We start from the raw sequence: 72,089 nt of genomic DNA, 5'->3' as shown, positions 1-72,089 counted from the left end.
GAAATTATAAGTGCTTTACACGGTCTTCCCCTTTGGAGCTACTAGGTTTTAATCTGTTTACTTGCTTAAGAAATATGGAGCTGAGTGTGTGCCATGTACTAGGCTGTGTGGCGATTGTTAGGGATACACTGGTCTCTGCTTTCAAAGAACTCATAGACCAGTGGAGGAGGCCAAGATCTAGCCAGTGACTGACAGTAGAAGACAGCAGATGGTTCAGAGCACACATGCTGGAAAGCAACAGACTTGTGTGTGGATCCTGGTTTGGGGCTCCTGGCTCTGTAACCCTGGGGCAAATATTGATTTTGCTACGTCCATTTTCTCATTTGTAGAAATAGGTAATAAGAAGACCTACCAGGTAGTTTTCTTGTGAAGATTAAACAAGCAAATATATGTGACAAGCTAGGTGTCATATAGAACATGGTAAGAACTCAGTAAGTATCAGTAGCTATTAGTATTACATGCTATGGAAACATGGAGGGGCATTTGACCCATCCTTGACAGGGGAGATTAGGAAAGGTTTCTGGGGAAAAAAAAAAAAGGTGCAGTAAAGCAAGGATAGGCAGGACAGTGAGATGTGATTCTCAACCAGGGGGTCAGTTTCACCCTCTCGGGAACATTTAAGAATGCCTGAAGACATTTTTGGTTGTCACAACTCGGGGTGGGTGCTATGGCATCTGGTGGGTAGAGGCCAGAGATGCTGTCGCCAACATCCTGCAGTGCACAGAACAGTCCCACAACTAAGAACTGTTCAGACGGAAACATCAATAGTGCCGAGGCTGAGAAATCTTGGTTTAGAGCATGAATTCTACAGTCAAAATGCTTGGGATTTAATTGTGGCTCTGTCACTTATCAACTGTGTGACTTTAGGGGTGTTACTGAATTTTTCTGTGCCTCACTCAGCTCATCTGTAAATGAAGCAATTAAGAAAACATATTAAATAAGTTAGCATTGATAAATACTTAGAATAAAGTATTACATTATACTTAAACAAATTCCAATATCTAATTAATCCTAAAGGATCTTTTTTCACCCCAAATCAGAAGTAATGGCTATGAAAACCTACTCTTTTTTGCCCTAGATAACTTCTAGGAAGGTCACTCTTAGTTCCATGGAATCCTTTGGGCTATATGACTTTAGCCAACTCTCAGCCTGGTTTACTATGGCTCAGTTAGTCCATGCAATTTTAAATGTAGGCATAGAAATTTCCACCAATATGGCCAAAGAGGAACAGCTCCAGTGTGTAGTTCCCAATGAGAGAGATGCAGAAGGTGGGTGATGTCTGCATTTCCAGCTGAGGTACTTAGTTCATCTCATCAGGACTGGTTAGACAGTGAGCGCAGCCCAAGGAGGGTGAGCCAAAGCAGGGTGGAGCGTTGCCTCATCCAGGAAGCACAAGAGGTGGGCGAAATCCCTCTCCTTGCCAAGGGAAGCCATTAGGGACTTTTCTGGACACTCGGGCACTCTGGCTCAGATACTGTGCTTTTCCCACAGTCTTCACAACCCAGAGACCAGGAGATTCCCTCCAGTGCCTATAATACCAGTGCCCTGAGTTTCCAGAACAAAACTGGGCAGTTGTTTTAGCCGCAGCAGTTTTTTTTTATTTATTTTTTTTTTTTCTCATACACCAGTGGTGCCTGGAATGCCAGCCAGCCAGAATCACCCATTCCCCTGAAAAGGAGGGCTGAAGCCAGGGAGCCAAGTGATCTAGCTTAGTGGGTCCCACCCCTACGAAGAGCAGCAAGCTAAGATTCACTGGCTTGATATTCTTGCAGCCAGCACAGCAGTCTGAACACAACCTGCATCATTCGAGCTCTAGGGGGGCAAAGGGCATCTGCCACTGCTGAGGCTTGGGTAGGCAGTTTAAATCTCGCCTATGTAAACAAAGTTGTGGAAAGTTTGCACAGCAATGGGGCGGGGCCCACAGCAGCTCAATGAAGCCTCTGCAGGCAGACAGTGTCACTAGACTCCTTTCTTACTGGGCTGGGTATCTCTGAAAAAAAGGCAGCAGCTCTTCAGGGACTTATAAATAGAAACCCTACCTTCCTGGGACAGAGTACCTGGTAAAAGGATCGGTTGAGGGTTCCCCTTCAGCAGACTTAAATGTCCCTGTCCAGCAGCTCTGAAGGAAGCAATGGATCTTCCAGCACACTGCTTGAGCTCTGATAAGGGATAGACTGCCTCCTCCAGTGGCTCCCTGATCCCCATGTATCCTGACTGTGAGACACCTCCCAGCAGTGGCTCAAAGGCACTTCATACAGGAGAGCTCTGGCTAGCACCTGGCAGGTACCCTTCTGGGATGAAGCTATCAGAGAAAAGAACAGGAAGCAATCTTTGCTGTTCTTCAGCCTCCGCTGGTGATTACCAGGCAAGCAGGGTCTGGAAGGGACCTGCAGCAGAGGGGTCTGACTGTTTAAAGGAAAACTAACAAACAGAAAAAAATAGCTTCAACATCAACAGAAATTATGTCTACTCAGAGACCCCATCCAAAGGTCACCAACTTAAAAGACCAAAGGTAAATAAATACACAAAGCTGGGAAAAAACCAGCACAAAAAGACTAAAATCTCCAAAAACCAGGATGCCTCTTTTCCAAGGGATCACAACTCCTCACCAGCAAGGTAACAAAACTGGATGGAGAATGAGTTTGACAAACTGACAGAAGTAGGCTTCAGAAGGTGAGTAATAGCAAACTTTTCCAAGCTAAAGGAGCATGTTCTAATATAATGCAAGGAAGCTAAGAATCTTGAAAAAAAGGTTAAACAAAATGCTAACTAGAATAACCAGTTTAGAGAAGAACATAAAAACCTGAAGGAGATGAAAAACACAGCATGAGAACTGCGTGAAGCATATACGAGTTTCAGTAGCTGAATTGATCAAATAGAAGAAAGGATATCAAAGATTGAAGAACAATTCAATGAAATAAAGCAAGAAGACAAGATTAGAGAAAAAAGAGTGAAAAGAAATGAACAAAGTCTCCAAGAAATATAGGATTCTGTGAAAAGACCAAATCTACATTTGATCGGTGTACCTGATGGGGAAAATGAAACCAAGTTGGAAAACACTCTTCAGGATATTATCCAGGAAAACTTCCCCAACCTAGCAAGGCAGGCCAACATTCAAATTCAGAAAAAACAGAGACCACTACAAAGATATTCTTAGAGAAGAGCAACCCCAAGACACATAATCATCAGATTCACCAGGGTTGAAATGAATGAAAAAATGCTAAGGGCAGCCAGAAAGAAAGATCAGGTTACTCACAAAGGGAAGCCCATCAGACTCACAGCAGATCTCTTGGCAGAAACCCTACAAGCCAGAAGAGAGTGAGGGTCAATATTCAACTCCTTAAAGAATTTTCAACCCACATTTTCATAACCAGCCAAACTAAACTTCATAAGCAAAGAAAAAATAAAATTCTTTACAGACAAGCAAATGCTGAGAGATTTTGTCGCCACCAGGCCTGCCTTACAAGAGCTCCTGAAGGAAGCACTAAACATGGAAAGGAACAACCAATACCAGCCACTGCAAAAACATACCAAATTGTAAGGACTATCAACACTATGAAGAAACTGCATCAACTAACAGGCAAAACAACGAGCTAGCATCAAAATGGCAGGATCAAATTCACACATAACAATATTAACCTTAAATGTAAATGGGCTAAATGCTCCAATCAAAAGACACAGACTAGCAAATTGGTTAAAGAGTCAAGACCCATTGGTGTGCTATATTGAGGAGACCCATCTCATGTGCAAGACACACACATGCTCAAAATAAAGGGAAGGAGGAAGATTTACCAAGCAAATGGAGAGAGAGAGAGAGAGAGAGAGAGAGAGAGAGAGAGAGAGAGGGAGGGAGGGAGAGAGAGAGAGAAGCAGGGGTTGCAATCCTAGTCTCTGATAAAACAGACTAAAACCAACAAAGATCAAAAGAGACGAAGAAGGGCATTACATAATGGTAAATGGATCAATGCAACAAGAACTAACTATCCTAAATATATATTCACCCAATACAGGAGCATCCAGATACATAAAGCAAGGTCTTAATGACCTACAAAGAGACATACTCCCACACAATAACAGTAGGAGACTTTAACACCCCACTGTTAATATGAGACAGACCAATGAGACAGAAAATTAACAAGGATATCTAGAACTTGAACTCAGATCTGGACCAAGCCAACCTAGTAGACATCTACAGAACTCTCTACTCCGAATCCACAGAATTCACATTCTTCTCAGCACCACATCACAATTTTCTAAAATTGACCACATTATTGGAAGTAAAAAACTCTTCAGCAAATGCAAAAGAATGGAAATCCTAACAGTCTCTCAGACCACAGTGCAATCAAATTACAACTCAGGATTAAGAAACTCACTGAAAACCACACAACTGCATATAAACTGAACAACCTGCTTCCTCAATGACTACCAGAAAAATAATGAAATGAAGGCAGAAATAAAGATGTTCTTGAAACCAATAAGAATGAAGACATAATGTACCAGAATCTCTAGGACACATTTAAAGCAGTGTTTGCAGGAAATTTATAGTACTAAATGCCCACAAGAGAAATGAAGAAAGATCTAAAATCAACACCATCATGTCACGATTAAAAGAACTAGAGTGCAAGTGCAAACAAATTCAAAAGCTAGTAGAAGACAAGAAATAACTAAGATCAGAGCAGAACTGAAGGAGATATTGACACAAAAACCCTTCAAAAACTCAGTGGATCCAGGAGCTGGTTTTTTTTGTTTTTTTTTTTTTTTTGAAAAGATCAACAAAATAGATAGATTGCTAGCCAGACTAATAAAGAAGAAAAAAGACAAGAATCAAATAGATGCAATACAAATGATACAGGGGTTTTCACCACCAATCCCACAGAAATACAAATTACCATCAGAGAATACTATAAACATCTCTATGCAAATAAACCAGTAAATCTAGAAGAAATAGATAAATTCCTGGACACTTAACACCTTCCCAAGAATAAACCAGGAAGAAGTCAAATCCCTGAATAGACCAATAACAAGGTCTGAAATTGGGGCAGCAATTAATAGCCTGCCAACCAAAAAAGTCCAGGAGCAGATGAGTTTATAGCTGAATTCTACCGGAGGTACAAAGATGAGCTGGTACCATACCTTCTGAAATTGTTCCAAACAATTTAAAAAGAGAGAATCCCCCCTAAATCATTTTACGAGACCAACATCATCCTGATACCAAAACCTGGCAGAGACACAACTAAAAAAGAAAATTTCAGGCCAATAACCACAGTGAACATTGATGCAAAAATACTCAATAAAATATTGGCAAACCAAATCCAAGAGCACTTCAAAAAGCTTATCCATCACTGTAAGTCAGCCTCATCACTGGGATACAAGGCTGGTTTAACACATGCAAATCTATAAATGTAATCCATCGCATAAACAGAACCAAAGACAAAAACCACATGATTATCTGAATAGATGCAGAGAAAGCCTTCGACAGAATTTAACAGCCTTTATGCTAAAAATTCTCAAGCTAGGTATCGATGTAATGTGTCTCGAAATAATAAGAGCTCTTTATGAAAAACCTACAACCAATATCATATTGAATGGGCAAAAACTGGAAGCATACCCTTTGAAAACCAGCACAAGCAAGGATAACCCCTCTCACCACTCTTATTCAACATAGTACGGGAAGTTATGGCCAGGGCAGTCAGGCAAGAAAAAGAAATTAAGAGTATTCAATTTGGAAAAAAGAAAGTCAGTGTGTAGTGCTCCCCTCCCTGTGTCCATGTGTTCTCATTGTTCAACACCCGCCTATGAGCGAGAATATACGGTGTTTGATTTTCTGCTCTTGTGTCAGTTTGCTGAGAATGATGGTTTCCAGGTTCATCCATGTCCCTATAAAGGACGTGAACTCATCGTTTTTGATGGCTGCATAATATTCCATGGTGTATATGTACCACATTTTCCCTATCCAGTCTATCATCGTTGGGCATTTGGGTTGGTTCCAGGTCTTTGCTATTGTAAACAGTGCTGCAATGAACATTCATGTGCACGTGTCCTTGTAGTAGGATGATTTATAATCCTTTGGATATATACCCAGTAATGGGATTGCTGGGTCAAATGGGATTTCTATTTTTAGGTCCTTGAGGAATCGCCACAGATATCATGGGGAGAAATGACAGATACAGGTGAGGGGACGGAAGGCAGCAAAGCACACTGCCATGTGTGTACCTATGCAACAATCTTGCATGTTCATCACATGTACCCCAAAACCTAAAATACAATAAAAAAAAAGAAAGTCAAATTGTCTCTATTTGCAGATGACATGATTGTATATTTGCATATTTAGAAATTTATATGTATTTAGAAATTTATATTTAGATTGTATAACTGTATATTGTACATTTAGAAGACCCAATTGTCTCAGCCCAATAAGCTGATAAGCAGCTTCAGCAAAGTCTCAGGATAAAAATCAATGTGAAAAATCACAAGCATTCCTATACATCAATGACAGCCAAATCACGAGTGAACTCCAGTTCACAATTGTTACAAAGAGAGTAAAATACCTAGAAATACAACAAACAAAGGATATAAATGGCTTCTTCAAGAACTACAAACCACTGCTCAAGGAAATAAGAGGACACAAACAGATGGAAAAACATTCCATGCTCATGGTTAGGAAGAATCAATATTGTGAAAATGGTCATACTACCCAAAGTAATTTATAGATTCAATGCTATCCCATCAAGCTACCACTGACTTTCTTCACAGAATTGCAACAAACCACCTTAAACTTCATATGGAACAAAAAAAGAGCCCACATATCCAAGACAATCCTAAGGAAAAAAAAAAAAAAAAAAAAAAAAAAGCTAGAGTCATCACACCACCTGACTTCAAACTATACTACAAGACTACAGTAACCAGAGAGCATGGTACTGATACCAAAACAGAGATACAGACTAATGGAACAAAATGGGCCTCAGAAGTAAAACCATCTCATCTTTGACAAACCTGACTAAAACAAACAATGGGGAAAGGATTCAGTGTTTAATACATGGTGTTGGGAAAACAAGCTAACCATATGCAGAAAGCTGAAACTGGATCCCTTACTTATACCTTATACAAAAATTAACTCCAGATTAATGTTTAAAGATTTAAATATAAGACCTAACACCATAAAAAACTTATCAGAAAACCTAGGCAATACCACTCAGGACATAGGCATGGGCAGGGACTTCACGACTAAAACATCAAAAGCAATGGCAACACAAGCCGATATAGACAACTGGGATCAAATTAAACTAAAGAGCTTCTGCACAGCAAAAGAACATTATCATTCGAGTGAACTAGCAACCAACAGAATGGGAAAAAATTTTTGCAATCTACCCATCTGATAAAGGGCTAATATCCAGAATCTACAAAGAACTTAAACAAATTTAAAAGAAAAAAACAACCCCATCAAAAAGTGGGCAAAGGATATGAACACACTTTTCAAAAGAACACATTTATGCAGCCAACAAACATAAGGAAAAAAGCGCATCATCACTGGTCATTGGAGAAATGTGGTTCAAAGCCACATTGAGATACCGTCTCACACCAGTTAGAATGTTAATCATTTAAAAATCATGAGATAATAGATGCTGGAAAGGATGTGGAGAAATAGGAACACTTTTACACTGTTGGTGGGAGTGTAAATTAGTTCAACTGTTGTGGAAGACAGTGTGGTGATTCCTTAAGGATCCAGAAATAGAAATTTGATCCAGCAATCCCATTATTGGTTATATACCCAAAGGATTACGAATCATTCGATTATAAAGACACATGCACAAGTATGTTTATGACAGCACTGTTCATAATAGCAAAGACTCAGAACCAACCCAAAAGTCCATCAATAATAGACTGGATAAAGAAAATGTGGCACATATAGATCATGGAATACCATGCAGCCATAAAAAAGGATGAGTTCATGTCCTTTGCGGGGACGTGCATAAAGCTGGAAACCACAATTCTCAGCAAACTGACACAAGAATAGAAAACCAAACACCACATGTTCTCATATAAGTGTTGAACAATGAGAACACACAAAACAGGGTTGGGAACATCACACACAGCGGCCTGTAGGGGGTGGGGGTCTAGGGGAAGGATATCAGGGGATGGGGGGATAGGGGAGGGATAGCATTAGGTGAAATACCTAACTTAAATGACAGGGTGATGGATGCTGCAAACCACCATGGCACGTGTATACCTATGTAACAAACCTGAGCACTCTGCACATGTACCCCAGAACTAAAAGTATAATTTTAAAAAAATGCACATGTAAGACATGCAACAGAAAAGCATGCCCCACTCTGTGATGCTGCTAGTGACACAACCAAATGGGTCAGGGAAGAAGCCAAGCCAGGAAGGACTCATGCTCACATTCTCTTCCACAGCTTCTGCCTTTAGTGTTCTATGTGTTCTTTGTTTCTCCTTTCTATTCAGGTCATATTTCCAACACCCTCAAAGCAATTCTCTCCTATTTTCTCAAGCTATTATGATAAAGCTTTATGGCTTCTTACTGCTTATGGGCATTTTAGAGTAATATCTATGCTTGAATGGTTTTTAAAAGACAGATGAGAAGTCAGATATTTCCCAGGAATATATACCTCTTCTCTAATAAAAAGGATATTTGGCGCCAGGTGTGCTGGCTCATACCTGTAATCCCAGCACTTTGGGAAGCCAAGGCAGGTGGATCGCCTGAGATAAGGAGTTCAAGACCAGCCTGACCAACATGGTGAAACCCTGTCTATACTAAAAAATACAAAAAGTAGCTGGGCATGGTGGTAGTCACCTGTAATCCCAGCTACTCAGGAGGCTGAGGTAGGAGAATCACTTGAATCCAGGAGGTGGAATTTGCAGTGAGCCAAGATTGCACCATTGCACTCCAGCCTGGGCAACAGAGCAAGACTCTGTCTCCAAAAAAGACAGAAAAAAAGGATATTAAAAATTGCTAAATCTTACTATTGTGTCTTCAAACTTTCCAGTGCAAGCCTTGAACTTCCTTACGGTTTATCTCTTAATTAACTACCCACGTCATCCCTGTATTTATACAAACACCTGCACATGAGCAATTCACTGAAAAGAAAAGCTAAAATCTAAAATCACCAACCTCTATAACAAATGACTTTAGAATGGAGAGTGCTTTAAGTAGGGGATATTTTTTCACTATTTCTCCTCCACTCTCTTTTTCTACATTTCTTGTGATAATCAGTCTGTTTTTCAAGCTGTTTGCTTTCAGAAATTTCACTTGCACTCCTCTAAATGCTTCGAACTGAGAAAACAATCCAGTGAGGGCCTTGAAATCTAAATTCCCTCAGGAGCACTGTCCCCTCTCTCCTCAAAGAGACTTGTGGTTTGGGGGCTGCTTCTGAATCATCTCACTGTATTAGTCTTCATTTGTTTCTGTCTTTAGGCCAGAGAAACTCCAAGATATCAACACTATCTGGAAGGGTCAACCAACTCTAGAAAATATATTCAGAATTTTCCAAATGGGATGAAAGGAAGGGACCAGATCCACAAAACACCTGAGTTCTTTATTTCCTTTGAACAGCCAATCTAAGGAGGAATATAAAGGTCACCAACTAAAATACCTTCTCTCTTGCCCACAGCATTTTCCAAAAAGTTGAGGTCAGTAAACCCACTGTTTATTAAAATGTTATGACAACGGATAGGTTGCTCTTTCCTATCCACTATTTTTATGAAATTGTGAAATTTGAATTATTGGGGAATATCTATACAGTTTTGGGGTTCACTTTCTTCACTTGGAGCTGATTTATAAGTAATTTAAAAATATAAAACAGCTTTGTATGAAAATACATTCCATGAATCTATGAAATGAGACTATTTGGATGGTGTCAGAAGAAAAAGAGTATTCATCTCCCGGTCAAAATTCAGCCAAGACAATAATTCCCTATTTTCTTTATTAAGTAAACACTTGGGAGTTTTTAGTAAGTAGCCCTGGATTAACTTGATTTTCTGTGATGCTGCTCTTTCCGTTTTCATATCTTCTCTGTCTCTTTCTCCTCCTTCCTTACAAGGACCTTCAAAAGACCCACATTTCTTTTGCTTCTTTGCTTCCTATTTGGGAGGGATTCTGTCCCTGAGGTTAACTAATTTATTTACTAGATTTTCGTAAGGTTACTAATGTTGACTTTTAGTACAATTCAAGGGTTGCTATCAAAATTTGAAATGTACTGTGACTCATGAAAAAGAGATGAATCATTATATAAATAAAAAGAGTCAGGAAGAATCAAGAAAAGGTTTATTAGTGGCTCAAAGTCTTAGAGCAGAGGTCAGGTCAGGGGCAAAATCTGGCATGAAGCCTGTGTTTACACAGCCTTTGGGCTAAGAATATTTTTACATTTTCAAAGAGTTGTGAGGACAAATAAAAAAAAGGAAAATATGCAATAGATACAGTATGTGGTCTGCAGAGATTATTATTTACTATTTGGCTGCTCTAAAGTGTCCTTTCTTTCCAGGCTTAATATATCACTAATCAGATTCATCTTCAGATTATTAAACTGAGCTTACATTTCTTATTTACTGTATCTTTTTGGTCAAAAAAAAAAAAACACATTGACATTATTCCTCAGATTTTTTTTTTAATAGAAACAAGTATTTTAAAAATTGTTTCGTTTTGTTTGACATGGGCTCCCACTAAGTTGTCCATGCTGAGCTTCTATTCCTGGCTCAAGGAATCCTCTCACCTTAGCCTCCCAAGTAGCTGAAAATACAGGTGCACACCATTATATGTAATGGTGGATGTGTTTATTTATTGCAGTAAGCAATTTTCTGATGTCATTCATGCACCCATATTGAGTTTCTACAATATGTCAAGCACTCAGATGTTACTTAGGGTGTACTAATGTGGTTACTAATAGAGTTACCAAATCCAGAAACTTAAAGATACATTTCAAACAGATAATAAACTCATTTAAGTATCTTTTTAAAAAAATATCTCTTATAGGAAGTGAAATTGTCTCTATATGCAGATGACATGACTGTATATTTAGAAGATCCCCTCATCTCAGCCCCAAATCTCCTTAAGCTGATAAGCAACTTCAGCAAAGTCTCAGATACAAAAATCAATGTGAAAAATCACAAGCATTCCTATACATCAATGACAAACAGAGAGCCAAATCATGAGTGAACTCCCATTCACAATTGTTACAAAGAGAATAAAATACCTAGGAATACAAAGAGATGTGAAGGAACTCTTCAAGGAGAACTACAAACCACTGCTCAGTGAAATAAGAGAGGGCACAAACAGATGGAAAAACATTCCATGCTCATGGTTAGGAAGAATCAATATTGTGAAAATGGCCATACTGCCCAAAGTAATTTATAGATTCAATGGTATCCCCATCAAGCCTCCACTGACTTTCTTCACAGAATTGGAACAAACCACCTTAAACTTCATATGGAACCAAAAAAGAACCTGCATAGCCAAAACAATCCTATGCAAAAAGAACAAACCTGGAGGCATCGTGCTACCTGACTTCAAACTATTCGACAAGGCTACAGTAATCAAAACAGCATAGTACTGGTACCAGAACAGTGATTTAGACCCATGGAACAGAACAGAAGCCTTGGAAGTAACACCACACATCTACAACCATTTCATCTTTGACAAACCTGACAAAAACAAGCAATGGGGAAAGGATTCCCTATTTAAAATGATGTTGGGCAAACAGGCTAGCCATGTGCAGAAACTGAAACTGGATCCCTTCCTCACATCTTATATAAAAATTGTCTCCAGATGGTTTAAGATTTAAATATAAGACCTAACACCATAAAAACTCTAGAGGAGAACCTAGACAATACCATTCAGGACATAGGCATGGGCAAAGACTTCATGGCTAAAACACCGAAAGCAATGGCAACAAAAGCCAAAATAGACAAATGGGATCTAATTAAACTAAAGGGCTTCTGCACAGCAAAAGAAACTATCATTAGAGTGAACCAGCAACCAACAGAATAGGAAAAAAATTTTGGCAATTTACCTGACAAAGGGCTAATATCCAGAATCTACAAAGAACTTAAATTTAAAAGAAAAAAAACAAACAACCCTATCAAAAAGTGGGCAAAGGATAAGAACAGACACTTCAAAAGAACACATTTATGCAGCCAACAAACATATGAAAAAAAGCTCACCATCACTGATCATTAGAGAAATGCAAATCAAAACCACATTGAGCTACCATCTCACACCAGTTAGAATGGTAATCATTAAAAAATCAGGATTCAACAGATGCTGGAGAGGATGTGGAGAAACAGGAATGTTTTTACTTTGTTGATGGGAGTGTAAATTAGTTCAACCATTGTGGAAGACAGTGTGGCAATTCCTCAAGGATCTAGAACTAGAACTACCTTTTGACTCAGCCATCCCATTACTGGGTATATGCCCAAAGGATCATAAATCTATTACAAAGACACATGCACACATGTTTATTGTGGCACTGTACATGATAGCCATGACTTGGAAGCAACCCAAATGCCCATCAATCTTAGAGTGGGTAAAGAAAATGTGGCACATACACACCATGGAATATTATGCAGCCATAAAATTGAATGAGTTGATGTCCTTTGCAGGGACATGGATAAAGCTGGAAACCATTATTCTCAGCAAACTGACACAAGAACAGAAAATCAAACACCACATGTTCTCACTCATAAGTGAGTGTTGAACAATAAGAATACATGGACACAGGGAGGGGAACCTGACACACCAGGGCCTGTTGGGTGGCAGGGGGCTGGGGAAGGATAGCAGGGGTCGAAGGCCTAGGGGAGGGTTATCATTAGGTGAAATATCTAATGTAGATGATGGAGTGATGGATGCAGCAAACCACTATGGCACATGTACACCTAAGTAATAAACCTGCATGTTCTGCATGTGTACCCCAGAACTTAAAGTATAACAAAAAATAATCTCTCTTATAGTAAATATGTCCTCTTGTTATTTTATAACTCAACAGCTTTCTTTGGTTCATTTTTGTCTCCAGGGCAAAGTACAAATTAGTGAGCCTAGCTGGCTATTAGAGGGTTCCACAATTGTCTTTTTAATGTCTTCTCTCACTACTTCTCCACCTGGACTTGATACAGGATGAACTGGGCTATTCCTTATTATCCAAACATAAGTTGTTCTTTCCTAAATTCATTCTGTCAAACATGTCAAACTCTCATCCTGAAAACATTTCAGGTATTTTTACTAAGACTAAAAAGAGTTGGTAGAAAAGCTGTTGGGAAGGCATAACTGCCCCCTAAGGCAAACCACTCATATATACACCTTATTTAATGTAGTGACAGTTTTATCCTCACATATTAAAAAACAATCATCTCAGAAGATTGAACAAGGCAAATGTGCCAAGACTGATACTATGAATGAGGTATAATCTTTGTCCTCAGAAGACACCAAAGTTTAAAGCCTAACAAGGTAATTTAACTCTGGATCTCTCCATCCTCCTGTCCTCTGCAGTCACTCACTCACTGACTCATCCATTAATTTAGTAAACTTAACTGGGCAGGTGTTGGGCATGCACTGTTCATCAGGCTCAGTCTCAGTTCCCTGGCATATTAACCAACAATTACGTATGAGTACAGTGATGGAAGTGTGGAGAGCACTCTGGGACCGTGGAGAAGTGGCACATAATCAGGCAGAACTGAGGGAGGAAGGGGCTTCCTGGAGGAAGGGGCTCCTGAGTCCCTTTACAGACCAATTTGGTCCTCAAAACTTTGAGGAAAATAGGCAAAGCATCACAACAAATTATCCAGACTAAATTTCTCTCCTAGGTTACTTCATCTATAGATGTGAATATGATTGCTTTTCTGGAAGCACCATGCTTGCTCAGGAATGAGAGAAATGTTAAAGAATTAAGGTTATATTTCACTAGACCACAGGGCTTAACAACAGAGAATAATGTATCTTGCCCTATTGTATTTTTTGTCTTTTGTAAGTAGTAAGTCCAAGTAAAATATGTTCCAAGGAGACTATGGGATTCCTAAATTCATCCCCAGGATATTGCTATATTGAGAAATAGTCATTTCAAGAAAGAAGAAAACATTGCAACTGTAAATAGACAGATAAAAGTACAAGCTAATGAATTTCTTTAAAAATTTTATTTGTGCTGTTAGCCTCAGATAATATATCAAAGACAGGCTATAGTTAAACATGTGGACTTTACAAAAAAGAAATTCCTAGGTTCAAATCCCAGCTCTGACAGTTCTTAGCTGTGTGAACTAGGCAAGTTTTAATGGCTGAATAGTAGCCATCATATAAAAATACTTAATGTACTTTTTTTTTTTTTTTTGAGATACTTAGGTTGTTTCCCAATGGAGAGTATTAGTAATAAGACTATAACCAATATTGTCATACTAAAATCTTTGTTCCCCTCCCACAGAATACATTTTTTTAAATGGAATTTCTAGGTTAGAAAATATATATATATAAATAGTTTAAAATCCCTGGGCCAGTTTCTTTCTATATAAAATGAGCTGGATGCTAGTACCCTCTTCACTGGATCGTTGTAAGGACTAAATAATAGGAGGAAAACTGCTTAAGCAAGTGTTTGAAACAGATTTTCTGTCCATTTTAAATCAGTGAGTAGTAGCTTCCTCCAGTGGGATTTTGCCAAGTTTCACAACAAGTCATGTTTTTCAGATCTAGAATATTGTCAGTGTGGATTAATAGGCATGGAATGTAGTCAGAGGATCACAGGTCATTTTTGGGATTTCACATGGCTTCTCGGTGAATTTATACTGTAGTTTTATTTTATTTTTTATAACAGACACTTGCACAACCTAAGAGCCAAAGCAGTAGAGAAAATACAGAAGAAAATCCACCTAAGCCATATCATGTCCCATTCAAACACCCACAATCATTTTTGCCAGTCTCTTTACTTACTCCTTATCAAATAGTACCCATGGGGTTTCTCCTATCTTATTAAGCAGTGAATGTACTGAATAATACCACTTTTCATGTGTGAGCATTTTTTATGCCCTGATTTCATTTTTACCTTCCTCTAAGTATAGATTCTCTTTCTAACTCTAATGTTATGAGCATTGAAATCATAAATCTAATTTCTCCAGAAAATTATGCACAGATGAATAGGAGATATGAGAATCCTGAGATAAAGTTGGTCCTGCTTATTTGGGGGGGATAGTTGCCCGTTGTTATATAGGGGAAGATCATTTATCATTTGAGGGCAAACGGTGCTCCCAATAGAGTCATATAGCCATTATCTAACATGCCACAGGATTTATCTAGCATCACTTGTAAAAACAGAAATCTCTATGGCCAGCTCTGTGGTACAAAACATCACAGTGGATGTTCCACCCAATGATGGTAAGATCCCATAGGAGAAATTAAATACCATGAAATGGCCTTAATCATGGGAGTTAAAAAACTATTTTTCACAAATTACACAGCAGAATAAAAACATGATATGAGGGAGAGAGAATAGCATGTAAGAGGCATACGATGAGATCAGAGTTCTGAATGCACTTTATGGGTGCTGTGGTTAATTTTATGTGTCAAATTAACTGGACTAAGGGATGCCCAGGTAGCTGCTGAAATGTTCTTTCTGGGTGTGTCTGTGAGAGTGTTTCCAGAAGAGACTAGGATTTGAATTGGTAGACTATGAAGATCTGCCATCACCAATGTGAGCAGGCATCTCCAATCCAATGAGGGCTCAAATGGAACATAAGGGAGAGAAAGGCCAACTGTCCTTTTTTCAGTCTTTACGAACTGGGACACCCGTCTCCTCCTGCTCTTAGATATTGAAGTTCCTCGTTTTGTGCCTTTGTGCCTTTGGATTCCAGGACTTACACCAGTCCCCTCCGCACACCCCCACTCTGGTTCAATTACAACAGAATTACCTTGTGACAAAGCCACTGGGGGTGGAGTACTATAAAGTCAGCATTTGCATTTATGCCATCTTTACCATATGTGTGCCTTACACAGAGAATTGATGTGATTATGGAAACATGTCCCCCAAATAACAAGAAAGATCACAGGATGCTACACAGGAAAGAGTAGAAAATCCAGCAATACTGTAAATACCAGGATCTTTCTATACATATACAGATAGCCCTTGACTTACTTTTTTCAATTTTACAATGTTACAGAAGTAAAACACATTCTGTATAAACCGTACTTCAAGTACCCATACAAACCACTCTGTTTCTCACTTTTAGTATTCAACAGGTTGCATGAGATATTAAATGCATTATAAAACAGTATTTGAGTTAGAGGATTTTGCCCAACTAATCATTCATATCATAGGCTAATATAAATGTTCTGAGCACATTTAAAGTAGAGTAACCTAGGTGTGTTAAATCCATTTTACTCTGATATTTTCAACTTATGATGGGTTTATCAGAATGTAACCCCATTTTAAGTTATAAAAAAAAAGCATCTGTATAGCTTTATAGCTTTATATCCTGCTTTTCTCATCGAATATTTTATCATAGGAATTTCCACATATTATTAAACATTCTTTGAATATGTGTTTTATAATGGCTGAATAGTAGCCATCATATAATAATACCAAAATGTTCTCAATCGTTTCCTTTTATGAGATACTTAGACTGTTTCCTAGTGGGGAGTATTAGTATTAAGACTATGATAAATATTGTCATACCAAAATCTTTGTGTGCATCTCTGACAAGATAATGTTTTTAAAATAAATCACTAGGCTAGAACCTGTATTATTTATTTATTTAATTCATAAACATTATTTCAAAAATTAGATACTGGAAAAAACACAACTGACTCTAGATAAGCCTAAAATTTATTTGGCAGAAGCAGACATGTTAGACAGAAATAGATTAGCCAACAAAGTTTATAATGCCATGGTGTAGCAGTTAATATGATTTGCAGAGGAAAAGAAGAGTGTAGGCCATTCTGTTGAGTTAATTAATTGTAAATAGACTTAATGAGCTTCTGCTGCTTTCAGGACTATAACCCTATCAAGTCATTTAGGCTTTCTAAACATCAATTTGCTCATTTTGAAAACTGGGGACATTTCCCATGTTCATGCACCGGAATACTTAATATTGTAAGCTTGAATGTTATCCCTAAATTGGTCTGTAGCTCTGCTGTCAGCCCAATCACATTCCAGACCAGCATTTTTATAGAAAAATGATAGAAATATAGAAAATGGATGAAAGAAAAGCTGATTTAAAAATTTATATGAAAAGGCAAAGGACCCAGAATAGTCAAAACAATCTTGAGAAAGAACCATGTTGGAGACCTCACACCACCTTACCTCAAAAGACTTATTACAAAACTTCGGTAATCAAGACAGTGGTATTGATATGAAGATAGACAAACAGGTCAATTGAGCTAGAATTGAGAAGGAAGAAATAGATCCACAATGACAAAGCCAACTGTTTATGATAAATGAACCAAAACAATTTAAAAGCAAAGAAAATACCTTTTAACAAATGGTGCCGGAACAATTGGCTATCCACACACGCACACACAAAATTTAAACTTAAACTCCTATTTTCACTCACATTCTATTTCACATCATACACAAAAATTAATTTTAAATGGCAGAAAGATCTGTGGATAGGGGTGTGAGAACCTTGAAAGACAGTCTATAGAAATAAGCATCAGACCTTAGGCATAGACCCTCACTTATCCTTAGATGTATTCGCTTTGGCCCTTCCCCTTAATTATTAAAATATTTAAAGAAAATCTTAAATTCAAAATCTAAAATAATGCAATTAAAAACTACCTCAAAAATCTTTAAAATATATCATCTGAAACAAAACTATTAGAATAGATAAAATTTTTATATAAACATAAGATACTTAAGATGTAACAAGCTATTAGCAATATGAAAAAGAAAAAAGTCATTACAAATGAAAATATGAAGTATAATAGCAGAAAAACTACACCAAAGATGGGATAAAGGATACAAACAGCTAAAGAATAAATTATTGAATTAAAAAATCAAAGAGGTAATCTCTTAGCAGTCAGAAGAATAAAGAGAAAAAATAAAAATAAGCATATTCCTCCCTGTCCCCATTATGTAGTATCAACCCTCTCCCCACAAGAAAATCAGGTTACGTACCCCGTAGTGTAATTCCCTTCTGATCCACAGGCAGGAGGAATCCAAGGTGCCCTGGTGGTAGACCCAGCTTCGAATTCAGTAAAATCCTCATTTGGCTGGTGGAGACATAACCCTTAGGAAGGAGGTTCTCTAACCTAATAGAGCCTATGATTAGAAGATAGGAAGAATAAATTTCACAAATAGGTCACTGGGGATGATCATGTAGTGATCATTTCTATTTCCTTGGTTACCAGTCTTGTGTATCGTAACAATTAAAGATAGAGGACCATATATCAGTCCTTATTTCAATGCATATAACCCCAAAATTGAGGACCATGCTCTAACCTTCAGAGTGTGTTCTCAGAGAGGGCCACTTAGCTGAGCCTTTCAGCCCACTGCCTCATTCAGCTAGGCCAGCTGATTCTGGGTGATAGGATATATGGTGAAACAAGTGAATCCTGTAATCATTGCTGCGTATATTTTGCAGCAAAAATGGTCCCTTATCTGAGGAAATGTTGTGAGATCCTATATTGATAGATCAGGCATGCTAAAATGTTGATTCTCGCACTTTCCCCTGGTGAAAATAAAGTGTTGATTCATACTTGGTGTAGATGTAACTTTTGGTAAGGGCAACTTGCTACTATTCTTCTTAATTGAGGGCTTAGCATCAGCCCTGATGCTGACACTCAGCAGTGGGTAGATCAGCCTTTGTGAACTGAATCCCATTCTGTTAGGTGTTTGCATACTTCTATTTCTGCTACCATTCAATGCCAACTTGCACTGGTACTGCAATAACCAGTAAGAAATGTTTGTCGACATCCATAGGTTTACTCATCCTGTCTACCTGAAGGTTGAGATTCCCTTCTGCAAAGAAGCTTGCTGGGCATTACATAAAACAGAAAGATCTGAATGATTGGTGCCCATCATCTATAGGGCCCACATTATCTCTTTCCCCTACACCTCCTTGTTCTCACTCTTCCCATTCTGGTCCTTCCACACCCTGAACAAATTAGCCAAATCATTCGCTGCTACCTATTTCTACCTGTGGTCACTTTTCCTTCCATACAAAGTGGACAATCAAGTGTGCTGCCCATGCTCTGCCCATGCTATATAGAGACTTTATACAAGTGATAAAGATTATGGGAGGTAGCCCAAAACCCCTCCCAAGACTCCTGTGACCACCGCTGTTCCACTCTAAACTAATGCCGTAGGGGGCGCACGTCAGCATATTCAAGCTTATGGACAAGGCATTTGAGGTCAGGGCATGAAAAAATACTGAGGCACTGTGTGTATGTCATTTGTGCATGAGAATGAAACTCCTTGACCCTGAAAATAGGACAGAGTCGAGTGTGTGGTGTGATAACGCTGAAAACAGCCTCCAGAGAATGCAGCTTGAATGCTGTGCAAGGTCACAGGTGTCTCAGCAACCCACCTCAAATGACCAGCTAGTGGATGTTTGTAGTGAATACAAGCCCTTTCAATAAATACTTGGTGGACAGATGCTGGGGTGGACTCTCAGAAGAGCTACCTCCTAGCCCCACTCAGCTCGAACTGTCTGAGCATTTCGTTCTTGGTGTTCACTGCAAGCTATAAGCTCTGTGACTTGTGTCCCTGACGTGATCGCCTTGAATTTATGTGTGAAGAAAGAGAGCTCATCAATTTTCAGAGAATCCCGGTAAGGGACAGTCCTGACCCCCCTCAGGAAGACAGGACGCATGCGTAAAATATCAGGGGCTAGGTTATCATGGGTCAAAAAATGACCAAAGAGAGCAGGAAGTATTTTTTAAAAAACAGCGCAACAGCTACTTAAAGCTATTCAGTGCATTCTAGAGCCTGGTGCTCTACACAAGTTTATGCTCTTAATTCGGCAGGAATGTCCTTGGTTTCCTGATCAAGGAACCTTAGATTTAGAGTTATGGGAGCAGGTAGGCTGCTCCCTGAAAAGAGGATATGAGCAAGGTCCTTTTAGTAATGTTACTATTTTGACCACATGGGCGCTGGTATGCTCTGCTTTGTATACTCTTTATCTGCCAGATTGCATTGAGTGAGACTGCCCATCTTCTCCACCTGAAGGGAATTCAGGAGATTTAAAGGAGAAGAAAAAGCAGGAACCAGAACAACAGGGAGAGACTCCTCTCCCTCCTTCATTCTCCTCTGTGGGGCATAAGGAAGAGATTTTTTTCTAGTGAGAATAAGGACGGACCGGAGCCTTTTCCTCTCCCTTTAGAAAAGCTATTGCCCACCTTTCCTCCACCCTTAAAGGGACCTCCATCTGTTTGCCCCGTTCAGGCAACATAACCTCCCATCCCCCTTGAGGAGACTGAAGGCTGTCCAAGGGATGGTTCTTGGATAAGACCCCCCGGCCAGTGAACATCTATAAGATAGGGTGGCTGCGTCCCCTTGACAAACTTCCCTGCTGGAGGGGTGTGCCTCTGGGATGGAAGGGAAGTGGCTGATTATGATTGTCTTTCTAATATGCCAGTTCTCACTTCTTACTTCCAGTATCAGCCTTCTTGGCCTTGTCTTCTTTCTGTTTCCCTGGAGTATAAAGGAAAGTTGCTTGCTGCCTCCTGGGTTTGATCCCAGATAGCTCTGGATTTCTTGCTGTCCACAGAGGCCTGGGGCAGGAGAGTTGTTAAAATGCCATGGAGTGCCCGTTTAGTCACTGGCAGTCTAAACAAGTTGCCCTTTTCTGGGTTTGCAGTGACAGAGGGAAGGCCAAGAGGCACAGACCAAGTCCCAGTGTGGCTGCAGGCAGCTCCAGCCCGGTCCTAATAATCCTCCTCACCCATGGTCACGTGTGCCCAGAAAATGGCCTCGCTGCTTGCTGTGCTGCTGCTTTTCCTATCTCTGCTCTTCCCTGCCACTCCTCGCGTGTCTCAGGCCCCCTGGAGAAAGGACTAAGAAGCAGTCTATGTTCACCCCAATCTTATTAGCCCAAGGTGGGCAGAGGGTTGTGGAGCAGCCTAGAGTACAGAGCTCTGGGGGAGAATCTCCACAATAAGGGGTGCTCTCTCGTAGCCATACGTTAAATGCTAACTCAACTGAGGTAGAGGAGCTCTGCCAGCTGCCGTGACCTTAAGAAGATAGATGCAGCAGTAAGGAATGTTTGTTTCATTTTTTAAAATAAAATGTTTAAAGCACTGTGGCTGGGAAACTTCAAAGTAGACCCTGTGCTGAATGGCCACTCCTCCCCTGAGCCTCTCTGCTTGGGAGTGGTAAAAATAATAAAAATCCCAGTATATTTTTAGTACCTTACCTAAACAGGGCTGGCGCCAAGTATAGGTGGTCTGGAGGATGAGGGGAGTGGTCTTCTCCCAACCTCTTACCCTCTTCCCTTTAGTCTCTGCGCTTATATACACGCACTTTACCACCTGGTCATTCTCTAGTCTCTTACTGCCACCTGCAATCCTCCTTTCTTCCTCTCAAGGTTAGAGGAGCAACAGGTGGCAGGCTATTAAAAAGAGAAGCTGCCTAAGGAGCCCGGAGCAGATGGGAATAACCTGCCCACAGCCCTGCTTTCCCAAGCTCGCTTCTAAGACATTCCAGCTAAAGACTAATGCAGGAAAACGGCCAGCACCTAAAAACATTTTTTAAAGTTTTTTTTTTGTTTGTTTGTTTTGTTTTCTTTTTAATAAGCTAACTCAATGCAGGTTTAACTCAAGGCAACTTACAGTCACATTCTAATGACTTTCAAAGGCCAAAAAATATAGTAAAAATCACTTAAAATATCCATTCCTTCCATGCCTTAGTTTAGCAGGTAGACCTTCTCTTTTGCCATTTCTGTATTTTACGTGCTGTGTACCTGTCTCATAACCCCTCTAAACACATATAAAAGACCACGGATTTAATGGCTTCTCTTCTTATAAAGGGACGCTGGCGTTGTGTCCAATTGTTAGGATATGGCCCTGCTTCTCTTTCCCTACCATTAAGCAAGAAACAATTTCATATTCTCTTAGCTTGTGATCTTGATTGTCAAGTAGCACTGGCTGACTTTATTGGTAATATCAGCTTTCATTTACCAGACTCTAAGCGCCTAAACCTTTTACAAACTTTGCCTGTTAAATTTGTGTCTGTTGATGTCTCTGAGCCCTTGTTTATGCCACTACTGTCTTTACAGCTGGTTCAGGAAAAAACAAGTAAGACAACTATAGTGTGGCGAGATGCCATGCAAAACTGGCAACACAAAATCTAGGAACATTTTTAAATTATGCAACAGGCAGAGTTAGGTGCCCTAATATTGGCCTTACAAACTTTTCCTCACCAAGACATAAATATGGTTAGTGATTCTGCTTATTCAGTGTATGGTATTACTCATTTAAATCTTGCACATGGGAAGGGCATTACTAATGAATCTCTACTAGCTTTGGTTTTTACAGCACAAGAGCTCTTCTGTGCCCCTCATCACCATCTTTACATCACACATATTCGCTCTCATTCTAGGTTACCTGGTCCTTTATCAAAAGGGAATGTCCATGCCGATGCTCTGGTACAACCACAAATGTGGTTTGCAGACTTCGCTGCATTTTTTCGAGCTCAAGCTGATCACGCCTTTTTTCATTAGAATTTCCAGTCTTAACTTATTTCATACTTGCTGAAGCTCGAAGGATAATAAAACTTGTCCTGATTGCCAACAGCATTCTCTCTCTCCTTTGCCCTTAGGGCTTGGTGCTAACCCATGAGGTCTGGTGCCTAATGCTATCTGGCAAACTGATGTTACTCAGTATCCACCCTATGGATGTTTTAAATTTCTCCATGTCACTGTGGACATTTGTGTAGGCTTGATACATGCTACCCTGAGACCGAAGAAAAAAACTAAAGATGATATTACACATTTATTTGTTTGAATCTATTATAACTGTAGGCCTTTCACAAACTATAAAAACTAATAATGGACCTTACTATCTTAGTGCTTAATTTACATATGCATTGCAACTTTAACACATACAACACAAAACTGGTATTTCCTGTAACTCAATTGGTTAGGCCATTATTGGATAAACTCGTCAAACTCTTAAGGTATATTCTAATAAACAAAGAAGAGGGAATATGGGGGCTCTCTTCTTGAGAACAGGACCTGTTGTTGGAGAATTGACTAGCAATGACGGTGTTGACTTGGAAAGCACCTGACATTATCTGAGGACAGCTAAAGAAATTGAATTAACAAGCAACTATCCAGCTTGCTCCCATGGAAGCCCTTGCAACTGGAGAAAACTGGTTTCTTATGTATCTGGTGGTGATTAGAGAAACTTCTGAGAAAGTAAGACAGGCATGAATGTTAGGGTGGCTGGTAATTCTTGTCCTTTGCCAAGTGGGATCAGTTCAAGAACATGTTTATTGGAGTCATGTTCCAAATCCCTCTGTTTTTAATGCTATTACATGGTGGGATGCTGACCTGCCTTTGTCATCCAATGATTCTTCTTGGACAGGAGGTCAATGGATGCCCCTGTCTTACTCCTTAATTGAAAAACTGAGATGGATTAAACTTAATAACTACTTAACTTTGTCTAGATATCCCTCTCTTTGTTTTTCCACAGTAGCACATGATAAGTTACTCTCATTCCTCAGGAGTATCTTTACTATCAGCCTAAAAGGGATGCTAAGCTTGCAAATTTGACCTTTATTTCTGCAGTCACCACTAATCTTGCTGATGTCTTTAATGAAACTACACAAGTGCCCGATCTTCCTATATGCTGTCTGAGTAGGGACTGGCAATATAAGTTTGAGAACGTCCAGTGGTTTCCATGCAGACAACCTGTGTCACACCAAGGGTGTCTGCTTAACTATGACACCTTACTTGATTGGGGTTCCCATGATGATCTTATGTCTGCAAATCAAACTATTGGCTTTGGAAGTCCTTCCAATAGTTCTATCACCTGGTCAGTGTATGAGCTTTCAGGACCAATATTACAAGTAAAAAAGAAACACACCTTAAGCCCTGTTCATACCCACATTTGGAGACTAGGTCTTCCTTTTTTGAATGGGTTCTTTCACATGGTGAGTATATTAATAGTGGTGGCAAGTATACCTTTTCTTTGTAGAATAATGTTACTGATACAGTCTTGATTTGTACTATGCATCTTTATATACTTCTGTTTGGGCAAGGTGTTCCTAACATAGAGCAGAATAAATCCTTTTATAGTATTAAAGTAGCTGGTATGCTACATCCTTGTCTCATCAAAACATTACACAGTTAAATGTCTCTATGTCATGATTTTTTTTTTTCCTTGAGACAGAGTCTCACTCTGTGGCCAGGCACCAGGCTGGAGTGCAGTGGCACAATTTCGGCTCACTGCAACTTCCGCCTCCTGGGTTCAAGCAATTCTCCTGCTTCAGCCTCCCGAGTAGCTGGGACTACAGGTGCACGCCACCACGCCCAGCTAATTTTTGTATTTTTAGTAGAGACGGGATTTCACCATGTTGGCCAGGATGGTCTCAATCTCTTGACCTCATGATCTGCCCTCCTCGGCCTCCCAAAGTGCTGGGATTACAGGCTTGAGCCACGGTGCCCAGCCCCTATGTCATGATTTTACAATGTCATGCAGAATTGTGGCTGCTTGTAAATTGAATCTGGAGCTGGGAAGGAGATTCTCCTTGCAGTTATTTAGAGAAGCGCATCTGCAAGGGGCTTATCAAGACCATTCGTCTTCTCAAATTTCCACTCTTGAGTGTGAATTAAAGAAACAACCTGAACAATGTTGCAGCAATTACAAACAAGTACCTTTTATACTTGTTTATAATTCGCAAATTATAAGAAGTCTTTCAATGGTTAAACCCGAACACTTGGTTGTCTAGGTTAAACGCATGCATTTGGGTGATGGCCGCTATACTTACTCTTTTTTGTATGTTTGCTAGGCATCTGCAGATGGCTCTGGGCTGCCAGCCAATGCAACTATGACCAGAGAAGAGTGACAGAAGAATGACCCTTGCATTGGATGACTAGCATGCTCTAAGAATTAAAGAAGGGGGAGATGTAGGGGGCGCATAGCAAAATAGTAAAACTATGTGCATGGCATTTGAGGTTGGGGTATAGAAAAATACTGAGACACTGTGTGTATGTTATTTGTGCATGAGAATGAAACTCCTTGGCCCTGAAAACAGGACAGGGAGTGGAGTGTGTGGTGTGATAAGGAATGCTGAAAATATTCTCCTGAGAATGCAGCGAGAATGCAGCTTGAATGCTGAGCAAGGTCACAGGTGCCTCAGCAACCCACCTCAAATGATCCAATAGTGGATGTTTGTAGTTAATACAAGCCCTTTCAATAAATACTTGGGTGGATGGATACTGGGGTGGACTCTCTCGGAAGAGCTACCCCCAGCCCCGCTCAGCTGGAACTGAGTACTTCGTTCTTGGTGTTCACTGCAAGCTATAAGCTTTGCAAATGCTATTTCTTGAAAGCATTCATAAATAGTGGAATCTCCTAAAAGAAAAGAGCCCATAGCAGCTTAAGGGAAAATAAAAATAAGGTAAGCTGGGAAGGCAGAGTGTTATCGAGCATTCAGACATTTGAGGAATAACTCCTCCCTAAACAAAAATGAGACCTTCAAGAAGCATTAATTTAGTGTTTGATTAAACACAATTTTGTTCTGTTTGTAATGATTTCATGTGCTTTTGTGTCATCTCTTTAAGCAGTGTTTCCATCCCTTTGGAGTCAGGAAGCGTATCCAACTTTCTCAGTTCCTATCACAGGGCTAGGATCACAGCAGCTACTCACCTTAGTATTAAACAATTTGGAATTGACTGATCCTCACTTAGGCCCTCCGTGGCTCTCACTCTCAATTCTGTCATGATTATGCTGCCTTCATTACTGAAGCCCATGCTTCCTCCTATAAACCACCCATCAAGGTTTTCAAATCCCTACTCACGAATCTTTCTACCTTTTATTTCAATACCAAACAGCCATCCTCAACCAAGCTCATTTCAATACCAAGGTCCATGTCCACCACAGGGGTACCCTTCTCTGGATGACAACTCCAGTCTGGTTTGCTTGTCTCTCCCACAGTTTCTGTGTACTGACTCTTGAAGGAAAAGGCTGTGAGAGCTCCCTATCCCCCATGTCACCTGATAATGGAAATGAGTTATTCCACTGACTGGCAAAATACTAAATCTTCCTTTCACGGATCCAAAACTGGGCTTAGGCACTCCTCTAGTGTGCTCTCCACTGCTCACACTCTACCACTGAGGACCTCCTGTAGAAATTCAGAATCCCCAGCTCTGACATGAAGAGCACAGACTACTTGTCAGACACCCCCAGGCCATGGTTTCTATGGACTGAAGGTTGTGTCATCTGAAGATCAAGTTTGTCTCTAAAACGTCTCTCTCGTGTTCCCCCTTTGGGTCTTACTGAGACAAATACACAGTCTAGTTCTGCTATTTACTAGTTGAGTGATCTTCAGTGAGTTAATCTCTCTGGAATTTTCTTTCCTGAGCTGGCATAGGAAAGGACCCATTTGTATTTCATGGGACTGTGATAAGAGCTAAGTAATGTGTTGCTTGGCAGAGTGTCTGCTATTTGGTTGCCACTAATTCGTAAGCATTGTTATTATAATTCTAGTAATATTGTTACTTACTCTATTTCATACTATGATATTTTCACCACCCATGCAGACCATTTTTCTAGATTTACAATTGTCTCTCTGCCCACCCATCTCTTTTCCTTTTTTTTTTTTTTTGGAGACGGAGTTTTGCTCTTGTTGCCCAGGCTGGAGTGCAATGGCATGATCTTTGCTCACTGCAACCTCCACCTCCCAGGTCCAAGCAATTCTACTTAGCCTCCCAAGTAGCTGGGATTACAGGCAGGCACCACCACAACATCTAATTTTGTATTTTTAGCAGAGACAGGGTTTCTCCATGTTGATCAGGCTGGCCTTGAATCCCGACCTCAAGGGATCCGCCCACCTTGGCTTCCCAAAGTGCTGGGATTACAGGCATGAGCCACTGCACGTGGTCTACCCATCTCCTTTCTACTCTTTGTACTCCTACCTACAGTTGCTTAGTTGAGTTGATTTATTATTATTTTTCCAATGAAATTATACTACACATTCTGACAAGTTTTGAAATGCCCCTCCAACTTTTTCTCTTGTTTTGCACACCATCCCCTTTGCTATTCACTCTGTGATTAATAACATACTGCAAACAAACTTACAGCATATGACAATGATGTCACCTCTCTAAATGACCAGAAAAGTATACATCCATTCATACTGACATGTCTATTTTTTCTGACTCGCAGGGCTGTGATTTAGTGGCAGATTCATATTCCAAAATTGGGGTGACACCAAAAACACAACCTGATAAGCTATGGCTATGCCACCAAGTGCATTAGAAATAGGCTAACAGATGTTGCCCAGAAGAAACAAGCAAAGAAATGCTCACTGCCTTTCAATATGCACTAAACAAAAAGCCAAAGTACTTTACATTTTTCAGTGGAAAGATCCTAAGAATGGGTCAGTCTGTGTATGGTATGACAACTGGTAGTTCCTACCAAGTGAATTAGTCAAAGAACCAATGCCAATTTCAATGTCCATTACACATTGATATTAAATGTCAAGGTGCTAAACTACTGTGCCATTTGGCACCACTTGTGATTCAGAAATTATCTTCAAGGCTCTGGTCATGACATGCCTCTCCCCAAGAATCTTCAACTGCCCTCCACTCCCACAGGACTGACCCTAAATTCCTAACCCAGTTTTTCTACGCCCTCCACAAGTGTGCCTGTGGCCACTCTCCAGGTGTTTGTGCTTATAGTCTTCTCTCTTTCACCTGCTTCGTTGAAATCCCACCATCTTCCAAGGCCCTGCTTCAACACCAGACTCTCATTTTCCATTACTGCTGTGGAATATCCATGTCTTCTTTAGTCAGAGCTAATGTCTCTGTCCCTTGCATTTCTATATCACTTTTGTTTGTTCCTCTCTTGTAGAATTTACTGTATTTTTCCATGATTTCAAATGTTTAGATATGCAGCTTTGGTTAAGCCACCAATTCTCTCTAAACATAGTGAGTGGCTGTGAGAAATGAAATCAGTAATGCTGTTGACTGTCTTCAAAATAGGTTTCAAAGACTAGCAGGCACAGGTCGGGCATGGTGGCTCACACTTGTAAGCTCAGAACTTTGGGAGGCCAAGGTGGGCGGATCACAAGGTCAGGAGTTTGAGACCAGCCTGACCAACATGGTGAAACCCCGTCTCTACTAAAAATACAAAAATAAGCCAGGTGTGGTGGCACATGCCTGTAATCCCAGCTTCTCAGGAGCCTGAGTCAGAAGAATGAACCTGGGAAGTGGAGGTTGCAGTGAGCTGAGATCACGCCATTGCACTCCAGCCTGGGCAACAGAGCAAGACTCTGTCTCAAAAAAAAAAAAAAAAAAAAAAAAAAAAAAGCTAGCAGGCACAATACAAGTGTAAAATAGAATCATGACTCAATTTTTACCCTGCGAATAAATGAACATTTCAGTGATCCCACAGAATGATCATTCTCAGTTACATCACTTCATTTAAACAGGTCATTGAGGACTTAAAATGGCCAGTTAACACTGAATTGTGTAATTCAAATAGGTATATTTATGTTAAGTGAATCACACTTCATTTTATGTTAAGTGAATCACAAATAAAGCTTTTTTTTTTTTTTTTAAAAAGTTAAATCAGTCTGTTATTTTAAAACAGCCCATGACCATGAGTAGCAAAGCTAACTCTGGCCTAAGAACCAGACGTGTAAAATGTCTTTGGTTCCCAGTAAGAACTGATGAGTAGATCAGCAAAAATCCATTCACACTGAATGTAATGTAAATTTTGTTGCAAACAATATTTACATTCACACTGAATGGATTTTCCTACAAATTAGGGTTCTTATTAGAAAGCAGAGAAGCATATAGGCCAGCAGATTGCCCGAGCAAGGTGTGGGAGAAGGGAGTTCTTTGTGGAATTAGACAACAGGTGTGGAGGAGTAAGGATGAAAGTGGCTGGAAGAATAGCAAAGCTCTCAAAGATTTTATAAATTACCTGAATTTTCTAGATGAAAGGCTATTCAACTTTTTACAAAGGTCAGATTGGAACACTTTCCTAAGCCAGGTTTACCTGTTGCCTATGACTTCATACTTCCCTGCAGGGATCTGCTGCTTAATGATGGGCAAAGAACAGAACTAGCTTTGAGCAAATTATGAGGGATGCCAGCTTGCAGTTTGCTCCTCTTCCTTTTTCTGTTTTCACTTTCCTCTAGAACTGCCCCCTCTATTTACTCACCTTTAAAAGACAATACCCATCTTTATTCCTCTAAGGGCTTTTCTCCCCAACCAATTATGCAAATTGGAGCAAATCCGATAAACTTAGTCACACACGTATATATAAATAGCTAATAGAGATGCGTATGACACTGTTCCTGGGAGAAACCCCTTAAGGCTAAGAGATTAACTTCCAATTATGAAATTGCAACTATCCAGGAATTGGGCAGGGATAATTCTCCCGTGAGGTCTCTGACCCTTCCTTGCCAAGAATGCCTTAAAGGCATAAAGCAGTTGCTGCCTGCTTGGCCTGTTCATAAAGATTCACACTTACCAAAGAATTCCTTGGTGTATCCTCAAGCTACAAAATTGTTGCAAACAATATTTACATTTACACTTTAAATGCAAATACCTAGAGTGGAAAAATGTCTTTTTGATCTGAATGGAGGACAATATTTTTAGGCCCTCCCCCACTACTAGTAAGTTTACAGAATTGTAATATCTATAAGGAGCCAATAATTTTTTAAGTAGTGATGTTAAACTAAGTACATTCAGTCATCTAATAAGGGGTGTTATGTGCTTTACGAAGAACTGAGAATATGGTTCTGATGAAATGTTTTCATCCTATACACCACAAATACATGTGCAGTTTCATATTTGGCTCCTGATGATATGTCTTACAAAATAGGCCTCAAACCAAATACCAAAAGATGACTATGTCTCCTACTATATTACTGCATCCTACACTGAGTTAGCTATGCAACAAGTGACATTCAGTTCTAGCCTAGAAAATATTTTTAGTAGAGATGGGGTCTCACCATGTTGGCCAGGCTGGTCTTGAACTCCTGACCTCATGATCCACAAAATACAAAAATTAGCTGGGTGTGGTGGCAGGTGCCTGTAGTCACAGCTATTTGGGGGGCTGAGGCAGGAGAACTGCTTGAACCTGGGAGGTAGAGGTTGCAGAGAGCTGAGATCACATCACTACACTTCAGACTAGGTGACAGAACAGGAAGAACTGGTATGCACCCATACACACAGGGAAAGGTCACTTAGAGTCAAACACCACCAGCACTAATTCATGAACTTTGGTGGGGTGCAGGGGATGATTGCAGAGCGGGGTTTATTTGTTGTTGCTGCTGTTTACTGAGGTATAATTTCCACGAAGTAAAATTAAACATTTTTTGGCACATTGTTCTCTGAATTTTGATAAACTTAGTGATACATCAAGATTCTATCACATAAAAGAATTCTTTGTGCCCCTTTCTAGCCAATCCCCACGCCTCACCACCAGTCCCTGGCAACTGTGATCTGGTTTCCATTCCCACTGTTTTGCCTTTTCTAGAATTTCATATAAGTGGAATCATACAGTGTATGACCATTTATGTCTGGCTTTGTTCACCTAGAATAATGCTTGTGAGACTCATCCGTGTTGTTGCACGCAACAGTTCTCTATTCCTTCTTATTGCCAAAACAGTATGGCGCTTATGGAGACGCTACAATTTGTTTATTCACTAGTTGAGGGACATTTTGGTGGTTTCTAGCTTTTCATGATTGTGAATAAAGCTGCTGTAAAAATGTGTTGATAGGTTTTTGAGTGGACATCTTTGTTTCTCTTAGATAAATACCTAGGAGTGAGATTCCTGGGTTGAATAATATGTGTGTATTTAACTTTACGAGAAACTTCCAAATGGACTGCCATAGTGGAAGTCCTTCCCACCAGCAGTGCATGACAGCCCAGCAATGTATGATAGCTCTGAATCCTTGTCAGTACCAGATGTTGTCAGTTACCTTGATTTGAGCCATTTTATTAGTAATCCATGAACTTTCTATCTAGGCTGGGCCATAAAATTAAACTTTCTGCTAGTACTGGGTTGAATAAGTGTCCTTCTGAAATACACATTCACCTGGAACCTAAGAATGTGACCTTATTTGGAACTAAGATCTTTGCATATGTAATTGAATTTAGATGAGGGCATACTGGATTAAGTGGGCCTTAATCCAAATGGCTGGTGTCCTTATAAGGCCATGTGACATAGAGACACACAGAGGAGAGCATCTTGTGACAGTAGAGGCAGAGATTGAAGCTATGCTGCAGCAAGCCAAGGAAGACCAGAATCCCCAGCAGCTGTTAGGGGCAAGCAAGGATTCTTATTTAGCATCTCGGAGAGAGCATGGCCCTGAATACATCTTGATTTCAGACTTCTGGCCTCCAGAACCATGGTCCTAGAACTAACACACTATGAATACAATTTACAGAATACAACAATACAAAGAGGTCTATATTTGACTTGTGTAAAGCTTTCTGAGGATAAAAGCATAATAATCATTTGTATAAAATGCATTCTAATTAGTACAAGCATATTACTAGAAGCCTAACTTACTAATATACATTAAAATTCTTGAGCTAAGTTTTTGACTATTCTATAATTCAACATTTCACTCATTGGACTGAACTTCTGCTAATGAGTCAAGATTAGTGAAGACCACTGTTTATCATGAATTAAGAGCGGTCCAGAACCAGAATCCCAGTGGTTCCTACCTACGGCCATTGAATATGTGATACCCACATTTTGCAGAATGTTCTATAAAGAATTAAGAGATTAACTTTCTTTTAGTTCAGTCATTTGTAGTATAATGTAGTGGAATGCACCTTTAAAGATTTTTAATTGTAAAATTATGTGTTTATTTTACCTACCATGAAGTCTAGTTCTGAAAACAAGACTTCTGTGATAGAGCCGGTTTTGGTTGTTTCAAAAGAACAGATCACATTTCAGTTTTAGCACAAAGCTCTCCCAGACCCTGAAAAGAAAATCATCCAGCTCTCAAACCCCCATTAGACTTCACTGGGCAAGCAGACGGATCTCCCTCCCCACTCCACCCCAAAACCTTTGAAAGAAAGAAGTTGGTTCTTCTGTTATGCTATTATTCAATTATAATTCCACTAATTCAATAACAGGGAATAAAAGAATGGTTACAGTCAATAGCAATGTATGTACTGCTATTGTATGTACTGTGGCTAAAACTTTCTGAAAACCTATTGCAAATAGACAGATATTGCGGCAACAGTAAGACAGGAGGGCAGGTACAGATGTGTGAGCAGGAATCCCATGTTTTTATATTCATTCCTCTATACTATGTAAACCAGACTTTCTTCCCTTGGACAACATAAGGTAATCACAAGCCTAGTAGGTGAACATTAGGTGTCATTATATGGACTTCCGGGCACTAAAAGTCTGGCACTAGCTGAGCCTCTCATGAACATTTTTCTGTGTTGTGCACTGTGGTTAACAGCTGTACCATGCCTATTTCACAGGGATAGCTAGTGAATACAATTATGACTTCCATAAGGTTTGCAGAGCAAATCAGGTTGTTATCCAGAGTCCAACAATGTTCAGTGACCCAAACAAAAGTCAGGCCCCATTTTCACTGCTCCTGCTCTCTGATAAGCATACATTGTCCTTTGAGTGTTTGAGGAGAGCACAAAGTTGACCTATTTTTGAGGGACAAGAACTTAAAAGACTGGACCACTCTGTTCCAAATTTGGGCAATTTCAAAGGACAGGGCTTTGGGGAATTGGAACAACTTGTTCAACTTCATTGTCTTTGGGTCTGCTAAACACAGAAACCAGCCTCCCTCTTAATCCCCATCCCACGTGTTGAAAACCATAAACTCAAGTTACCACAAATAAAAGGCCATGGAAGTGTGCCCAGATGCCCTTCAGGATGGGATGACCCAGTTAGGAGGTAGCAGTGTTTGGGGTTGAGACTGTCCCTCTATTAAAAGCAGACAGAGAAAAAGCTATGACCAAAATGTTTGCAGAGTTTAATTAAATATGAACAGAAATCTCTATTCACTTTAAAGCCCCAGGCAGGAGCCAAAACCACTGTTGCAGATATGCTCCCAGTTTCACCAGCTAATCAGATGTTAAACTTACATTGTAACAATCAGGCCGCTATTATTGCCTGCTGCAGAGAGAACTAAAATTCTAATTAGGTTAGAATTCTGGCTGGAGTTGTATAGATGGACAAATTATTTTAGGGTAGTTTGATATCACTGCTATAATTTATGGTAAAGACAGTTGGGCAAAGTAATTACTTTGCCCAAGTCTAAAAATGACCTAAAAATGCCATTGATTACCCCCGCAAATGAGAAAATAATCCACTACAGTACCAAAAAAGACAAAATAGGACCACTAACAGACCAGAAGCACTGAAGGCTTTCTGAAAGAGAAATCAGGACTTAAGTTTGTAGTTTTAATGCCTATTTGAAAAAAAAAAAAAAAAAAAAAAAAAAAAAAAAAAAAAAAAAAAAGTAGAAGCAGAGTCTGCAGCTCAGATGCCACTATCAGAGAAGGTAGCTGTTCCACCTCCCTCCTGTGCAAATTAACCCAATCCTGAACCTGGCTTGATTTAATTCGCATAATATCAGTTGCCTTGCTGGATATATCACAAATATACCTCAGGGATCTCGATTGCAAAAACCTGGACAACAAACGTTGGAGCTTCAGAGTTGACTAGATTAGTAAATTCTGTCTGAGTTAAAGCAGATAACACCCACTAATTAAAAGAATGAAACATCATCGTCCCATTGGCATCCTCGAGTGTGCAGGTGTTCCTCAGAGCAAAGCCCACGGTGTGCCCATCGCCAACTCGTGACACGAGGGGCGGGGGACGGGCAGCAGAAAAAAACCCGAGATAAGAAATCAGAGAATACAAGTCGCTTTTAAAGGAAAAACAGTTGGTGAAAGAGTACGCCCACCATTGGGGTAGGACGTAATAATCTCTCAGCATCACTGACTCCAGCACGGCTGGTCCTCTGGAAGAGGCACAGTGCAGGAAGGTTTTGTGTGTGACCAGGCAGTTGGCCTCTCCACCCCTCCGGCCTCCCAGCTGGGTGCTGGCTCCCGCGGGTCTCCTCCCCCTTCACCCTCCAAACCCAGGCAGCGCCCGCCCCTGCCCCCGCTGATTGACAGGCCGTGCAGTTACTCCTGGAAGCCTGGCTTTCGGGGGCAACCCGAGCAGAGCCAATAGGAGCCAGGAGGCGGGGCGGGGGGCGGGGCGGTCAGGTGCTCCGCGCCGGGGTTGCGTGCAGGTGAGCTGCTGCGTGATCTGGGGGCGCCTCTCCCTCCGGTCACCTCCCCGCCGTTACCCCAAACTAACACGGACTGACCAGATCGCTGCGAGGGTGAGTCCAGGAAGGTGGGAGACTTCCCTCCCCGGGACCCATACGGCTCCTCTGGGCCCCCAAAGCAACGCCCCCTCCTTGCCACTGCCCACCTTAAAAGCCCACGGTGAGGCATCCGCAGGCCTCGGTGGGCGGGATGACTGGAAATTGGGAAGGTACCCTACGCCTGGACCCTTCTGGGTAGCGGTTGGATGGAATCCAGGTGGAAACGATGGACCCCCGCCCCTTCCCCGTGTGTCTGCTTGATCTACATACACAAACCTATTCCTTCTGCACTTTCCTTCTTCCATTTAATTGGCGCCCCTTCCCTCCTGATCTCCAAGTCTGTCTGTAGAGGAAGGTTTGGAGGGGAGAAAGAACTGGAAAGTATCCAGTGAAATTTGGGGCCAGAGCCACGGATTCCACTGTTCTGGGCAGCATTTGGAGCACGAAAAAGAAAAAAAAAAAAAATCTAATTGTTTTAATTCCCCATCCCCTACCTCTGTTTATTGCTCTGTGTCATGAATGTGATGTTGGGTCTTCTTGCCAAACATTCCTAAGCTTTAGACAACCGTTAATCTCTGCTTACTTTTGTTGGTCCCAGGAAAGTAGTTTTCTCCTGCTTACACAGTTTTCTCCTGCTGAATTAATTTGCTAAGAGAGAAGAAAATCAGGTGTTCCATGTAGTTTAGCTTTAAATTACAGTTGGTTGATACTAGCCAGCTTTGTTCTAAAAAGGTGGGAGAGAAAATTAGGGGGAGAAAGGACAGAGAGCAGCTACCATTCATAGACAGATCTGTGGGTAAGTAAATGTATTTGCAGTAACCTATTTGCTGTTCTCTGCTGCAACTATTTTTAATGTTCCTATCAGAATCGGAGAAAGTATTGCCGTCTAATAAATTGTTTTTAAATATAATTTTGAACCATTGTCTTTAGAACAAAAGATTTCAGTTTAAGAGATGTCTAGATATGGTGAAAGCATAGTTTAAAGCCAGCAAACCAGAAATTATTGCCCTCAGCCAATCCCCATAATGTGCATATATTCCTTGTACTCCTGGAAGCAAAGCAAGCATGCCAGGTAGTTTTTATTTACCTATACTTATAACATAGTAAGGTGAAACAGGATATACTTTTAAAGTTTAAAAATGTCTTCATGTTCAGATTAGGAAGATATCAAAAGCCAGTTTCAAGAGACTTATTTGTACAAAGTATGGTTTGATCTAAGTTTTGATGGGTTTATAAATGCCTTCATGCAGGAATGGATAGAAAAAGGAGAAAACGAAAGATCCTTGCTTGATGTGCAAGCCTGATGAAAACTGACAACATTTACATATCTATTGTTTATCCCTACAGCATCTTATTAGCTTTCTCCAATAAAATAAAAGCATTTTACAAATATACACAGATTAGTGGAAAAGTTCACCAACCTTGATCCAAAGAGATTTAAACCAGGGAGGTGCTTTTTCTACACATATCAATGATAAGATTAAATTTTCACTAATTTTAACAGTAGGAAAGTCAACAACAAATTTCAGAATTATATTTCTGTTAATATTCAGTTTAGAATCTAATTGTTTAAAGAAGGCTGTGATTTGATTATTAATAAACGAAAGCAGATTACTTTTCAATAAATATATCTGGATGTCACAAATGTTATTTCACTTCAAGAAACCAAATTCATCTATTTTCCTCTCTTTAGTAATACTTCTTTTACCTATGATAAACCAAATATAGGGGTTGAAAATAGAAGGATGCATAAACATATATATAAGCACCATTATTCGATTTGCTATTGATACTTCATTGTTGCTATGTTGCCATAATTGGTCTAGCCATAATGGTAAGTATGTTCACAGGTATTTGACTATAAAAATATTTCTGACCAGAAGTCAAAAGTCTGGATCAAACTGAAAATGTTTCTACAAAGTTTTTATGTAAATGTATCATATTTTAAAATACTATTGGAGAGCTCACTTAAATAATTCCTTTGAGGGATATTTAGATAAATTCTCAGAAGTGAAAAAGTTGTTTAAATGCAACTAAACTTACTGGCTTTATTATTCATGTAGTCCCAGGTCTTTTGTCTAAGATGGAGTTGGATGACGTAATTCTTCCAGGCTCTAATTTATGATATAACTGGGATTGCTAAACACTGTTACTCTGAGTTTGGGGTCAAGTATACAAAACGAAATTATTGCCATTAATTTCTGTATGTTTATTCTGCAGATTATCTTACACTGAACTGATCAAGTACTTGGAAAATGACTTCAAAATTTCTCTTGGTGTCCTGCACACTTGCTGCGCTGAGTCTTTCAACCACCTTTTCTCTCCAACCAGACCAACAAAAGGTTCTACTAGTTTCTTTTGATGGATTCCGTTGGGATTATTTATATAAAGTTCCAACTCCCCATTTTTATTATGTTATGAAATATGGTGTTCACGTGAAGCAAGTTACTAATGTTTTTATTACAAAAACCTACCCTAACCATTATACTTTGGTAACTGGCCTCTTTGCAGAGAATCATGGGATTGTTGCAAATGATATGTTTGATCCTATTCGGAACAAATCCTTCTCTTTGGATCACATGAATATTTATGATTCCAAGTTTTGGGAAGAAGCGACACCAATATGGATTACAAATCAGAGGGCAGGACACACTAGTGGTGCAGCCATGTGGCCCGGAACAGATGTAAAAATACATAAGAGCTTTCCTACTCATTACATGCCTTACAACGAGTCAGTTTCATTCGAAGATAGAGTTGCCAAAATTATCGAATGGTTTACATCAAAAGAGCCCATAAATCTTGGTCTTCTCTATTGGGAAGATCCTGATGATATGGGTCACCATCTGGGACCTGACAGTCCACTCATGGGGCCTGTCATTGCAGATATTGACAACAAGTTAGGATATCTCATACAAATGCTAAGAAAGGCAAAGTTATGGAACAGTCTGAACCTAATCATCACAAGTGATCACGGAATGACCCAGTGCTCTGAGGAAAGGGTAATAGAACTTGACCAGTATGTGGATAAAGACCACTATACCCTGATTGATCAGTCTCCAGTAGCAGCCATCTTGCCAAAAGAAGGTAAGGCTGACTGAATGGTGAGCTGAGGCTAGATGTGCACTGGCCCAGTGTGATCAAATGAATAGGGATTTCTGTTGCTGTGCCTTTAAAGTAGACTTGCCTGTGTCATGGTAATATTCTGGGCTTTAATTCTCAGACTCTGGAAAGACAAAAATTTCCTTTCTCAAAGCCTAATTTTTTTTCCTTTTTCCTAGAATACTGAAATTGATGTGCTCTAGGTACGTAATGGCAGAAAATTTTAACCGTTTTGGAATTATAGAATATGATGAAAGTTATAGCCTCCCTTCTTAGAAAAACTGAGATGGAACGATACATACAAAACTTGAATACATGTACAGTTATTTCATAGAAGCCCCAAATACTTTTGTAGACTCCTAATTTGGACCTGCTTAACATGGAAGCTGTGGAGGATACGAAGGAGGAAGAGCTTTGGTCAATCTGAGATGTATTTTCCTTATAAGTATGGAAAGTAATAACAATACCTTAAACTTCTTACAAACCTCCCCTGGAATCCTTATACCAAACCTGTCACCTCAGCATAGTCTCCATTTTAAAGACAGGCAAATGACAGGTAAATGACCTCAAAAGGTTTAATATCCCAAGGTCACAAAATAAGTGACAACAAAACTCAGGCCTGCTCTTTGACATATTTTATCACCTCAAAGGGTTGGTCTTAGGTATCAAATGAGAGAACAGATTTTGAAAAGCTATAATATCTCACAAATGAGAATTCCATCCCTCAGAGGGAAATTAGGAGAATTGTATGAAACAGCATATGTTAAAATATGCATGTGTTTTATACACACAGTTTTCAGCAAACAGCACATTTTTTTCTTGTTGTTTAAGAAAATAAGGTGAGGGTAACTATTCAAGCCTATAATCTCAGCACTTTGGGAGGCTGAGGCGCTATGGTCACTTGAGGCCAGGAGTTCGAGGCCAGCCTGGGAAACAGCAAGACACTGTTGCTAAAAAACAAAAATAAAAAATAGCCTGGTGTGGTGGCACACACCTGTAGTCCCAAGCTGAGGGCGAAGGATTGCTTGAGCCCAGGAGTTCCAGGTTATAGTAATCTATGATCACATCGCTGCACTGCAGCTTGGGTGACAGGGAGTCCTAGCTGAAAGAGAGAAAGACAGAGAGGGAGGGAGGGAGGAAAGAAGGGGGAGAGAGAGAGAAGAGGAGAGAGAGGAAAGAAGAAGAGAGAAGGAAGGAAAAAAGGAAAGGAAGGAAAGAGAAAAAAGAAAAAGGGAAAGAGAGAGAGAAAAGGGAGGAAGAGAAGGAAGGGAGGGAGGGAGGGAAATTACATTAACCCTTCAATTTCCCCTATAAAAATGGAATGATGTCCTCTTGTTGAGGTGTGGAAGGTAATGATGAAACCTCAGCAAATGGATTTGAAAAGCAGGAGGAGGGTGAAAGACAGTGCCCAGGTGACTGCACTTGTAGTTACAGGGAGTACTTTGGCAACACCTCCAGTGTTTTCAGGTGTTTCCATTTTACAAACCACTTTCCACCTCCAGTCTCTTTTCCCAGCCCTAACCCACCACTCACCATGTTTTCTTGTCATTCTTTGTGTCTGCACTCACAACTACCAGAACCTCGCTGTTTTTGTTTGGGTATTGCGGTACCCTAGACATTTTACTTAGTGTCACTAATTAATGTGTGTGTATTGAAGTCTTTAGAGGTTTCTGGTTCTATAAAATGCCCTTCCTTAATTCTAAGGTGAACTGACTTACAGCAGAAGAGTATTTCTCAGTTTCCCTTCCCAAAATTGTTTTTCTCAAGTAGGGGGAAATAATTTTTTTCTTATGTTCAGCTCTCTGGCTTTTCACCTTCATATCAAGTCTTTTGCCCATGCTTGGTTGGTTGATTGTAGCTATGAGTATTTTGATCTGAGTAACTCTCCTCCCTTCTCTTTAGGTAAATTTGATGAAGTCTATGAAGCACTAACTCGGGCTCATCCTAATCTTACTGTTTACAAAAAAGAAGAGATTCCAGAGAGATGGCATTACAAATACAACAATCGAATTCAGCCAATCATAGCAGTGGCTGATGAAGGGTGGCACATTTTACAGAATAAGTCAGATGACTTTCTGTGTGAGTATGACAGAGTATTTCTTTCCATTCTGCATCGCTTTTTGCTAAACTACAACAGTTTTAGCACATAATACAGCAGTTTATTGATTGATATTTTTACTCTCTGCTACTTGAATATTAAGAAACTATAATGTTTCAGTACTTAACTATCTAGAAATGTGCTTTTTTAGACATTGGTCCTTGATATATAAAAGATATATATAAAATGTCCCTTCAGGTGGAATTGTGTTTCTATCATGTTTTTTGATTAAAAGGAAAGCAGATGCCTGACAATGATATTTGTAGTGTGTTCGTGGCAGATGTATACAGATACATGGTTTCTGGTTCTTAAAATTGTTTTCACATGCAGATAATGATTCACAAACCAATGTTCAGATTTTTGTGTCTTGTGCAAGTAGCTCTTATGTTAGAGAGATTGTTCAAAAAGGGACTGCTATCTTTTGCAAGATTTTTATTTTAAAGTTAATATAAATTCAAAGGGGCCTCTAGAAATGGTGTGCTGAATTACAGTTAATAGATTGGTCACTTCTATTTTTGATAGAAAACCCTAATAATACTCCAATTTATATTGCATTATGTTTAATGATTCAATAATTAATTAGATATTGACCACTGCATACCTAAACCAGAATACTTAAGCCCTAATGCCCTAAAGCAGTGGTTCTCAAAGTGTGTTCCCTGGCCCAGCAGCAGCCACATCAGCTGAGAGCTTGTTAGAAATGCAAATCATGGCCAGGCGCAGTGGCTGACACCTATAATCCCAGCACTTTGGGAGGCCGAGGTGGGCGGATCACGAGGTCAAGAGATCGAGACCATCTGGTCAACATGGTGAAACCCCCCTCTACTAAAAATGCAAAAATTAGCTGGGCATGGTGGCGCACGCCTGTAGTCCCAGCTACTCGGGAGGCTGAGGCAGGAGAATTGCTTGAACCCAGGAGGCAGAGGTTGCAGTGAGCCGAGATCGCACCATTGCACTCCAGCCTGGGTAACAGGAGCGAAACTCTGTCTCAAAAAAAAAAAAAAAAAAAGAAAAGAAAAAAAGAAGAAAGTCAAACCACTGCGCCCAACCCAGACCTATTAAATTTGAAACTGTGAGGCCCTGGTGAAACACACGAAAGTTTGAGAACCATTGCCCTCAGGCATTCATTATTAAATACCGTCTACGCGATCAAACATTTATGATTGGGGCTACCACTACAACATTAAGTCCCTATTCATGGGAAACGTTTTCTATAAGTCACAATGACTTAATTTTAAGTCTGAATTTCCAGTAAGAAGTGTGATAATTATCTTTGCCTTCATGGGTGAGAGTTTAGATCCCAACTTCTCATAGAAATGAACATAGCAATCCTCTAGTCAATTACAAATTATCTAATGGCATATTCCCAATGTGACTGTCAATCAATGGAATAGCATAGTATCCTGTCAGATAATTACTAGTGATTCATAAGTTCATTGTTATTTTTTACTCAAACCTAAAAGAATCATGGCATCTAGAATGACTTCTTTAGATACGTTTTGCCTGGGAGATTTCAAATTACTTTGAAATGACATGGGATCAGTTTATGACTTTTAGAGAAATTGATTTAGGATTTTTTTGAGGGGGATAAGGGTAGGGAGTGTTCCTATTGCATAGCTCCCTGTAGCAAGTATGGCTATTAGAGATGGATTTATTAGTCATTTTCCTTGCCACCTTTAAGATGAAGCCTATCAGTTTTCTTTGAATACCATCTTATCAGCAATAGCTCCTTTGCCTTGCACCTGATACCATGTTAGGCACACATGACTTCGAAATGCAGCTATTATGAATTTCACATCCATATCACTTGATACATATGTCAGAAGACCCCTAAGTTTTTATCTTATTTGTAGCCACACAAAAAGCACATAATGCTAAGTTGGATCCTGATTAGAGCCACCAAAATCAAGAGTTTTCTACTCTCCTTCACTCTGACCTTTGCTTTTTAGTAGTAGATTGTAGTTGTAAGTGCAGGTTTGATTTTCATGGTTTCTTTTGTTTTTCTTTATGTGTTGTATTTTATTGGTACCTATGAGTTTTTTGGCTTGTGATTTAGACCAATGACACCTCTATCTCTTTAACTTTAGAACAATAATTAGAACACAGTAGATACCCAATAAGTATTTGCTGAATATTACTTTGCCACCAGAAGAAAAAAAAAAAAAAACCTCTAATTTTTCCCTAACTTGGCTCTGCTTTGTTCTTTACCCTGCTTCCCCTGCTGCTTAAGCCACTGTTGGCTTGTGAGAAAGATTCACAATCATTTTCTCTTCATTTCCTGAAGAGAATTGTGATGTGGACAACAGCAGAGATTGTAAAAGATAATTTTATTTTTACACTCAAAGTAGATATGATGTGTATTTAAGTTCAGAACTTGACCATTCAACAATTATATCCATTTTAATGCATGGTAGGCTAACTTCTTCATGTATTTTCTCTTTACAGTAGGCAACCATGGTTATGATAATGCATTAGCAGAAATGCATCCAATATTTTTAGCCCATGGTCCTGCCTTCAGAAAGAATTTCTCAAAAGAAGCCATGAACGCCACAGATTTGTACCCACTATTGTGCCACCTCCTCAATATCACCGCCATGCCACACAATGGATCATTCTGGAATGTCCAGGATCTGCTCAATTCAGCAATGCCAAAGGTGGTCTCTTATACACAGAGTACTATACTCCTCCCTGGTAGTGTCAAACCAGAAGAGTATGAGCAAGAGGGATCATACCCTTATCTCATAGGGGTCTCTCTTGGCAGTATTTTAGTGATTGTATTTTTTGTAATTTTCATTAAACATTTAATTCACAGTCAAATACCTGCCTTACAAGATATGCATGCTGAAATAGCTCAACCATTATTACAAGCCTAATGTTACTTTGAAAGTGGAATTGCATATTGAAATGGAGATTGCATAATTATGTCAGTGTTTAAAGGTTTCAAATTCTGGGACACCAGTTTCAGACATTTGCAGAAACCATTAAGCAGTTACATATTTAGATACATACATACACACACACACACACGCACAGACAGATCAAAATTCTTACACCTGTAAAGGAATAAAGATGTGAGAGTATGTCTCCATTGTTCATTGTAGCATAGGGATAGATAAGACCCTGCTTTATTTGGACTCAGCACATATAATGTATATATTTAGCAACTTTGCACTATGTAAAGTACCTTATATATTGCACTTAAATTTCTCTCCTGATGGGTACTTTAATTGAAATGCACTTTATGGACGGTTAAAAATGACAACTTTTGGCACCCATGTCACAGAATACTTGTTACTCATTGTTCAAACTGAATGAAATTTCTAATTATCCCGAATAATGGATGTAGAAATCTATCTCCTTAAATTGAGAGAAGAAAGTGACAAGTGAAACTTAAATGTGATAACCTTTGAACCTTGAATTTTGAAGATGTATCCCAACAGTAGAAAGCAATGTTGGGCATTTCTTGTCATATTTCTTTCCCAAGAACATGGTTTTCATTTATTTTTCCCCCAAAATAAAGTCAAATACTGACAAATTCATTCTAAAGATATTGTTTTTGTCATAAAATTATTGTGATTTCCTGATTAGTCAAATTACTGTGATTTTCATAATAATGAAGACACCATGAATATATTTTTCCTCTGTAGTTCAGCAATGGCCTGAATAGCACAGGCACCATCTCAGCAATGTATTCTCCTGTTTGTAATTATTTGCTCCTTTGAAAATTAAATAGCTATTAATTACATTAAAAATCAAATTGGATAAAACAATGCTTGTTTTCTTTCTGGTAGCACATAATAACAGAGCACAAGCATGTTTAGATTTGATCATTTGAAGATTCAAAGTTGCAAAAGAGCACAAACAATATTAGATAAAATATTGGCCACTCAATCCTTGAAAAGAACTGTGTGGAGCCTGGAAACAAAATTAGTCAGGACCACATGTGAGATGTTTACAAGACACCCAGAACAGTGGTAAAGGGTGTATACTAGAAAAAATTAGCAAAGTAACTGTGGTAACAGGTATCAAAACCTGGGAGCTGAGATGATATAGCCCTCTTTCAATAAATATGTGAATATGCACCTACCAAGTGCTCAGTGGAATCAAGGATGAATCCCAGTTCAGAGATAGACTTCTTCTAAGGCAGTACTTTTGACCTGCCTGGTCATCTCAGTTCTTTTCATTCCAACAACCTGAGGCTGTGCTTTAGATTTGTAAGTAATCAAGAAGTTTGGGAGGGGCATGGTATTACATGTGGTTTCTTAGGGGGAAGAGGAAGCCCTGAAAAGACTTACCTTGAAGAAAATAGCACTTTATGGACACAAGGAAAGTATTGCGATTTTATGTATACATATGCACCAATTGGCTAATTAGTAGATAAATTGTAAAACTATTCTAGAAAAAAAGGACAAATTAGATGTGAACTAAAGTGACATAGTTAAAAGTATAACCAAATATAAGTGCTTCCTAAAATTTGGTGAATATCTTATTTTTTAAAATAATACCAGTAAGGAATGTTGGCACATAATTCCTATTTCATTATAAAACCTCTTAATAGAATAGAATCAAATAATTGGAAATGGCCTATAGATTAAAAAGGTGAGAAATTATATGATAGGTAGCAAATACCTCAGAAGCATAAACTCTGGATTAGACATCTCAGAATATGTGAGCACTCATGTTGGCTTGCTTTGTAGCTATGAACTTACCTGCATTATTGAAATGTCAGCATAATGATGGGAAGATGAAACTGGTCCATTTTAAAGCATTGCTATTATAATGCTATCTGACCATTTAAATAATTGCATTAAATTTATTTCAGAAGGTGCTATTAGTAATAAGAAAGTAAATTATTGTATGAAGATTTGATTATCAGTTGGCTTACTTACAGATACTTATTTTTCTATAAAATAGCATTTACTAAAGAAAAACAAAACTTTAAACTTTTCTGGGAAAATCACATCACTCAACGTCATTGACATCTTTTTGTTGTTGTTTTGTTTTATCTGAACGTCTTCATGGTCAAGCATTGTATGCAGTGAACTCAAATTAGTACATGGAAATAAAAGCCTGGCTAATCTTATAAGAATTTTAGAAAGGTCAGAGGAATGGAGCTTCTCCCTGTGCCCCCATTTTTTCTCAGCATCCTCCTACATTAGCCAATTTGTACAATGTATTAATTGTTAGGGTTTTTTAAAATTCAGTTTGTATTTCATATTTTTTTCTCCATCACCTGCAGTTCAAGTTTAAATTGCTTTTCAAAATGCCCTGTAAGTATCCTATTATTAGTCTTAGTTTCTTACAAGAATCTATTGTTTCTAGAAAATCTAATGAAAGACCCCAGCTTTTCTAGTTTTCACATTTTTAAAATGTTTTTCATTAATTGAAGGGGACATACTTGATAATCATAGAGCTGGGAAAGCTCTAAGGGATCGATTAACCCTTAATTTAACAAAAGCTCTTGCAAAGCTGTGAAATTTGCATGACATATTAGTGCCAGAGCTGGAGGCAGGAGCCAGGTTCTCTGACTGAGTTTATACTCAAAGTCAAGCTGGAGTCCAGATTGGTTTACTTCTGGTTCATCCTAAGGTCGCCCATTGAGATCCTACCCCTAGCAGGAGGTGGTTAAACCAATGCTCCCACCCTTAGCAGGCTCTGTAGTCCAACTTTTGACATTCAGCTACACAAGGCTTACAGCTTTCTTCCAGATTGGCCAATGCCCAAGGACAATGCCCCAGGACAAAATAGTCCTGAATGCTAGACTCATTTAAGATTTCAGTCTTCTCTGAATCTCACCCCAGTAATTTCATAAACTTGTGGGCAATTTGATGCTTCTAAAAAGATGTTTTAAAGGCTGGGCACAGTGGCTTATGCTTGTAATCCCAGCACTTTGGGAGGCCAAGGCAGGTGGATCACTAGTTCAAGACCAGCCTGGCCAAGATGGTGAAACTCCATCTCTACTAAAAATACAAAAATTAGCTGGGCATGGTGATGGGAGCCTGTAATCCCAGCTACTTGGTAGGCTGGGGCAGAGAATTGCTTGAACCCAAGAGGCAGAGATTGCAGTGAGCCAAGATTGAACCACTGCACTTCAGCCTGTGAGACAGAATGAGACTCCATTAAACAAAACAAAACAAAACAAAACAAAACAAAACAAAACAAAACAAAACAAAAAAGACGTTTTAAAATACATTTTAACATCCAATCAGGACAGGACAGCATGGTCCTGCTTGTCCTTTTTCCTCCACACTAAGCACAATTATAGAGCCTGGAAATAGTGCAAGACACCCTGAAGGGTGGTAATAAGACTGCAAGCTGGCCGGGCACGGTGGCTCAAGCCTGTAATCCCAGCACTTTGGGAGGCCGAGGCGGGTGGATCACGAGGTCGAGAGATCGAGACCATCCTGGTCAACATGGTGAAACCCCGTCTCTACTAAAGATACAAAAAATTAGCTGGGCATGGTGGCACGTGCCTGTAATCCCAGCTACTCAGAAGGCTGAGGCAGGAGAATTGCCTGAACCCAGGAGACGGAGGTTGCGGTGAGCCGAGATCACGCCATTGCACTCCAGCCTGGGTAACAAGAGCGAAACTCCATCTCAAAAAAAGAAAAAAAAAAAAAAAAAAAAAGACTGCAAGCTGATTAGGGACCCTGGGGCTGGAGAAACAGCACAGCAGCAGGGCTTCACATGTTTCCCACCTAACTGAAGGAGGCTGCACAGAACCTGCATTTCCTAACCCCCACCTGGCAAGTCAGCGGCCTAGGAAGGCATATTCCTTCTGTGGATCAAAGAAGAATCTCTGGTAACATCAGGGTAGCGTATGTCATCAGCAAGGGGGAATTGCCATAGCCTTCCAATGAGGGATATTGATTGGGAGTCCCATTAAAGAGCAGCCAACAGAAGCATTCTCCTTCCCGCCACTGAAATACTCTTCCACTGAGAGACATAGAAGTGGACAAGCAAAGAGACCAAGGTACAGCAAACAGTCTGGGGAAACTCTTTGTTCCCATGGCCTAAGACTCTCCTCCTCTACCCAGAGACTTTGAAATGGGCACGGGGCATCAGTAAGGGAATCCTACCACACCATTCCCCTACCCAGAGATACCTGGCAGCTGGCCTAGGGAAAATCTTCTGCTTTCCTCAGGCAGGACTAGCAGAGACCAGTGGGAATTCCAGCAGCACCACACAATCCAAGCAGACCATAATCCAACATCACCTCAAAGGCTGTGAAAGTTTAAGCTGCTCTTGGAACCACAGCCCAAAAAAGTAGGACAAGATCTACATACTAAACCTAAACAGTGTGACTTTCTTCTAAATTAAAAAATCTAAAGGGAACCCATCGTCTTATTACATAATATATAAGATATTCAGGATACAACTGAAAATTACCTGTTATACCTAAAACCAAGAAAGTTGTAACTACACTGAGAAAAAATAATTGATGCCAGCACCAAGATGATTCATATGTTGGGATCATACAAGAATTGTAAAACAGTTGTCATAAAAATACTTCAACAATGCAAATTCTCTTTAAAATAAAAAGTTAAAAAAAAAACCTCAGTAAAGAAATCAAGTTATTTTTAAAATGGAAATTATAAAATTGAAAATATAATGATATTTTGAAAACCACATAGGCTCAATAGTACAATGGAATTGGTGGAAGACAGAATCAGTGAACTTAAGTACAGAATACTAGAAGTCACAAAATTTTAACAGGCCTCAGTGACCTGTGGAACAATAAGAAAAAATCCAACTTCCATATCACCAGGGTCATAAAAGGGGAGGCTGAAAGACTGCTTGACAAAATAATGACTAAAAACTTCTCCAACCTGACTAGACACAAATCTGCAGATCCAAGAAGCTGAGTGAACTCCCAAACAGAATAAACCCAACTAAATCCACACCTAGGTACATCATAAGTAAACTTGTGAAAATGGCCCCCTACCCAACAAGTCAAAAGAAAAATCTTGAAAGTAGCCAAAGTGAAGCAATGCATTACCTACAGAACACCAAGTCTGATGACAGCAGATTTTTACTGAAATCATGGAGGCCAGAAGGCAATGGCATAGTGTTTCTCAAGTGCTTAAAAAAGAAGTAACTTTCATGCATTCTATATACCATGAAACTATCCTAAAGAATGAAGGGGAAATAAAATCATTCTCCAAAGTAGAGAAACCAAAAAAAGTTGCTGCTATCAGAAGATCTATGTTTAAAGATAGGGAAAGAATGTTTTTCAAACATAAACGAAATGGTTTTTTTAAAAAAGAACCTTAGAATGTCAGGAAGGAAGATGGAATAATGTGAAGAACAGACACATGGGTACATACAATAGACTATCTTTTTTCCCATGAGTGTTATAAACTATACTTGATGTTCAAAGCAATTATAATGCCACCTGATATTCATGCCAATATTTAGAAGTATGGAAGTTAAAGGGACCTAAATAAAAGTGAGTTTCCCACACTTCATTTAAAGTGGTAAAATGCTGATGCCAGCAGACAGTTATAAATCACAAATGCATATTGTAACACTCAGACCAGACACTAGAAAAATTATACAAAGAGACACACTCAAAAACACTACAAAAAAATCAATAAGGAATTTAAAAATTTAACCTAACCCATAGGAAGGCAAAAGAAGAGAAGCAGAAATGAGAACCAGGGAAAATTCTAGAAAATAGATAACAAAATGGCAGAATTAACATATCAATAATTACCTTAAATGTAAGTTAGATAAATACACTAATCTCAAAAGACAGAGATTGACAGAATGGACCAAAAAAACTACCTGTATTATACATGATTTACAATAAACTAATTTCAAATTCAAGACACAGCAGGTCAAAAGTAAAAGGGTGGGAAAAGTTGTACTATTAGCCAACATTAATTTTTCTTTTTTTTCCCTATATAACACCAATGTAAAATAATTTTTTGAAAAGCAAGAATGGCTACATTAATATCTGACAAAACAGATTTCGGAGCAGAGAGAATTACTACACAGAGGACTTTACATAATGATAAAAGGAATAACTATAAATTTATATAATGTAATATATAATATTTCATCAGGAATACATAACAATCCTAAATGTAATAAATCCTAAACAGCAGAACCTTAAAATATATGAAGAAGAAAAAAAACTGATACAACTGAAAGCAAAAACAAATAAATCATAATTATAATTGGGATTCAACACCCAACTCTCAATAACTTCTGAATATCCAGACAGAGAATCAGAAAGAATATAGAAGATCTCTACAACACAATCAACAGGATCTAGTAACATACAGAGAGTACTAGATCAAACAACAGCATTAACTGGAAAAATGAGGATAAACATTTTTCTCCAGGACTCATAAAATATTCACCACCATACTTCCCTCAAGGGACTAGAAAAAGAAGAGCAAATTAAAGGAAGCAAAAGGAAGAAAATAATAAAGATAGCAATAGAAACCAATGTAATTGAAATTGGAAAAACATTAAAGAAAATCAATAAAACACAAATCTAGTACTTTATAAACTTAATAACATTTATAAACCTATAGCAAGACTGACAAAAATAAAAACAGCCACAATCACAATTATCAAAAATTAAAAAGAGGCTATCAATGCTGATATTAAAAAGGTAATAGAGAACTACTAGGAACAACTTTACCTCATAAATTCAAGAACTTAAATTTGAAAACCACTTAAATACTCCACTGTCAATATTACACAGATAAATGAGACAGAAAATTAACAAGGATATCCAGGACTTGAATGCAGAGCTGGACCAAGCAGACCTAATAGACATATACAGAACGCTCCATCCCAAATCCACAGAATATACATTTTTCTCAGCACCACATTGCACTTACTCTAAAATTGACCACATCATTGGAAGCAAATCACTCCTCAGCAAATGCAAAAGAACAGAAATCATAACAAACAGTCTATCAGACCACAGCACAATCACACTACAACTCAGAATCAAGAAACGCACTCAAACCCACATAACCACTTGGAAACTGAACAACTTGCTTCTGAATGTTGATTGGATAAACAATGAAATGAAGGCAGAAATAAAGATGTTCTTCGAAACCAACCGGAATGAAGACATAGCATACCAGAATCTCTGGGACACCTTTAAAGCAGTATCGAGAGGGAAATTTATAGCAATAAATGTCCAACAGAGAAGACAGGAAAGATCTAAAATTGACACCCTATCATCAAAATTGAAAGAACTAGAGGAGCAAGATCAAAAAAACTCAAAAACTAGCAGAAGACAAGAGATAACTAAGATCAGAGCAGAACTGAAGGAGATAGAGAAACAAAAAAACCCTTCAAAAAATCAATAAATCCAGGAGCTGGTTTTTTGAAAAGATCAACAAAATAGATCGCTAACCTTAATAAAAAAGAAAAGGGAGAAAAATCAAATAGATGCAATAAAAAATGATAAAAGGGATATCATCACTGATCCCACAGAAATACAAACTACCATCAGAGATTACTACAAACAGCTCTGCTCACATAAACCAGTAAACCAGGAAGAAATGGATAAATTCCTAGACACTTGTACTCTACCAAAACTATACCAGGAGGAAGCTGAAACCCTGAATAGACCAATAACAAGGGCTGAAGTAGAGGCAGCAATCAATAGCCTACCAACCAAAAAAGTCCAGGTCGAGATGGGTTCACAGCCAAATTCTATCAGGCGTACAAAGAGGAGCTGGTTCCATTCCTGTTGGAACTGTGTCAAACAATACGAAAGGAGGAAATCCTCCCTAAGTCATTTTATGAGACCAACATCATCCTGATACCAAAACCAGGCAGAGACTCAACTAAAAAGGAAAACTTCAGGCCAATGTCCACGATGAATATCAATGCAAAAATCTTCAATAAAATACTGGCAAACAGATTGCAACAGCACATCAAGAAGCTTATCCATCACGACCAAGTATGCTTCATCCCAGGGATGCAAGGCTGGTTCAACATACACAAATCCACAAATGTAATCCATCACATAAATGGAACCAAAGACAAAAATCACATGATTATCTCAATAGATGCAGAGAAGACCTTCGATAAAATTCAACAGCCCTTCATGCTAAAAACTCTCAATACACTAGGTATTGATGGAACGTATCATAAAATGATAAAAGCTATATATGACAAACCTACAGCCAGTATCATACTGAATGTGCAAAAGCTGGAAGAATTCCCTTTGAAATCAGACACTAGACAAGGATGCCCTCTCTCACCATTCCTATTCAATATAGTATTGGAAGTTCTAGCCAGAGCAATCAGGCAAGAAAAAGAAATAAAGGGTATTCAAATAGGAAAGGAGGAAGTCAAATTGTCTCTATTTGCAGATGACATGATTGTATATCTAGAAGACCCCATCGTCTCAACCCAAAATCTCAAACTGATAAGCAACTTCAGCAAAGTCTCAGGAGACAAAATCAATGTGCAAAAATCACAAACATTCCTATACACCAATAACAGACTTAAAGAAAGCCAAATCAAGGGCGAACTCCCATTCACAATTGCTACAAAGAGAATAAAATATCTAGGAATACAACTAACAAAGGATGTAAAGGACGTCTTCAAGGAGAACTACAAACCACTGCTGAACAAAATAAGAGAGGACACAAACAGATGGAGAAACATTCCATGCTCATGGTTAGGAAGAATCAATATTGTGAAAATGGCCATACTGCCCAAAGTAATCTATAGATTCAATGCTATCCCCATCAAGCTACCAATGACCTTCTTCACAGAACTGGAAAAAAAAACAACTTTAAATTTCATATGGAATCACAAAAGGGCCTGCATAGCCAAGACAATCCTAAGCAAAAAGAACAAAGCCAGAGGCATCACACTGCCAGACTTCAAACTATAATACAAGGCTACAGTAATCAAAACAGCATGATACTCGTACCAAAACAGAGACATAGACCAATGGAAAAGAACAGAGGCCTCCGGAGCAACACCACACATCTACAACCATCTGATCCTTGACAAACCCAACAAAAAGAAGCAATGGGGAAAGGACTCCATGTTTAATAAATGGTGTTGGGAAAAACTGGCTAGCAGTGTGCAGAAAGCAGAAACTGGACCCCTTCCTGACACTTTACACTAAAATTAACTCCAGATGGATCAAAGATTTAAACATAAAACTTAACACCATAAAAATACTAGAAGAAAACATATGCAAAACCATCCAGGACATAGGCATAGGCAAGGACTTCATGACCAAAACACCAAAAGCAATGGCAGTAAAAGCCAGAATAGACAAATAGGATATAATTAAACTCCAGAGCTTCTGTACAGCAAAAGAAACCATCATCAGAGTGAATAGGCAACCAACAGAATGGGAAACAATTTTTGCAATCTACCCATCTGACAAAGGGCTAATACCCAGAATCTACAAAGAACTAAAACAGATTTACAAGAATAAAAACAAACAACCCCATTCAAAAGTGGGCAAAGGATATGAACAGACACTTTTCAAAAGAGGACGTATATGAGGCCAACAAACATATGAAAAAATGCTCATCATCACTGGTCCTTAGAGAAATGCAAATCAAAACCACACTAAGATATCATCTCACGCCAATTAGAATGGCGATCATTAAAAAATCTGGAGACAATAGATGCTGGAGAGGATGTGGAGAGATAGGAACACTCTTACGCAGTTGGTGGGAGTGTAAATAAGTTCAACCATTGTGGCAGACAGTGTGGCGATTTCTCAAGGATCTAGAAATAGAAATTCCATTTGACCCAGCAATCCCCCTATTGGATATATACCCAAAGAACTATAAATTGTTCTACTATAAAGACACATGTGCACGTATGTTCATTGCAGCCCTGTGTACAATAGCAAAGACCTGGATTCAACCCAAATACCCATCAATGATAGACTGGACAAAGAAAACGTAGTACATATACACCATGGAATACTACGCAGCCATAAAAAGTGATGAGTTCGTGTCTTTTGTAGGGACTTGGATGAATCTGGAAACCATCATTCTCAGCAAACTGACACAAGAACAGAAAGCCAAGCACCGTTATGTTCTCACTCATAGGTGGGTGTTGAACAACGAGAATATGTGGACTCAGGGAGAGGAGCATCACATACAGGGGACAGTTGTGGGGGTAGGGGAGAGATAACATGGGGAGAAATGACATATATAGTATGCACCTAAAGTAAAATAAATACATTTTTTTAAAAAAGAAGACAAAATTGAAAACCACAAGCTACTAAAACTTAACCAAGATGAAACAATCTGAATAGCCTTATACACAATAAATAAATTGAATTCATTATCAAAAAGCTCTAACAAGCTAAAGAAAAGCATATTATCACATCAATCGATGGAGAATAAGCATGTGAAAAGATCCAATGCTAAGATTTTCTTTCTTTTTTCAAAGAAGGAAAAAAGAAAAAAACTCTTAGCAAGTTAGGAATAAAAAGGAAACTATCTCAACTTGACAAATAACATCTTTAAAAAAATATTTTTAAAAAATCTTAAAGCATTCAGTCTTCAGTCTTTCACCAGACTGAATGCTTTCTCTTTAAGACTGGGAATGGGTGAAGGATGTCTGCTATCATCACGCTTATTTATATCATCACTCTTATCATCACATGGTACTGGAAGTTCTAGCTACTGAAGTTCTTTCTAGAAAGAAAAAAAGGCAGGTATTGTGATGAAAAAAAGGCATGTATTGTGATAAAAAAGAAACAAAACTATCCCTATTCCCAGGTGACATGCCTTTGTAGAAAATTCCAAAGAATCTAAAAATCAAAACAGAAACTCTTAGAACTAACAGCAAGGTCTCAAGACACAAGATAAACACATAAAGATTAGTCTATGTTTATATACTAACAATAAATATATAAAAACAAAAATTTAAAAATATTATTATTACATTCACTCCAAATAAAATAAAATTCTTAGATATAAACTTAATAAAATGGGTACAGGATCCTGAAAATTACCAAATACTGACAAAATAAATCAAAAGAGCCTTCAAATCAAAGGTTTCAATAAATAAGGAGACATATCATGTCCAAAAGTTGGCAGACTCAACATAGCAAAAGTGCCAACTCCCAAAACTGATCTATAGATTTACTGCAATTCCTGTTGTTCAAAATCCCTGCAAAGTTTTTCTTTTTTGTACACATAGACAAACTTATTCTAAAATTAATATGGGAAGCTACAAGCCCTAACATAGATAAAACAAAACCGAAAAAGAATATAGCTAGAGGAATCAAGCTACCTGATATCAAGTCCTATTGCATAGATACAGTAATCAAGACAGTATGGTGTTGGCAGAGAGATACATAGATTAATGAAACAGAATAGAGAAATCTGAAATGCATTCCCATAAATAGTCCCAACTGATTTTTGACAAAGTTTAAAAAGCAAATCAATGGAGAAAGAACAGCCTTTTCAACAACAAAAACCCTGAACCTTGACCTAAATCACACACTTTATATAAAATATAATTCAAAATGTATCACAGATTTAAATGAAAAACTAAACTTTTAGAAAAAAACATAGGAGAAAATCTTCAAAACCTAGAGTGAGACAGAGGTATTTGGCTTGTCACCAAAAGTACAACCCATAAAAGAAAAAGTTGGTAAACTGGGCCTCATCAAAAGTAGCTTTATTTGTTGTTCTGTGAAAACCCATCAGAAGAGGCTAAAAAGATAAACTACAGAGGAAGTACTTGCAAACCACATATCCTAAAAAAGACTAGAATATAGGATATATAAAAATAGTTCTTTACACATACACTTTCACATATACATGCATACATACACACACACACACACACACACACACACACACACACACACACACACACGTTGTAATCAGCAGGTCTGTGTGTTACAGGGCTCCAGAATCCATGGGATCATTTAGATTTTCACATGTTCTTTCGGGCAATGTTTGTGAGTGTGTGTGGATGTACACTATGGAGGAAGGGGTGAGAGGGATGTAATAATAACCAAATACAGGCACTAAGGAGGCTGGGAGTGGTGGGAAGAGGCAAAGTTATTATCTGAACCTCAGGAAGCCCAAGGTCTGGAAAATAATTCTGTATATAAGGCTTTCAGCAAGAAGAATTAACCCATGAGTACACATAGATAATTTGTTGGCATAAATAAAGTTTTACCACTTTTAAAAGAATTCTCTGTTTCAGAGTAAAGAAAGTGCCATTTATTCTTTTGTTTTCCTACAATACTTAGCAGTGTTCTCTTAATATAAAAATAGAAAGTGAATTAATTACTGCTCTAATTGAGGGAGCCTTGTTGAAGCTATATTTAACTCGATAAGTCATTAAATACCTATGGCCATGTACAAAACAAAGTTTATATATTATAATGCCTCCCCCACCATCCCTACTATTTTATAATCAGTTTTTTCAAACCTCTTCTCTTCTACCGTAAGCCAATAAATTATAGCTCTGGAGGCTCTGCAAAACTTATCTTGGCTTTCTTTCCAATGATGTCCTTATGCTGGATTGTGCATACATTGTTTTAAAATTTTTGTTAAAGAGTTTTTAAAAATCCTAATAAATACCTATGTGGGCTTCTATAATATAAGTCATGTCAACATCTAGCACAGTAAGTCTATTTTGCAAGAAGGTAAAAAATGTAAAAATTACCAGTGACACTGAACTTTATATTTAATAATTACAGTAAGAACATTTTGGTAAATCTTATTCACACAAATTTAAAAAATCATGAACAAAGTCATTAATTCTGAATTCAAACAATAGGTTAAAAATATTTTATTTTAAATTAAGGCACCACAAAGATACTTCTTTAAAGCACACTCATGTTATTTTATTTACACACTATTTCAAGAATTGACAATAAATACACATTTCCCATCTCCTCCTCATCCTTCGTTTATAACTTTATGTGTTAACAAGGAAGTAAAACCATCCAAATAAAAGGAATTAAATGCAATCATCCATAGCCTGTCAGGTACGGGCACAAGAGGGAGACACCCAAGAACAATGTAAAAACATTTTAATCCTTTAATGTGCCAATAATTTATCCACAAATTCTTATGACAAACCTATGAAATAATAATGCAAAACCTATTCACAAACATTGAAATGTTTTATTCTATTGCTGTTTCTCAGAAGAATTGCATATAAATAGCAGCATAATTGTCCCTATGTTATACATAAATGTACTTATTCTGAATTCACTGACTAAATAAAAAACACTTAATGAAAACTTTTCCTATTACCTTGGGGTATTGTTGTCATGAACAATTAAATGTTTCCTGGAGCCAAATACTTTCTACCACCCAGAAAACAAAGCAGCAAATTAGTTATTTAACAAAATACATACCAAAACCTTAATGTAAAAGGCTAGTTTTACTATAACATTTTCTTAGTGCACTAAAGGAGTCACAGACTTTAACAGTGATAATTTTTTTAAAGATACAAATGAATTAACACATATATAATATAATATATATGTTTTTATTAAATAAATACTATTCTTCTTGTCCTGTTGACATATACTTTTTAAATTTTTGCTTAATTTACAATTCAAGTTAATATTTTGAGGATGTAAGGAAAGACAAATAGGTAAATGTCTTGTTGAATGGGTTAAGATACAGAACATCCCTTCCTATTCCATTCTACATAAAATCCACTCGTGAATTGGAAGCCAAGTATAGAACCACCAATCAACCTAATGCAATCATTAAAACCCATACCATTGCAAGGACCAAGTATAAATTATTCTGCTGCTTTTTTAGATCCTTCAAAAAATCCACTACTTTAAATGAAAAGCTTTAAATGTGTCAATGCTATTTGTTTTTTAATGGAAATTAAAGTAGAACTTTTCTATTACTCTGTTCAGATCAGTTATTAACCTTTAGGATAACTATCTTTTGTGAAAAAAATTGGAAATAAAATTTGCCAAAAAGCAAAATTAGTATTGTTGGCTTTGATTTATTTTTCTGTTCTTAATATAGTCAACTTATGATCATCAGCATAGATTATTTATTTATGTAGGGTTTGAAAATGCCTCTTAATAACCCCAAATACAATAGGCAGCAAATACCAGGCTCAAGAAATTAGCAGTGGCTCAATAGGATGCATTGTATGTTTGATGACTGGCACCAATGTTGTTTTTTTACCATCATAGATAATCAACATCCAACTGGGCTGCCTATTTATTATACTTTTATATTTGTAAAACAGTTACCAAGTTTATTCTATATTATCAAAACTTCAAAGATCATACTATTAACTAATGATATATTAACTAATGATAACTAACTAATGAGCCCAATTTTTCCCCTGTTAAATGTAATATAGTCTGCCACAACTTAGTTTCTTCATATTACTTTTGATTACTAAAAGGTACTAGCAAAGATAGGATGACAGTTCTTCACAATAAACCCTTGGCTCTGAACAAACATGTTAAACAGAAGGATTATTTCTATGATGCAAATACTGGAAAAAAAAAGTGGAGGCAGCACTAAAACTGTTCTGCCACTTAAAATATGAATGATGTAAAAGACCAAAAGATACTAAATTCCGTTTAAAATTTCTTAACTATTCTATAGCCTAAAAAGTAAGGCATAAAGTCCCAAAAATAAATATAAAAATCTCTATTCCTCATTCTGTTCCAGTCAAATTCAGATTTGTATTCGGGTCATAAATTCTTTCTGCAGCATTTGGAAACCTCAGGTTACAATAAATATGAGCGAGTAAAAGTTAATAAAATTAAGTTATGATTTTAACGTGTGAGTTAGGAGAAAGTAAACAAATATGAAGTGCAAAAATAACCTTTCCTGAGATTTCTGTTCTTTGGGAATATGGAAGCCTGGCCACAGTCCATCTCTGACCTCTTTCTATAGTAAGTCACATAATGTGCACACAAACACACACAAACACACTTGCACAGGCACACGCAAACAAACAACTAAGTAACTTACATAAAGGCATTAAGCACAGATAGAGGAAAAAGCACTTCTCTCTCTTTTCTTCTGAATTTCTTATTAACAATAATCTTCAAAAGATATAACCTTTAAGACCAACAGCTTAAGACATAATGGTGACAATCAAGCTTTTATCAATTGGTCTCAGTTGTTTTTTGTTTTAATAGGTTTCCTTAAAATATTTCTTCATTTGCTATATCTTTTCTGTCTGGTCCAATTTTATTAACCATCACAGAGCATTTACTACCTCAAGAGGGTACTTGAGATACAAACTAATTAAAGGTAAATATAAAAATATAGGAACCTTTTCCTTCATGATATACAAAATTCACAAATTGCATAAAGATTTCTGTTGTTTTCTTTACAAATATATAAATTTATTAGAAAAACATGCCTACTAAATTTTGGTGTATTTTCATTTCAAGATGTATCACATCTTCACTGCAAAATAAAAGCAGAGGAAGTATTTTTCTCAAAAGCCATTTTTAGCATTTCTAGTTAGGGTTGATGTTACCTAATGATTTACTAGCACTTTTACTATAGTCAGGGTTATCTTACTAGCAAATGCAACCAAAACAAAACACAAGGAAAAAAAATAATAATTTTAACATGCTTAGTCTAAGTTCTTTGTCTTTCAAAGTACTCTTTTTCATAGTTACAACACCATTCCTTGGATACATTCTTAGTTTTGTAATTAATCAAAGACACTTTGTATAAACCCTAGCACATGTCACCCAATTAAAGGATCATCATCATCTTCTTGTAGCTGAAGTCGAGAAAATGGACGAGGTACAGAAAGTCTATTCTGCATGATTATTATGAGGCATGTGAGCGTGGTTAATACCAAGAGTGCACCTATAACAATTGCAATGGCTTCTGGGAGATTAATGCACCACTGGTCAACTAACAAGCACTTAGTATGACCAAAAGTCCCATTATTGGGATGTGGTTTTAGTCCCAGGATGTGGCACATCATTGGATAAATATCCACAATGTTAACTGTGCTATGCTTGTAGCCTTTGTGGAATGCAGGTCCGCGGGCAGCTAGAAATGGATGCATACTAGGCAAAGAATTATCATAACCATGATCACCTACTGAAAAAGAACAAAACAACATCAGTAAATAATATCAGACTTTTTAGGACAAGATAACTTGCTTCTAGTATATACATTCAATTCTTTCAGAAAAGGGCCAGAAATAAAAATTTCTATTTCTTCACCTCAGCTGTTTCCTGTTTTCCTCTCACACTCACTTACTCACACACACACAAACACACAAACATACACACATCCCTTTTCCCAATTGATCATAGCCCCAGACTTTACCACCACTTCTCAACCTGATGTACTTATCTTTCAGCCCTAGTACCACTTACTTCACCTATCAATCTCAGCACTGTTTGCAAGACCTTACTGCAAACAGCACCACTGATAAAGAGAGTGGTCAGGCTGAGGGTTCTGTGTAACTGGGGAGAGCAGAAATGAGTAAGATCAGCAAACGGAGAAAAAGAAAATCTGTAGCCTAACATATCTCCACTGTTCCTGTGATAAGAAAGAGGATGACATAATGTGCTACACGTTTACTCACAGGTAATAAACACTCCAACATCAAGAGGGCCAGGTAACTGAAAATGTTACAGGAGGGATCTTGAATGGAATGTGTTGTCTAACCTGATGATGCTAATTTATAATCCCAGTAAAAGTCAGACTTAAGGAAAAGCATGTGATAGTCCCTAATATAATTCTAATAATAGATGCCCAATTTTTAGCTTTATTTTAACAAATGTTATCATTTAATGTACACCAGTTGTATTGGATAAGCTCCCACTTTCGTATTAAGGACAGATGACTGAGTGATGAGTATATTGTTATTTGTTATATTATTCTTTCGTTGTATGTTTGAAATATTTCATTACAAGAATAACCTATATGACAAAAAGCAGAATATAACAATATATATAGAGTAAGATTTCAATAATATTACAATACACACACACACACACACACACACACACACACACTCACTCATATAATAGAAAAAAGATTGGATGGGGGGAAATGCCCACAATTAGCATTTGTCTATAAATCTGTACTGAGGGATTACAGATAGTTTTTGTTCTCTTTTCTATATTTTCAGTTTTCAACAATGAATATGCAACATAACATCAATGTAAATAATACACAAACTTCATTGGCCCTGAGTCTGTCCTATGCTTGCCTGATACTTCGGTATTGCTATAAATCAGAGAACTCTACACTACAGCCACAGTCAAGGTTAGCCCTCCATCCTTCTTGTAAACAATGTTTTAGTGAAACACACCACTTCAATTTGTTTACATGTTGTCTATGGCTGCTTTCACACAATAAAGGAAGAGTTGAGTAGCTGAGACAGAGACCAACTGGCCCACAAAGCCTAAACTATTTTCTCTCTGGCCCTTTCTGAAAAAGTTTGTTGACTCCTGCTACAGACCACAAAATTAGATTTAAAAAAAATTTTTTTTCGAATTGAATGTGAAATATGGATAAATAAGCTTCAGTTTGAAGCAAGACCTGTAACTTTCCCCTATATATATTCTCCGTGTTAGGAGAGACTTTGATATAGCTATTTTGTTTACTTGCTGGATTTGTTTGTTTGGTTACTTTCTGGTTCTTGCCCAGTATTCTAAATAGCTGTAGCATTCAGGTAAATCATTTTGTTACTGGGGAAGACTTAGGTTTACTCAGATAATTTTTTTTTTTAATACACACAAGTAAAAAGACTAGCCAATCACTCCCTGTTTACTGGGAGTGTTTCTTTACTTCTTTCTTTTATTTTCTATAAATCAAGAGAATGAATCTTAAAAATTACTGACAGTGATTGTAGTTTTGGAAAGAAAGCAGGACTATGCTTTTACTCTTAAAGTTACTTTCTAATTTAAAGGTGAAATTCTGATTACTGTAAATTGCTATTAAATGAAGATCTGGGAATGGTTGAAAACTGAACTAATTATTCTGTGTAAATATCTTTAAATCAAAGTACCCTCTTAACAGAACAGTATCACAATGTGTGATTTGTTAGGATACAACAGAAATATCTCATCTAAATACTTACATTTTTGTGAAGATTCATTGAGCACAATTGTCCAGCCTTCATCGGCAACCAAAATAATGGGCTGAACTCGATCATTATGCTGGTAATAAAATCTGTTGGGAATTTCTTCTTTGAGATAAACATTCATGTGAGAGCTACAGTTTTTCAGTTTGTTATAAACCTCTGTTCTATCTGAGGAAAAGGGAAACAGCAAATGAAGCAAGTAATGATTGATAAGGAAAAAAACATGTCAAACTAGAATAACTGAAAATAAATTACAGATAATGTCATCTATTAAATCACTTTATTCTTAAAAAAACAGAGCAACAATAATGTGACAGTGTTGGGGACTGATACACACATACACACACCTTTCTCAAAAATTAACAAATCTGTTTCACTTTGTGGATTATCATGGTGGACTTCTATAGAAAGTGGACATTTTTCAGGTGTATCTTCCTAAGTATAAACTAATTACATGTTACTATTAACTACTAATTCTCTGATCAGTAGAAGAAAGGTACCTCACCACACTATCTCCACTAAATATCACATACTAAAATCCAAGATGTTTAAGGAAAATAATTTCCTTTTACCATTAGTGCAAATAATTAAGAGATATATCAAAAGCAAAGAAATATTCACTTTGAAACTAAACCACAAGCCACATAACTAAACCATAAGCCAACTGCTCTAAACTTGTAAATAAGAGGAAAAAAATGAATATAATCCCACTCTGAGTATATGGTTCTAAACTACAAGAAGCCAGAGCTTCATTCTTTTATACAACTCACTCCCCTTAATCATTGCCACATTCAATTAATAGTTTCCCTCAGCTGAAAGTTTACTTACTTATTCTGGGAAGTAGTGCAGCAACTGGGCTCAAATCTATAAGAGTGTAGTAAGAACGATCGATGCAGAAATCCAACTTTATCAGTCTGTCCTGAGAACACTGGGTCATCCCATGATCACTTGTAATGATCACATTGAGATTTTCCCACAGCCCTAACAACTTGAGTTTTTGGATTAAGTCACCAATAAGATCATCTATGTTTTTCAGCACTCTGCTCATGTTTTCTTCATCTTCAGGTCCGTATTTGTGGCCACTTGCATCTGGTTCTTCCCAATAGAGTGTTGCAAAGGTGACTGGTGGGTTCGAATTGTTTAGCCACATGGTAATATTATTTAGTCTCTCCTCAAATGATACTGAAGAGTTGTAATTCATAAAATAGGAAGAGATGGTATTGTGAATGGGTACATCAGTACCAGGCCACATAGCAGCAGCACTTGATCTGTTTTCCTGAAGCTGATTGGTCACCCAAATAGGTACTGCCTCATTCCACCAAAAAGGATCCTTGTCATTAGAGTCAGAAAAATGTTTCTTTGTGACTGCATCGTACATGGAATTTGCCACAATGCCATGGCTTTCTTCATACAAGCCTGTCACAATACTGTAGTGGTTTGGAAATGTTTTTGTGATAAAAACATTTTTAACATGCTCTACCAAGACACCTTCTTTGATAAAATTCTGGAGATGAGGAAATTCATAATTCTTCAGATAGTCAGCTCTGAATCCATCAAAGGACACTAGTAGTAACTTAGGTGGCAAACTAGAGGAAGAGTCACTTCTACAACCAGTTATAAGTCCAGAAAACAAAAGTATTACTAATAATTTCATAATGAACACGTTGAAGGACAGCAATTGAGGTTCCTAAAATGTAAAAACACAATTTATAAGTAGTAATGCTACTTTATTTGGGTTAAGTTTCAGAATTTTAGCTCACAGGAGGACAGAACCAACATTTATATGCCAGCTTTACCTATATTAGCTTAAATAATGCCATGTATTTAGAGATAACTTAAAGCTAAAATTGGAAAAAATAAAAATTATCTTTACTTGTCCAATTACTTATTTATATTTATGCCCTTCTCTATCCTTCATATGGGCCATTTTTCAAAATTTCTTTTTTATTGTACCTTAAATTCTGGGGTACATGTGCAGATCTTGCAGGATTGTTGCATAGGTACACACATGCCATGGTGGTTTGCTGTCTCCATCCCCCCATTACCTACATCAGGCATTTCTCCCAATGTTATCCTTCCCCAACCTCCCTATCCCCACTATCCCTCCCCAGCCCCCCAACTCCCAGTCCCCTGTGTGTGATGTTCCCCTCCTTGTACCATATGGGCCATTTTTATACTCCATGTCAATACTCCTTCTTGGGTGTCTTGCTCATTTGCCACATTAGAAATTCTTCCAAAGGCTTAATAAAAATAGATACAAAAACTAAAATGATTCTTTTGTATAACATTAAGTTAATGCCAAGCTTTCAGAGGCTCCAGAGATGAGGATTATTTTTCCAGCTTAATAAATTGCACCTTATATTTCCTTTAACCCACAGAAGTAATTGGTGGAAATTCTACCACATTGGCTTATTGCCAGTTCCTGTTGAAAAATATTGCTATAAAAAGGGAGGAATAAGAAATAAATGCTCTTGAGAAAAAGGCCCCCCCATCAGTCTGTACATTCCCCAGTAGTCACATGAAGTTGACTAACAAACATACAAAGCCTACAGGGACTTCGATGGTTCAGTAACTTATGAAGAAATCCAACAGCTATTGAAATAAATTTCATTACCACATCCCTCTTAAACTTCCATTTTGCTATCAACAACTACTTTCACTAATATCCTAGGCTTAAAGCTATCTCTGATTCTTTGTTCTTTTTTAAAAACTCAATTCACTGATGACAAAAACAGCTTTTTTGCTAATAAATCTCCCTGCCTTCAGTCTGTCTTGTTTCATTTCTAAGAAAATAGGACATGTGATTTAGGTATAATGATTGACTTTAGATGGATAGGATGCCTGTTCCATTGTAACAGGAGAGAAGGAACAAAGGTAGGGGACCTGACAGGTTTGAAGGCTGGAGTTGAAGGGAGTTGCCCCAGGTAGGGTTAATTATCGAGAGGGAGTAGAGTGGCAAAAGGTTCAGAGGTCTGAGGAACAGAAAGAATGTCTGAAATAGTTAATGTGGAGGATGGGAGAGCCTATAAGGAAACAGTAGAACTGGAGTCAATGTTGACAGCTGTCATGAATTTTCATACCAACACAGTTGACTGGTTTTCTCTAGCAACTCAGTAAACCTGGCACAGACATGAACAAAACAGACAGCTGATCCTACCTGGATTTGAGATTGTGCCAGAAATTGAAGGATGACAAAGAAAGTTGAAGATGTTGACTAAAGAGCAGCTGAAATATGGGCTACAGCATCTAAGCTGAAACTGACAGATGTGAGAAGTAGAGAAGTTTTTCAACTAGAGGTTCTGGTGAAGTCAAATAAGTAATTAAGATTAGTTAAGAGTAACATTTAGTGAAAGTTATAAAGATCTGGGATTGAAGTTAGAATGCAGCAAGTGAATGCATGATTTCAGAGTAAAAGACCCTGGGTATGGTAACGGGTATGCACGTTGAGGTCCCAGGTATGAAGAGCAGTGAGTTAACTAATATGATTTTGAAGTTCAGGAGTCATTTATTGTGTATTCTCTCAAGCAGACTGAAAATACTTAAAGCCAGAAACTTTTTCTCTTTCTTTCAAACGTACCACCTGGAGGATCCGTGTACTTGTGGTCAAATACTTACTGACAGAGGCTGTGATACTCTAAAAAACTGAGTTAAAATTATGAAGACCAAAGGCACAGAATCTGATTTATGAGGATCTTGGGATCTAGAACATCTCTACTATTTTAGCCTGAGACAGGCTGCCTTCTGAATGTGGTGCATGGGAAATTTGTTTCTGGTGCTACCGAATAATCAAAAATAACGCAAAGTAACAAAACACCTCTCCAAAGGACAGAATAATAAACCTAATGAGTCGTACAGGAGGCATACAGGTATTTCCAGACACAGCCCTAGTCATATCTCAGCAATTTCAGCTAACAAGAATGTAGACAATGGTACTTCCCCTTTCATTCAATATTTTATTACCCCAACAGTGTTTATGTACAACTTAACTCCTCCCTCAGAGAGTTTTAACTGGGTTCAATCAGCGGACAATATCATGCGGGTTGCTACAATTTTAGAACTTGTGTCAAGAGCATGCAGATCTCCATGAAACCTTGGATTGGGTAGATTCCCTGGTTTCACTTAGTTCCCCATACCCAAATATTTGTTTCCAATAACAGAGTAGACTTTTAAATAAGCAAATAGGTGGCACAGTATTTTCTCATTGAGAAAACATACTCATAAATTTACTTTTTGAAAAACACTATTTACTGCTCTGGATCTTTCCCTGTGTAACTATTTTATATTCCCAACCAATCCTGTCCCACTGAACAGATGTTCTGCTGTGAAGCCCAATCTGATATGTGTCAGATGGAATGCATTCTCTGTATCTCTAAATCTTTCCCCCTTCCTTAGTTCCCAATCCTTTAAAACAGTTTCACCATTCTCTCAGTCACAAAGAGATCCCCTGAGTATATAATCAGTTGCCAGTCTAGTCTATTCTATCTTCATATAATCTAATACAGCACATCAGACATAAGAATCACTGAAGGGAGCTTGTTAAAAGTGCAGCTGTCAAGTCACTCTAACTAGAAGATTCTGATTCAGTCAGCCCAGAGTAGAGGCCAGAAAACTGCATTTGAAACCAAGCGTTTTTAACAGCTACCCACTCATCCATCTCTACTACTGCTGTACTTCTATAGTCCTCAATACCTCTTGTCCAGAGCACTTTCATCTCTTAATTCACCTTTCTACCTCAACCACCTTCCACTTTCTCACCTCACATCTGCCACCAACTCAGTCTCCCTGGGCAGAGCTATGTTCATGTTCCCTTAATTTAAATTTATTCAAAAGGTCCCCCTGTCTCGGTCTCACATTCAAGACCCTCTAGTATTCAGGCCCAACTTGCATGCAAATTACTGTGAAATAATTACAGAAATAACTGTCAACTTAAATTTCTATTCATCATACTTCATTGTCACAATTTTTCTGAAATGTATTACAGCAACATGTAAAGGATAATCATTATTCATCTTGGTGGCCGATAATGGTTCTTCAGTATTAGTTTGTATTTCCAGAATATCCTAAAGTGAGTTCCTACATACGAAGAAACTGGGTCAGAAATATTATGTCTGACCCAGCAGTCACCTGGGTCATTTTTTAAAAAATCATTCAACAAATATCTACTATCACTAATTCCATAACACAAAAGTATATGTATGTGCCATGTATTAGGTGGCAAACAACTTATACTTTTCAAATATATAATAATCAAAACAGGAGCATAAATAACCAAAATAATAAATCAGGCTATCATCCTGGAAAAAGAAAAACAGGCTTTACACTTTAATCAATTTTGTACTACAATACCAAATAACAGAATAGACTTAAATCAGCAAATAGGTAGCACAGTATCTTCTCACAGGGAAAAAATACTCATAAATTTATGAGTATCTATTTGTAACAGTATGTTGGAGATTCATGTACCATAATGTATTATTTTTAAAGCTAAGCTATTAGAGAAATTACTACAAATGAAATATCATAGTATATCTAAAAATTTTCCAGTAGATTTACCTCTAAGAGCAGAGGGGTGCCAAGGCAATTCAACAAATGTTGCAGGGACAACTGAATATCCACATGCAAAAGAACAAATTGGAGCCCTGACCTCATGCCCCACAGAAAAATTTATTCAAAATAGATCACAGACCGAGATTAAGAGCTAAAACTGTAAAGATTTTTAAAGACAATGTAGGAGCAAATTTTTTTAACCCTGGGTTAGGCAAAGCCTTCTTAGATACCACACCAAGAACACAAATGACCAAAAAAGAGAAATAAACTGGACTTCAAAATTTAAAAGTCTTGTGCTTTAAGGGATACAATTAAGAAAGTGAAAAGACAAACCAGAGAATGGAAGAAAATATTTGCAAATCATAAATATGATAAGAGATTTGTATCTAGACTATATAAAGAATGGCTACAACTCATTAATAAAAAGTCAAATAATCCAATTTTAAAAAGAGCATGATCCGAAAAAGATATTTCTCCAAAGAAGACACAGATGACGAATTAGCACATGGAAAGATGCTCAACATCATTAGTCATCAGAAAAATGCAACCAACCCACAAGATACCCCTTAACACCCAGAAAGATGATTAAATAACATAAAACAACAAGTATTGATAGAGAAATTGAAACCTTTATAAACTGCTAGTGGAAATGTAAAGTGGTACAGCCACTTTAGAAAATATTCTGGCAGTCTTCCAAGGATTAAACATAGGGCTACCATATAACCCAGCAATTCTACTATTAGGTATTTGCCCAAGAGCAATGAAAACATATGTCCACACAAAAACTTGTACACAAATGTTCACAGCAGCATTATGAATCAAGAAGTGGAAACATCTCGATGTCCACCAACTTATGAATAAATAAAATGTCATATATCCATATAACAGAATATTATTTGGCATAAAAAGGAAGTACTGATACATGTTACAACCTGGATAAATATGCTAAATGTAAGAATGCAGTCACAAAAGATCACCTATTGTATAATTCCATTAGATGAAATGTCTAGAATAGGCAAATCTATAGAGACTGAAGGTAACTATAGTAACTATCTAGGGCTCAGGTTGCGGGGAAAATGGATAGTAAAGGCCAGTAGGCATAAAGTTTCTTTTTGAGGTGATGAAAATGTTTTCAAATTGATTGTGGTGACAGTTGCACAACCCCATAAAGCTGTACTCTTTAAATGAGTGAATTGAATGGTATATGATTTATATCTCAATACAACTATTATTCTTAAAAAAGAGCAGAGGGAAGTGAAATTGTAATCTTAAATGTCATGCCACAAAACAGAAAACATCTTTGATCTCATTTTACCTCAAAAATTGTGTGAATTTTATATTCCATAATACATGAGTGTTTTAATGTGATTAAAGTTTTATACCACTTCCCATATGCAAAACAGACCGAAAACCTGTGTCTGTCCTCTCCCACAAAATACAAATCAAAATGCTTCCTCAAATCTTGAGTTAAAAGGATGCTCCAGAAACAAATGCTATTAATCCTGTGGCTCAGTAATTTCTCAGCATACTGCTAGCATTCAAGCATCCTAGTCCGTGTCCTCAGGATTAGTAGCACAGACTGTAGACTGAAGTCAGAAGGGTCCCAAAACCTGAGCTTACACTTAGTAGATGGGTAATCTTAGATAGATCCAACTTTTCTTGGTTTCTGTTTCCTTGTGCATAAATTGGGGATATGTAAAGGTTACAGAATAGGCCCTCAAAATTGGTTTCACTTTATCTATTCTAGTTACAAAGATATTGGGGAAAAGCAAGTCTGTACTATGATAGGCAGAATATTATGGTGAAACTACAAAATACGTTAGGAAATTTAGTCTAATCTCCTCTTTTTGCATATGATGAAGCGAAAGTCCAGTGATTGGCTGGACTCAGAAAGTAATCAGTTGCTTTACTGTGTTCTTATTAATTTCATGTCCTCAACAAGTTTACAAATCTATTAATAATCTCCAAACCATTAACAGAACTCTTCCTGACAGAACACCTTTTATTAGCAGTGTTAGATCCTTGTCTACCACGTTCTGTCTCATTTTAACAGGGAGTGTTAAGCTATAGAGAAATCAACAACGAGAAGTTCTTAAGCAGTTTCCAAGGAGTGAAAATAAAGTTTTCAGGGAATGAAACTGTTGTATTACAATATATTGAGAGAAATTCTGTAATTTTTCACACCGAAAAGATGTCAAAGAGAAGAAAAAAAAAGCAGACCTCTCTGGACTGCAATCAAATATCCTCACAAGAGCTGGAAGTGTGAGTTAGTCTTCAATTCATGGGACAAACTACCTTCTAACTTATCTGGGAAGACATTCTTGCCTGGGTAGAATGCATGTCAGTCAACTGTCACTGGCATTCTTAGCCCGTGTGAAGTTGAGAGAGGATAGCCGTTACAGGATATGGTGAAAGTTATTTGTTAATATTAGTACACCATCTGCTCTGTAATACCATGAAACTCTCATACACCTTTAAAAGAGCTTTATTCTATATCTATAGCTAACTTAGGCAGTTACTTTTAGATTATTATTAGTTATTTTCTTATAGTCTAAGGAAAAATATACACTCCCTAAAAAAATTCACTAGTCTTAAAAATCGTAGGATTCTACATTATTCTCCAATTTTGTAAAACACACAGAAATTTCTAGCATACACAAAATTTTCTAGCATCTTCAAAACACTTTCACTTATATTACTTTCTACATAGTAAAATACCTCCATTACTCCTTGTCGTTTCATCAACATTTCTTCCAAATTATATTCTGTAACTAATTTAAGTGGAGGTGGGGAGAAGATACACAAGTGCAGGGCTCTTAATTTTCTTAAAATAGATAGAAACAATCTCGGGGTGGGGGGGTGAGGAGAGAGGTGGGAGAAGAAATAAAAGTTCATAATACTGAAATCAGCAGTTGATATTTCACAGTAGTTAGCAAATCTTCCTTCAAACTTGGGTCTGATTGCCTGATGATGTAAAAAAAAAAAAAAAAAAAAAAAAAAACCCTTCTGGAGTCAGAACAGCTGCAAACCTGAAGCTGCCTGTCACTAGTTGTCCAATCTTGGTTGGACGCGTCCCTTCTCTGAGCGTGACTTTCCTCATCTGTAAAAGGGGAACACTATGATCTCATAGGTGGTTGTGACAAGAAAAGGAAGCATTGTTTGGAAATCCTTAAAGTGCTTTTAATTTAGCCCTTCAAAAAGCACTTAAATGTGCCTTTCATGGCTTGGTTGGCTTGTTTTCTAGGAAATTCGTTCCTATATATGATTATAATCGACACACTCTGACCTACTATTCAGACAGACGCATGTCGACGCCATGGGTGGTTCTCCTTTAAAACCAAACGCCTTTCCCTCCCAAGCGCCGGCGCCCAGCGACCCCGCTCCAGCTCCCCTCATGTTCACCCCAGCTCCACCCTCGGTCCCTTCACTCTTCACACCACAGGTTTCCTTCCCCAGTTCCACAACCGCCTGGTCAATTTTCTCTTCTCTTCCCTTACTGGCCTCCGCCGCGGCCCGCCACCTCCCTGGCTGTCTGAGTCCCTTCGTGGACGTCCCCGACGCGCCCCAAAAGATGTGCGTGCAGTTGGGGAGAGTGGGTCAGAGGGTCTCACCATCTCTATTTTCAAACCTCCTAGTGGACTGGTAAGGGGGTGGCACTGCCCCCCAGAACGCCGAGCGCTCGAGGCTCGTACTCACCAGTCGCCGCCACTGCTTCTTTCCAGCGCCGGAACTCGGTGGTCGCGGAACCTGACACTCGTGGGAAGTTGCGACGAAGGGGCCTGGAGGGAGAAGGGCAAGGCCGAGCTCTTCCTGAGGCGCCTGCGCAGTAGCGGGCGCCGCGTCGCGGCGCACTGCCCCGACCTCCCTATCTGCGCCGCTGGGGTACTCAGCTGCTTGGCCAGAGCCTGCGGCACCAACTCGGGGCGGGCTGGGACCGGGCAGCAGAGTCTAAGACATGTTCTTGGATTGGATGCTGGAGACAGAGTTAAATATAACCTTCTTTCCTATTGGTTAGACAGGTGCTTGGCGAGGTCGAATTGGAACTGAGAGTAGAGGTTCGTTCCAATCTCTCACCACGCCCTTTTCTTATCATGCTAGATCAAGATGCCCTTCAGGGGACCTAAACACCTGCGAGTCCCGAAAAGGCCTCTGGCCATTGCCAAGCCGAGGGCCTTCTGCCACTTAATGTGCACCTGGCAGATAATGTGGCCGCGAAGAAAACAACTTTGGCACCAAGTTCGGCACAATCCTAGAGAAGCTTCTGTCAGTTCCAGTGAGTTCAGATAAACGAAACGTGGATCTGCCATAGCAGTGTTACTGGAGAAGTGAGCACCTGTACCGGGGAAGCTGGTTTAATAGGCAGTTTACAAGTAGTGTTAAAAGCAGCACAGTCCCTGCTGCAGGGAACTAGTAATGGGTTACAGCTGAGAAATGAGTACTTACTTTGACAGATTCTATGTGGGATTGTGCTCTTGCTTTTGATTGGAAAGTTATTCAATAGAATAATATAAACCTTTCAACAGAAAGAGAAATTACCAAACAGAAGTACAATTATTCGCTAACAGTTGGGTTGTCCAGTCACACTTGGCAATAAAAGGACAGCATCTTTTTTTCTCGTCGTATCTGTACTGCCAAACACAGAACTTGGTATAGAAATACTTATTAAATATTTATTGAATTTAATGGAACATTGAAAGGTGCACCGAGTTCATTGACCCCCATGTTAAAATACAGGCTCCAAGAAGTATTTTCTTTCTTGTTCACTACTATATTTCCAGCTCAAATAAAAAGTCCAAATAAATAAAGAATATTAATCACACGCAATATCCTCAAGTGTGAAGCATTTAATAGCTGTAAATCCAGTACCTGGATTAGTAAACTGCAGTCGTGGACCTGAGACATCAAAGTCTGAAGTTGGTCCCCTTGGTTTGAACTTTACAGTATGGCTATTACTAAGAATCTGGAAGCAGCCATGGAGATGATTTGGCAATAGATGTATTATGTTGATTATTAGTTTGTACCTTAATAAATTCCAGTTTTAAGTCTCAGGTTGGCCTCTGCATTGGTGAATATGGGCATGGGCTGTCAGAGCTAGAGGGGATGGTAGAGGGTGTGTAGTTGAATCCCTGGGACCTGGTTTGAATCCTCACTCTGTCACTCACCAACAGAGCAATTATGGGCCAGTGTCACAATATATCTGAGCTTTCATTTCCTCATCTGCAAAACAGGGCTTGTTACAATACCAACCTCTTACGATTACTTTCAAATGAATGAGATAAAGCAAGTAGAGTACTCAACACAGTATCTGACACATATTAAGCGTTGGGGAATATTATCACTATGACCAAAAAAAGTACCCCAATTTGAACATTAGTCAGGGTAAGGCCAAGTTTTGGGTGAATTTATGTAATGTCCAGTTACATAAAATTTAAGTTTAGCAGAACTTAAATTTCATGGCATTCGAAGGTATTGTACATATCCTGTTTGTTCACTCACTGGGTGCATATGTATGCTTAAAGGGTCGACAAAACTGAGTGCCATCTAGGTCAAATATGTGGTGAAGAGAGAAGCTGGATGGGCATCAGGAGAGGACTTTATCCACTGCTACTGCCCGTGTGGCTGGGTCAAATTAGGAAGTCTCATGCCTGGGCTCCTGCTCTATAAGATACAGGGTCAGGAACACAGGGACAAAATGACACATAAGGACGTTTGGCCCTAAACTTTTGTTATCCTCTCTACATATTTACTATTTCAACCACAGCCAAAATCTTGTTATAGTAAGGACATTTATCAACTTGTAGAATGAGAAGTCCAGAGGTAAGGCAGA

At 38.3% G+C, this 72,089-nt stretch overlaps 2 protein-coding genes across 3 annotated transcripts; one reads left to right on the top strand and one right to left on the bottom strand.

Annotated features, from left to right (window-relative positions):
- Nucleotides 1-18,065: 18,065 nt before the first annotated feature.
- Nucleotides 18,066-70,181, bottom strand: ENPP4 (ectonucleotide pyrophosphatase/phosphodiesterase 4). Of its 2 annotated transcripts, none has more exons than XM_074397862.1 (4): nucleotides 69,959-70,042; nucleotides 61,544-62,402; nucleotides 60,713-60,883; nucleotides 18,066-18,242 (listed from the first exon to the last, which is right to left on the bottom strand). In XM_074397862.1, the coding sequence occupies exons 2-4, from the start codon at nucleotides 62,367-62,369 to the stop codon at nucleotides 18,091-18,093; spliced, it is 1,149 nt and encodes a 382-aa protein (XP_074253963.1). In that variant the 5' UTR covers nucleotides 62,370-62,402; nucleotides 69,959-70,042; the 3' UTR covers nucleotides 18,066-18,090. The 2 variants fall into 2 exon arrangements, with proteins under 2 accessions (XP_074253963.1, XP_010332265.1); XM_010333963.3 differs by lacking the exon at nucleotides 18,066-18,242 and adding an exon at nucleotides 56,388-58,716 and having other exon boundaries at nucleotides 69,959-70,181.
- ENPP5 (ectonucleotide pyrophosphatase/phosphodiesterase family member 5) lies at nucleotides 34,365-43,207 on the top strand. Its single transcript, XM_003923071.4, has 4 exons — nucleotides 34,365-34,479; nucleotides 36,685-37,548; nucleotides 39,466-39,642; nucleotides 42,107-43,207. The coding sequence occupies exons 2-4, from the start codon at nucleotides 36,720-36,722 to the stop codon at nucleotides 42,532-42,534; spliced, it is 1,434 nt and encodes a 477-aa protein (XP_003923120.1). The 5' UTR covers nucleotides 34,365-34,479; nucleotides 36,685-36,719; the 3' UTR covers nucleotides 42,535-43,207.
- Nucleotides 70,182-72,089: the final 1,908 nt, after the last annotated feature.

Source organism: Saimiri boliviensis, chromosome 4 (assembly GCF_048565385.1).
Source record: "Saimiri boliviensis isolate mSaiBol1 chromosome 4, mSaiBol1.pri, whole genome shotgun sequence".
Lineage (NCBI taxonomy): Eukaryota > Metazoa > Chordata > Mammalia > Primates > Cebidae > Saimiri > Saimiri boliviensis.
The sequence above is the reverse complement of the archived record's forward strand: the minus strand, read 5'-3'. Positions and strand labels throughout refer to the sequence as shown.

What these genes read in the sequence shown, in the direction of transcription:
- ENPP5 (XM_003923071.4), top strand. Translation starts at nt 36,720, where the DNA reads ATGACTTCAAAATTTCTCTTGGTGTCCTGCACACTTGCTGCGCTGAGT. An exon ending in AGCCATCTTGCCAAAAGAAG is followed by an intron (nt 37,549 to 39,465) that starts GTAAGGCTGACT and finishes CCTTCTCTTTAG; the next exon opens with GTAAATTTGATGAAGTCTAT. An exon ending in TAAGTCAGATGACTTTCTGT is followed by an intron (nt 39,643 to 42,106) that starts GTGAGTATGACA and finishes TTCTCTTTACAG; the next exon opens with TAGGCAACCATGGTTATGAT.
- ENPP4 (XM_010333963.3), bottom strand. Translation starts at nt 62,369, where the DNA reads ATGAAATTATTAGTAATACTTTTGTTTTCTGGACTTATAACTGGTTGT. An exon ending in TGCACTACTTCCCAGAATAA is followed by an intron (nt 60,884 to 61,543) that starts GTAAGTAAACTT and finishes CCTTTTCCTCAG; the next exon opens with ATAGAACAGAGGTTTATAAC. An exon ending in CAATGAATCTTCACAAAAAT is followed by an intron (nt 58,717 to 60,712) that starts GTAAGTATTTAG and finishes GTTCTTTTTCAG; the next exon opens with TAGGTGATCATGGTTATGAT.